At 32.8% G+C, this 72,089-nt stretch overlaps 1 protein-coding gene and 2 pseudogenes across 2 annotated transcripts; all 3 read left to right on the forward strand.

The window, feature by feature from the left end:
* The first annotated feature begins 15,205 nt into the window (after positions 1-15,205).
* Positions 15,206-17,728, forward strand: LOC149566895 (G-type lectin S-receptor-like serine/threonine-protein kinase At2g19130 pseudogene; annotated as a pseudogene). The gene has a single exon (XR_016362311.1). The product of XR_016362311.1 is annotated as a G-type lectin S-receptor-like serine/threonine-protein kinase At2g19130 pseudogene (transcript).
* A 32,314-nt stretch (positions 17,729-50,042) lies between these two features.
* Positions 50,043-51,191, forward strand: LOC149566896 (putative inactive G-type lectin S-receptor-like serine/threonine-protein kinase SRK). The gene is made up of 3 exons (XM_089816561.1): positions 50,043-50,051; positions 50,322-50,572; positions 50,819-51,191. Exons 1-3 carry the CDS (start codon positions 50,043-50,045, stop codon positions 51,189-51,191), a joined length of 633 nt encoding a protein of 210 aa, XP_089672687.1.
* A 378-nt stretch (positions 51,192-51,569) lies between these two features.
* On the forward strand, positions 51,570-52,492 carry LOC149566897 (G-type lectin S-receptor-like serine/threonine-protein kinase At2g19130 pseudogene; annotated as a pseudogene).
* The last annotated feature ends 19,597 nt before the right edge of the window (positions 52,493-72,089 follow it).

The raw sequence follows: 72,089 nt of genomic DNA on the forward strand, positions 1-72,089 counted from the left end.
AGATCTCTCATACACATTCCCATCCCCCCCTCTCTTCCCCTCTCCCACTCCCTCTCCCACTACCTACTCTCTCTCTCTCTCACTCTCTCCCTCTCTACTCTCTTTCTCCCATCCTCTACTCTCTCTCTCTCTCTCTCTCTCTCTCTCTCATCCCCTACTCTTTCTCTCTCTGCCACCCCTGCTCTCTCTCACCCTCTCATGCTCTCTCCCATCCCCTACTCTTTCTCTTACACACACTCCTATCCCCATCCCCCCCCCCCCCTCTCTCTCTCTCTCTCTCTCTCTCTCTCCCCACTCCCATCCCTTTCTCTCATTCACACACACATACCCATCCCCCCCGCTCTCTCTCTCTCTCTCTTCTCTCCCATTCCCTACTCTGTCTCTCACTCACTCTCCCTCTCCCATTCCCTCTCCCACCGCCTACTATCACTCCCACTCTCACTCTCTCCCTCTCTACTCTCTCTGCCACCCCAAACTCTCTCTCACATTTTCACACTCTCCCATCCCTTAATCTCTCTCTTACACACATTTCCATTCCCCTCTCTCTCTCCCTCTTGCACTCCCTCTCCCACTGCCTACTCTCTCTCTCCCATCCCCTTCTCTCCCTTGGGCTAATTTTTCACCCCCTCTCTCATCCCCTACTCTCTCTCTTTCACACACACACACACACATTTCCATCCTCCTCCTCTCTGTCTCTCTCGATCTCCCTCTCCCACTCCATCTCCCACAGCCTACTCTCTCTCTCTCTCTCTCCCCCATCCCCTACTCTCAATCTCTCTCTCCCATTCTTAACTCTCTCTGCCACCCCTACTCTCTCTCACACTTCCTCTCTCTCACATCCCCTACTCTCTCTCTCTCTTTGACACATTACCATTCCTACCTCTCCCTCCCTCTCCCACTCCCTCTCCCACTACCTTCTCTCTTTCTCCCATCACCTACTCTCTCTCTCTCCCTCTCTCTCTCTCTCTCTCTCTCTCTCTCTCTCTCTCTCTCTCTCTCCCATCCCCTACTCTCTCTCTTTCACACACCCACACACTCCCATCCCCCCTCTCTCTATATCTCTCAAAGACACTCACATTCCCCCCTCTCTCCCTCTCTGACTGCCTACTATCTCTCTCTCTCGCTCTCCCTCTCTACTCTCTCTCCTCCATCCCCTACTCTCTCTCCCCTCTCCCATCCCCTTCTTTCTCTCTCTTCTACCCTTTCTCTCACACTCTCACACACTCTCTCTCTACCATCCCCTACTCTCAATCTCTCTCTCCCATCACATACTCGCTCTGCCACCCCTACTCTCTCTCTCTCACACACACTTCCTCTCTCTCCCATCCCATACTCTCAATCTCTCTCCCATCTAGTACCCTCCCTTTCCCACCCCTACTTTCTCTCTCACTTCCTCTCTCTCCCATCCCATACTCTCTCTGTCACCCTTAATCTCTCTCACTTCCTCTCTCTCCCATACCCTACTCTCTCTCTCCTCTCTCCCATCCCCTACTCTCTCTCTCTCTCTCTCTCTCTCTCTCTCTCTCTCTCTCTCTCTCTCTCTCTCTCACACACACACACACACACCCATTCCCCCCTCTCTCTCTCACTCTTTCTCTACCTCTCTTCTTCCCTCTTTATGTACTATTTAGGTCTCAATAGTGCGTGCGCACTAAAGCATGCATGCTCTATTAAGACCCAAATTTAAAAAGCTTTAAATAGCACGTGTGTGCTATAGTGTGCATGAGCTATAGGGCATACGTGTTATTCAAACATTTTCATTCTACCAAGCCTAAGGCTTGGTTTTTCCTTGGGGATCCAACCCAAAAGTTTGGAGTCTATAAACTGGTCTAAAATGTGTTTTTCTACAAACATGCAATAAAGATTGATTTTTCTTATATGCTCTACTTCAAGATTCCTTGTGGTTGAGTATCAATAAGATCAGGTTACATGACATTGTAGGTCTTTGTGTTAGCTATATAACCATATAATTTATTTTTTATTAGAACTATTTCAAGCCTTTCATCTATAATTTCTTTTGAATGTTTGTCCATTATATGTCAAAATCCAACATGTACTAATTGGGCTATAGATTTTAGCTCGTTCATCAAATTTTGCAACAACTTAGTCTTTTAGAAACTAGACTCCATTCTACACACTTTGAAAAAAAGAAGCTTTAATTTTAGATTAGTTTTCAATCATTTCTAGGGGGAGCACACAAATATTTCACATTTTTGGGATATGTCTAGTTAAAAAATTCATAAAAAAATATACACATTATAAATTACCCAAAAAATCTGGGATAAACTACATAGTGTTAAGTAACTTTTGACTAGACAAATTAAAGAATTTCAAAAAAAAAGTTAAAATTTTAGGGGGACCACACTTTGTACCGTGTTATGTTTTTTTGGAATAAACAATACCACTTTATGTGGCCCCCTTTTTTGAGGACCTAAAACTAAACCATTTAAAAAAAAAAAAAATTGTAGTTTAGAAACTAGATTCAAAGAAATACTACTTTTTTTTTGGTCATATCTTAAAATTTTGAGCATAACTATCATCAAATTCTTGTTGAAGTTCAAAAATTGTTGATTTAAAAAAAAAAAAAACTGTTCACTTATAACCCCCTTTTGGCACCACAACTTGGTGCACTTACCCATAAATACCATATGAATAATCAAAAAAGGTTGTAGGCCTTCTTTTCTCCATGTGGACATGTGAACAAGATGTTTCATAAAGGGATTTTTTGGCATGATTTTTTACTGATTTGCATTGTGGTTTTGGTTGCCATGAGCATTGATTATTGCCATAAAAGGACATAGAAGGTGGATTTGGCAAGATGTAGTGAACGATCTAGTAATGATCAAAATGACATGTTAATGAATTCCCACACAAGATATAGTTGGCAACGACCATTTATGGATGGAAAGAAAATGCCCACATGTGTCGTGAAGAGTGGTTTTTCTTTTGCGGGAAATATTGCGGACTTATGATGGTCATGCAATGTCTTTCCATTTTATTTGTTGAGGTTCTTCAATTTGTATCTAGAATCCTCAAAACCTACAACACGATTATGTCATCTGAAGAATTAGTGGTTGATCTGGGTGATGACATGAGAAATAGTAATCAAATTAAACCAATAAGTGTGGAAGATAGTATTTGTAGCAGTGAGATGGTGATGGTTTACTTGTAGGAAGGCAACCTGTTACAATAAATGGAGGATATGGTGAAGCGTAATGAGATTATATTGATGTAGTTCTTCCAAACTTGGAAGGATGAGAAGATGATTGTCAAAGGTTTGAAACCTTGGTGGAGTTTTCCACCAAGGTCATGTACTTTATGGCCACCACCATCTATTTTCTGCAGGAAAACAAAGAGGATAAGGACCTAGGCAAAGTTACTGAGACCACTCGATCCATCTATGGGTTTTTGGCTGAGGATTGGTAAAAGACCATCCTGGGAGGATGTGGAGAAGGATGTGCCTAAGAAGGATGATAGCCATGGACTAGAAAAGGGTAGCTAGCCATGTTTCTTTTGTCTATTTTTTTTGTTTTTATGATTATGCCTATGAACTTGGTAGCCCATGGGATCTTTAAGTTTATGTCGATTAAGGGGACTTTTACCAACAACTTTTTTAATTACCGCTATTTTATTTTACAATCTGTTATGCATATTAGTTTAAAGACTAGTAGTATTGTTAAGCTTACTATGGACATATATTGTCTTTTGAAGTTTAAAGTAGGTATTGGTTAGTTGACTGGGAGGTTACCTTCAGCTGATTTATCAATCTTTTTGTACTTCAGGTTCAACCCCCTATCTTGTTGGCTGCTATTACTTACTTCAAAAACTCTTTATAGAAAAAATGAAATAAGAAAATAAAATGTGTTGAATATGAACCTTTGTTTTATTTATTCTATATCTCCATTATAATCTATAATTTCAAATTTTTTGATGTCTATGCCTTCTATTTGCATTGACCATTTAATTTAAGAGTATTTATTCAATCAAATATTAAAAAGAGACATGAATAATCTAGGTGTTGTATAAATACTTGTGAGTGTATAGTATTAAAATATTTAACACTATTGGGTGCATAATTTGAATTTTTATTTTCACGTTAAATAATTATTTTTTTAATTTAAAATTATAATTCTTAGAGATGTTTTGATGTTAAAATAGCTTAAGAACTAAATACATCATGTTGATACTAAATTGTTCATCATAAACTATCAGAATAACAAATATTTAAAGAGTAGAAAATCACTACTAAGCACGACTTATAGGGTAGTCAGTCCATATGAAAAACTTTACAACTAATCAAAAAAATATCAGAGTTAGGTAGAATAACCAAAAATTGTGTAACACTATACGAATAATTAAGAGTTGTACATGTTACTGATTATCAAACTAAAAATATGCTATTAATTAACATTCAGGCCCCAACCATCATTAAGATCAAGAAATTGTAGAAAAGCAACATCAAACAATTCATCATTCCATCCTACTAGACCAAAATCACTTGCTAGCTGAACCTTTTCATTAGTAGAAACTTGTGTAGTAGATTGTTGGGTGGTAGTAGAAATGTGCAAATCCTCCATCATTTGAACAATTTGTTTTATGTCATCTGGGTCCATCATATCCTTAAATTGATCAAGGTATTTGAAAGCCTTGATTTCATCTTTGTGAATAAGTAACATACCATCCCTGACCAGTGTCATAAATTGAACCATAGAGATGACATTTTTTTAGAGATATTTTGATATTTAATATTTATAAAATTAATTTTAATTATTTAAAATTATAATTGAAGATAATTTTATTTATTCTTAATTACTTCAGTGTATTTTTTTTTTAAATTTTATTGTATCATTGTATTCAACTATATTTTGCACTAACAAAAAATTAAGTGTTCTATGAAAATTTCAAGTTATCTAAAGTTGGCATATTTACTAGTTCAATTAATATATTATAAAAAATAATAAATATGATTGTTTGAACCTACTTTATCCCCACCACAAAGATAGTTGCTTAATTTTTTAGCCTCATATTTTGCCACTGTGTTTCTTAAATTATTTACAAATTTGATAATTATTAAAATAATTATAATATAACCATTTTATTAATTTTTTAATTATTATTGAAATTATTTTTTAAAAGCCAATAGTGGCATGTTGTGATGGTTAAGTTGTTGTGTTGTTATCCTTGCCATCAAGGTTCAAATCTCATGGGGATGAGGTCCCCCATTTGTGGCCTCACTGGTTCATAGCTCCAGGTCAAAGCATTTACCCCTCTCAAAACAAAATATTTTTTAAAAAAACATATCAATAAAATCTTACATTACATTATTTTAATTATTAAAAATGTTGCTTAGACTACAATTATTTAAATTCATAGAAATTAAAATATTAATATGTTTAAAACTTGTAAAAATTATTATATTTATATTTCTTGTAAAATTAAAATTGCAATCAACTACTTTACTATAGATAGGCAAGTACTAAGCTACTACATAGTACTTGTTAATTATCCAATAGACTTAGAAATTGCATTTTTTAGGGAAAAGTTGTCTCTTTTCTGGTAATAAAACTTTCCTTATGTTTTTTAATAATGATTTTAGCATTCTCAATTGTCCAATAGTGAAACTTCCATTCTTTTTTATTTTTGGATAATGACAAGTTTCTAATTTTTACAAATCAGTTTTATCCTAATTAAGTATTTAATTTCTTTTTCAAATTTAATGGGAGTTCGTAGATTTCTTTTGTTTTAATATATCCATCAAATTTGTATGAAGAAAGATTCTTTAGATTGTCATTAAATACAAAAACATACAACTACTAATTAAAATTATTTTTTATATGTACAAATGAAATTTACACAAAAGATATTTGTGGGACCGTTTGGTATAGTCAATCAAATAAGTCTTTTGTGGACTTTTACAAAAGCAGCTTCTACCTAGTTCTGACGTACATGGACACTTAAAGGATAGTGAATATGACCCTTTTCACACTTGCAAGTAATTTTTTCAAACTCTCTCTGTACACATGAAGACTATTCTTTTTCAAATTCTCCCTAACACGTTAAGTTTTAGATTGCTATTTAGCTTACCATTGAACGACAGACATTCGGCTCTTTGGGCAATGGGAAAACAATTTCAATGCGGTTATTGTGTCATAGGTATATCTTCAAGTTTCTTCTTCTTCTTCTGTCTGAACAAAATACAAACTCAAAAACTTCGCTTCGATCTCACAAGCACACTGAAAGCAATGCTATGAAATGATGAGTTGAGTGACACATTACCGAAGTGAGGAATATATATAGCCTGTTCGTGTTATGTGGGCTTGCCACGTTTTGTAGACCTTGACACCAACGGGAACACTTGTCGTTGTTTCAATGGGAGTACGTGCGCAGAGCTTTGAGGTGCTAAAGATAAGTCTCATTGTCATGAACTGACCTAAATAAATCTATATCAACGAATATTAGGATTCTATCTCCCAATATTTCCCCCATTTTGTGTACCTTCTTTATCGTCAAATCTGATCCTATACATATCTCCTTATTGTCGTAGGCAGTCATCTTTATGCCTATATTTTTGCATCCATCTCAATACTTTCTTTCCCTACCTTAATATTACTTCTTTCATACTTAGATCAATTTTGTCACGTATAATTTTAGGATGAAGAGTTTAAAATTACCTAAATAAACATTAATTATTAACTCTCATATATTTCATTAGTCTTGGTATATCTAAAAACATTCAACATGCATTCATTTATCACTGAGTGTCATTCTCATACCTGTAGTGTAATAATTAGTTTATCAAACAATTTTATATTCTATTTGGAACTTGATTTAGTGTGTTCTCCTACTTCATTTTAAATTCATCTATGCTCCACACTATCTTGAAAGTTCATTGTAATCCAAACCTTAATTTCATAAATACAAAACAAATCTTATCCAAACTTTTTCGAAGTTGTAACTTGATTTGCAATAAATAGAAGTAGTTTGACAAAGTTTTTTGATTTTATGTTCCACATTTTCTGAAGTCCACTTCAAACACATGGTTCTCTCTTATTATTCTGAGTTAGATCAAATCGTTTTACCAAGTTATGATCCTCCTTTTAAAAATTTTGGGTCATTTTGAAATTTTGAATTTCATTAACAAACATTGAAGATATGATCATTTTAATGGTAGTGGTTTTTCTACTACCTTCAAATGTCCCACCTTTTACTCAATCAAATTCCGATCTGTACTGCTCATTAACTATTCTGAACTAACTCAAACTTTGAAAAGTTTTTGTGCACCTTGTTTTCATCTTTCCAAACCTATTAGTCATTCTTAATTTCATTTAGCATTGAGTGAGATGTGCCCATTTTACTTAAATAGCTTTTTTTACTTTTTCTACATTTCATGCAACTGTTGAATGGTTACAAGTGTCAACTTGCTTCTCCTTCATCCTAGCTGCATGAATGAATCAAATATCTCACCAAAAAAAATTGTTAATCATCTCAAGTAATTATTATTCAATAATAGCCATTTATCATAATAAATCATCACAATTTAGTATTAAGTATTTACACATACAAATGCTAATCAATGAATCATTTATTATAGTTAATGCTTTATAAATCAAGTTAATTTATGGAAATGGCTTGGAAATATATTACAACCATAGTATACATTACTGTAATAAATGGATATAAATATGAAAATTTATGGGCTCATCAATTCTTTCCTTTATAACTGGATCTTTCACCAAATCTTCATGTCGTCAAACTATCTTATCAGCCAATACCCTTATATTAGAAACATAATCAACACTTTAATTTCCTTCCCTATACACATAGGTGATGATGACCCTCTCAAAAGATTTTAATTTTCTACAAACTTCTCTTATGGTGTTTTCAATTGTCCATGTCATCTATTTTTTATAATTTAATATATCTATTTTGTATTTTTGAGTCTCCTTCAAGCTAGAGGGAAGTACACTTAGCCCTTTTTGTAAGAATAACTATTTCAAGGGCCCCATAGCCTTTCTCCAAGTTACTAGCTTGGATTCCAATTGGGAATTCCATCGTGTCTATATAATTACCACTTGGATCCCTTAAGATTGTTGCACAAACCACTTCACCTAGGTTGCCTTTTGCTACCCCATCAAAATCAGCTTTAAACCAACTTTTAAGGGGACTTAGCAAAAGCACATTATCTCTCTCAATGAAATTTTTACTTTTAGTATTGAAATATGAAAGAATATAAGTTTTAGGATCAAATCCTTCTAGGCTTATCATTGTGGTTTTTGTTTTTTGTATAACATTCTCCCTTATTCATGTCATAGCTTTATTTGCAGTTACCCAAGCAGGAGCTTCCTTCTCTGTGAACACCCAACCATTTATCTTCTTCTAAGTTTTCTAGAATATGTATGAGGGGGATGATTTTCCACACAATCCTCATATTTTCATTCTTTGTTAGGCACATCCATTGTATTAGAAAGTCTTCCACACTTCATAAGAGAAGCCAATTTATGTTCCATCCCGCAAGACAATAATTCCAGACTTTCCAAGCACAATTACATCAAAAAATAAATGAAAGACAATTTAGTGATGATTTCTATGAAGAAATATATATTTTATAGAGGTTATCCATAGTAAGAATTTTCTTGTGGACCATTATCTAGTAGATTATGCCAACTTTAGTAGCTATACCTTTTATCACATAAGAAGCCCAAACAGGAGTTTCCTCGTTGAGGGTGATTGAGAAGAAACCCAAAGAAACAAAATAGACACCATTTGAGTTATTTCCCCATATTACCTTGTGCTCTTTCTCATCAATTCTCCAAGAGTTCAGAGAATTCTGAATAAAATGAAGGCCTACATGGATATTTTTTATATTGACCCAATTTCCATTACCCCAACAATCAACAACCTTCTTCCCATAGGTTCTTTTGCATTGAATAATTATTCTCATATCCTCCATCTTTCTAGCAATCAAAATATTCATTAACTAGAAGTCTTCCCAACATCTAATTTTCCTTTCATTTCTTAGTTTCCATCCAACACCTCTAATAGAAATAGTCTTACAATCTTGAATAGAACTATAGATATAAGAATGACCATCAATGTTAGGAGAATTTAAGAAATCTTCCATCAAAGGGAAGGCAAAGAGATACTTCCCTTTAAGGATAAGGTTCCACTACTTCTCCTTAGAAAAGGTTCTCCATATCTATTTAGCAAGAAGGAATCTATTTAGACTTTTTATCAAGCTTAAGCTCATACCCCCTTCCTTTTAGGTTTGCAGATATTCTCCCAAGCAATAAGAGGCATCCTTTCTTGCTCTTCCACCCCCAACCAAATGAAATTATTCTAAGTTATTTCAATTTGGTCTACATAGTTACTAGGGATCTTTAAGAGACTAAGAGCATAAGTAGGAAGGTTCTAAAGACTACTCTTTAGAAGAGTTACCTTCCTAGCCTAACTGAGTAAATTTCCTTTCCAACCAGCAAGCTTATGGGAAAATTTATCCAACTGAATTTCCCAATAAGTATCCAAAGGCTTGGAAAAAAGAGGGAGGCCTAAATTGATACTTGGAAAGGGGTAGATTGAACAACCAAGGGTCCTAGATCTTTTGTCTATCCTTTCTTGAAGAGTATTTAGAAAGAATGAAGAGCTATTATTTCAATTGATGAATTGACTAGTAAATAAGGAGTATACATTAAGAACCATTTAAAAAAATTATGCCTCCTTAATAGAAGCCTTACCCATAATAATGGTGTCATCCACAAACTATTCATGGGTGTAGGTCTAGGGATTAGAAGATGGGTAAGAACATGTATAGCACCATCAAGCCCCAATTTTGTGAGAAGCCTTTCCAAACCATAAGCTAAAATAGAAAACAAAATCGGGCAGATAGGGTCACCCGTTCTAAGACCCTTGGTTATGTGGAAAATTTATTTGAAGCCCCATTAAGCAAAATAGCCATGTAAAGAATGGAGATAAGCTGGTGAATAAGTTGAGTGCTTCTTCCATCAAAACCAAAATCCTTGAGAAATTTAATGAGAAAATCCCAGTCAACCTTGCCATAAGCCATATACAAATTGAGATTCATAAGGAAACCCCATTTCTTAGAGTTTAGTAGAGAGTGGATGTTTTCATAGACAACCATTATAGAATCTAGAAAATTCTAACCAAGGAAAAATAAATTCTGTTGGATGGATATAATATCTAGGAGAATTTTTAGAATCCCAAAATAATAAGCACTTTAGAAATAATCTTATAAAAATAATGACATAGGTAATAGGTCTAAATCAATTTACTTTATTAGCATTGATACTCTTGAGGATTAGAAAAATGCATGCTAAGCTGATTTCTTTCAATAGTGTGTGGGTTTTAAAAAATTCCTTCATTGTGCATTAGAGATAGATTCACTCATAATATGCTACATCTTCTTGAAAAAAAACATTGGGAAATTATTTGGTCTTGGAGATTTATCTCCTTCAAAATCCATTACCACCTCCTCAATTTCTTTTGATGAGGGAGTAGCAGTCAAATCTTGATTACTAGCACTATGAATTTTATCCATTATGACAAGAGTGGTAAAATTTCTTTGCATCTCCAAAGATATTCGTTCTTCATCAGATATCCTACCTCAAGTTTTATTAAGGTGAGAAATGCAATTAAAATCCCTACACTTGAGACTTGTAGTGTGGAAATATTTAGTATTCCTATTTCCTTTCATGAACCAAATTAATCTAGATCTATGCCTCCAAAAAAATTCCTCCTTTTTCTATGATATCATGATATTTCACTAAGAGTTCATTTTCCTAATCAGAAAGTTGCTCAGAGAGAGGGTCATTATGTATGCTCTCTTGGTAGTCTTTGAGTTTCTTTTCAATTTATTTCTTAGTTTCAAAATACCACCAAAACAAAAATTTTGAGTTAGAGACAACCCCTTCTGAGTTAGATACGCCCCCAAATTTTTCTCCATCATTTAGAACTATATTAAATCTCCAAGAACCATCTAGTTTTCCTTCATGAAAGAAGATCATTGACACAAGAAGTCCTCCCAAAAATAATTTCTAGAAAATTTGTTATTAAGAGCATAAATATTCGATATCACCTATCAAAAGTTACCCAAATATTATGATACAAAAGGTTAATAACATTTCTTTTAGAGAATAAAGGCTTACATGAAATGATACTATTATTCTAAAAAATGAAATTTCTTCCTGAGGCACCATCAACATTGTTGTGAATCACCCCACCATTCTTGTACAATTGAATCTTTCAAACTCTCTCCTTTGACATTTTGGTTTCTCGCAAAACTACCATATCTAGTTTGTGATCTCTAACTATGTTCTAAAGGACATATTACTTGTGAGGGTTATTTGAACCCCTTATATTCTAGGACAAAATCTTTATTTCATTGGAGTGAATTCCTTGATGGTGGTTCTTTTCCCATCTTCTATGCTCTAGAGACTCTCCATTTCTCTAGCTTGCATTGTAGGTCTCCATCCAACTACATTTTTTGGTGATCCTACATCAGCTTTATAAGATCCCCAAGTAGAGTTTCCAAAAGAGGTTGCATGTTTGAGATCCTTGTCTACATTTTTTTATGCTTCTCTGACCCATAACCTCATGACTCTTCTGGTGTATTTTTTATTGAATCTTTCTTATTACTCAAAGACATAATATCTTTAGGGTAAGATGATTTAACCATTTCTACATCTTCAACATCAACCTAAAGGTCAATGTTCATTTTCCCTAGAATAGGGAATGACTAACCTTCATTAAATGATGGAACTTTTTTCATACTTTCATAAGATTTTTCAAATCTTGATGTAAGGGGAGAGAAAATAATCTCTCCCTCCTCTTGAAGCTCAACCTAGTCTTTCCCTACTTCCTTACTATTAGATGAAACCTTGTCCATCTCTAGGCACTGCTCTTTCTCCTCATTAAGATGGATTTAGGGGAGAGCATGTTGACCCAAGACCCCATTTAAAATCTCATTTTTATCTATTTCATTCTCTTTTGTTTGATTAACAACAAGCACATATTCCTCGTTATGCTCCTTTTCAGTATTATCCTGGTCATTTGGGGATGATACAACCTTTTCACATTCTTTCTTCCCTTCTTGATAGGAATTAACCTCTTGATCCTCATTGGAATTTCCTTACATTCCTTTGTTTCCCTCTCGTGGATCTTTTCTTTTCTATAATTTTTTAACTTCTAGGTTCTTGGATGCAGGAACCTTTTCAGCTTCTTTCTTGGGTTTCTTCGAGCATTTCTTTGCCTAGTTACCTGCCTTCTTGTAGATGAAATTGGAAATAGTGAGATCCTTATAGACCACTTCCTACTCCCATCAAGTAATCTTAGAGACCATCCAAATTTTCTCTCATAAGTTGGAGAATTGGTGGACATTGACACAAACCCTATAAAAAATAAGCCTAGATTTACATGTCGTGATAGGATCTATGGATAAAAATTCCCCAAATGAGAAATCCCATCCTTTAAGGAAATATTCATGCCAAAAATGAAAAAGTAGGCTAGGAAAAGAGAGCCAAAATGAAAAAAATATCATAAATATCTATATTGGGCTCCAATTTTTAAGGCTAACGAGTTTTCCCTTAACATCCAAGGGCCTCCACATAGAGAATACTCTAGAAATCTTCTTTGTTGGTGAATCTAAATTAGAGGAAGCCATGGGGAAGGGCCACAATTACTACTTGTCTTTTTACTTTCCATTTTCCTTTCACCATGGTGCTCACTACTTTAATATTTGGCCTTGACCCTAAAAACTTTCCAACTAGCATAAGCTCCATTGTAGAGATAGAGTGATCAACTAAATCATCTGTAATAGTGCTTTGGAACTCCCCCTTTTGAAAATCTACTTTGCAAGTTATGAGCAGAAAGGAGGACATAGCACTGGGTTTGACCCCAAAAAGAAAAGATTGTTTCTTAGATTCCTGACATGTCTCCTAAATAAGATTATTCTCTTGAGAATCACATGGAGGACCGTGTGATACATCCTTGGTACCCTCAATACCACTAGTGTCTTGAGCCCCATTTTCATCCTCATCTCCACCAAGCACTTCGTTTAATTTACCTTTCACAGTTCACAATCCAATGTTATGAAATCCAACCTTTTGTTGACCATCCACAATCCTCAGGGGGACCTATGAAATTGTAGAACCATTCCCTTGTCTATTGTCACACCATTTTTTGCTCGTCACTTGATTCAAATTCGCCATGTAGTTTTTAATATAATGATGATTAAATAAAAAGTAAAATTCATCCTCTTCTTAGTATAACTTAAAATTTAATAAAAATAGCACTTAAAAATATAAATAGTATAATACAAATATATATATATATATATATATATATATATAATGAAAAATCATTATAAACATTTGGAAAATAAAATTATAATTTAAATAAAATATGGTATTAAAGAAACAATTAAATGGAATGTCTTAACCTTGAGTTGCATTGTTGGAGCAAAATATTTTCTAGAATATAATAGAACTTGCTTGAGCCCAAAATCTTATGTTATATCTAGAAACTCTTGTTTCATAGACTCCCTTTTTCTAAACCCAATGGGAATCCTAATATTTTCTCCAGTTGTCATATCCTTGAATTGGTGCACCATATATTTTTTGAATGCTCCTTTGCTAAAGAAATTTGGAATTTATTGGGTATCACTTTGGAAGGTGATGCATATGTTCTACACACTATTTCTATATATTTAGAGGAAAACAATAAATCGGGATATTATTTTTTTTCTACTCTCTCTCATCTCATTGTCTGGCTTATTTGGAAACGTAGGAATGAGGATATATTTATAGGTAGAACTAGGATTCTTATTGAGTCTTTACAAAGACTCATTCACCATAATATCTTTGTGCAAGTTTCCATGTGATTTTATTGGCCATGGAGGACAAGCTTCTCAAAGTCTCAATGAATGAGCCTCCACTTTCAAGAAAGGAGTATCATATGTTTTTAGTCAAAGACAAGACCGATTTGGATTTTGACTATACCTTGAATAGGTTTATTGAACAAATCAAGAAAATTAAGAAAACTATTGATGTTACTTCAATATTGTTATATAAGCATTTCTCCATCCCCCATCAACTCTACCATAAGAGATTTGGATGTCCAGGCCATAAAACTAGACCATTCATGATGGGTTGAGACTCATATGAGTATTTGACCCCATGCCATGGGCTTCCTGGTTCAAGATGTCATAGTGCTTAGGGGATTTCCTTTTTTTCCTAATGATTTTCTATATTATGCATTTTTTGTCTGAGATGTAATTGTACATCAAAATCTATGATATGTATTATATCTTGGGATAGATGCAAGAGTAAAAGATGTGAGACCTTGTAACCAAATTGATGCTCAATATTTTCATTATAATTAATAAAAAAAAGTATTAGCAACAAAAATAAATTATATAAAGACTATTAAGACTTTTTTATATTAAAAATTAAAACAAATTCAATTTATTTAAATCACCCAAAAGTCCAACCTAATGTATTCATACTTGATAAACATATAATTTTTAATGTATTATCAAAACACAATATGTAAAAGAATTAAATTAAAGCATTCTAGAACTACCAACTTTAAGAAATAATGAACCCTTATGATAATCTTATTAAAATTTGCACCTTTCACTAATATATGTCACTTAGACAAAAATGACTTTAAAAAAGTGAAAAAACTTAAAATTTCTCATTGCTTAGTGAAGCAAATTAATATTATGAGAAACATGTTTCTTATGAAGAGGAACATAATTTTATTTTTATTTTTTTAACTTCCCTTATATATCATGTTTTAGTTTAGGATTTAGCCACTACCCATTGTACATCTCCTATAAAGAAATCATTTGACATTAAGATGCTAACAAAAAAATATAATATTATCTAATTCACAATATCTGATCAATTCACCAAATAAGGTATACCTGGTTATCAAGTCGATATTAACTGTTGTAATAATGTCTTAAAATAGAATAGGAGTATGGATACAATGAAGTCGACATTAACCTTTTTTCCTACACAAGGGTCCACTGCACACCAAGTCTCCGAACCCCTTGACACGCAACACAAGAAGAAAATATCACCAGCAACATAATTTACCGTCTCTGTGAACCCTTTGACACGCAACACGACGAAAATTTCAACCGCTATGTAATATTTTCGGGGCTTAAATACTGTTAGGGAAACATAAGATATACTAATCGGCCTCTTCCCATTCCGGTGAATGTCCATCCTGGAAACTCTCTTTGAAAAATCCTAATGGTGGAGGGGCTTCATCGATGGGAAATATATGCTTATGCTTGCGTTTTGCAGTTGCCCTGCTTATTCAGCTCAAGAGTACTAGTGGTGCGGGAGATACTATTTCGTTGGGTGCCTCTCTCACTGGAAACCAGACAATTATTTCAAAGAATGGTACATTTGAATTGGGATTCTTCAGCCCCAATGGAAGCAACTGGTATATTGGCATCTGGTACGCCCAAATTCCAGAGAAGACTTATGTTTGGGTGGCCAACAGGGAGAGACCTGCCAGGAAACAGCCAGGAGTTTTGAAGCTGTCAAAAGATGGCAGATTGGTACTGTTCGATGCACAAGGTGGCACATCTATTTGGTCAGTCAACGCAACAAACAAGGCATCCCGGGCTGTGTTGTTGGATTCTGGTAATTTCCTACTGCTGACGGGTGCAGGCAATGAATTTAATATTGTTTGGCAGAGTTTCGACAATCCTGCAGATACCATGTTGCCCGGGATGAGGTTCGGTGGACATCAAAAGATAGTCTCATGGAAGAGCTCAACGGATCCTGCTCCCGGACATTTTTCCCTAGAGAGGGATCCGTCAGGGGCCAAACAATTTGTGCTCAGGTGGAACAATTCTGAACAGTATTGGACGAGCGGAATTTGGGACGGGACAATTTTCAGCGGAATTCCAGAAACTGCAGACAAGCGTATGGTCAATATCAGCGTTGAAAGCGACGGCTCTACTTTGTATTTCACTTACATGTTGGTTCCTAATTTCAAAGTCCTGGCACGTTTCGTCCTGACCAAGTTTGGACAAGGGCGAGAGTATTTATTCGTAAGGGACGGTTGGAGCATGATCTGGTCTGTCCCCGGAGATGGATGCGACGTTTATGGTGCCTGCGGTGCCTACTCAACCTGCGACTCCAGAAATCTCCAGTCCTGCAGCTGCGCGGAAGGCTTCAAACCCACAGACAACCACGCCTGGGTTTCGCAAGATTGGGCGTCCAGTGGGTGTGTTCGGAAGAGCCCGTTAAACTGCAGCAGTGACCGATTCATCCATCTTGGCGTAACATTGCCCGATGATCACGCTTTCTCATACCCTGCAATATCAACAAAGAAAGATTGCGAGAAAGCTTGCCTCCGCAACTGCTCGTGCACCGCGTTTTCTTTCAATCCCCCTTCGTGGCCCTGCACAATCTGGTCCGGAGATTTGCTAAGCATGCGCAACTCTACTCCATCAAATAGTAATTCGAATGTCTTCGTTCGGGTAGGTGCCTTTCCACTTCCAAAGAAACGCAAGACCAGAAGTCTTGTGGGCCCAGTGCTTGGGATCGTCGGTGCACTCACCGTTGTCATAGGTATATCTTCAAGTTTCATTTACCGGAGGCACCAGCTACAGTCAATGGACAGGCGTGCAGATTCCTCGGACCCTTTTCTGAGAATGTTTGCTTACAGGGAGTTGAAAACTGTAACAAGGAATTTCAGGTCTGAGTTGGGGAGTGGAGGATTTGGGTCAGTGTTCAAAGGATCTCTACCAGACGGTACAGTCGTGGCCGTTAAAAAAATGAAGGATTCAAGACAACATGAGAAGCAATTCCGAGCAGAAATTAGTTCTCTTGGAAACATTCAACATGTTAATTTGGTCAGGCTGCGAGGGTTTTGTGCACAAGGATCGAAAAGGTTGCTGATTTATGATTACATGCCCAACGGCTCGCTCAATTCTTTCTTGTTCACCGGTAAATTAAAAAATAAACGAGAAATACTCAAATGGAAAACCCGATTTCAGATCGCACTAGGCACTGCAAGAGGGTTACTTTACCTCCACGAGGAATGCAGAGATTGCATCATTCACTGTGATGTGAAACCGGAAAATGTACTGTTGGATGGTGATATGTCACCAAAATTGGCTGACTTTGGGTTGGCGAAGCTGATGGGTAGAGATCTGAGCCGCGTGCTGACGACTACAAGGGGAACGAGAGGATACCTTGCTCCAGAGTGGATCTCCGGTCTTCCCATCACTTCAAAGGTTGACGTCTACAGTTTCGGTATGACTCTTTTGGAAATCATATCTGGGCGACGAAATCTAGACTTCAATGTAGAAGATTCAAGTAAGTTTTACTTTCCGCCATGGGCTAGAACTCAAATTTACCAAGGGAACCTGACTAATATTGTGGAGGAGAGTGTTGCGGAAGAGGCAAACATGGAAGAAGTAAGAAGAGCATGCGTTGTAGCATTGCTATGTATTCAGGAGGACGAGGAAGCGAGGCCAAGCATGAGGCAAGTGGTGCAGATGTTGGAAGGACAGATGGAACCTCAAACTCCACGAATTCCAAGCTCTGAGCTTAGGCCAGCACAGCATAGTGACACAACCAGCTATAGCAATGACAATCTCACTGCTTAGAATAATGTAGCTCTATATCTTGTATATCCATTTCAATGAATTAATGTAATGCTCTAGTATCGTTCCAATCTACATAAAGTTTTCAAGCTTTGATGACAATTTTTAATTTTCAAATTTTCAAATTTTAGTATAAGAACTATTTTATGATTACATTATAATTGATATTTGATATATATATATATATATATATATATATATATGAATAAATATATATATATTATTGTATCTATCTAAAAATATTACATCTAACATTTTTTATATTTTATAATTTATTCTTATTGAAGACTTTTTCTTTACTTAAACTTCATTTTGATTGGGAACTCGTTATTTAATTATACCATCAGGCTCTTGGATAGATCATAATTAAGTAGCTTCTATAATTTATACGTATTTTCTTGTATATTTTTATTTGCATTTTATGTTTCAAATGCCATTATGAATCCCTTGTTTTGAATAAAACTCTATATAATTATACAATGAAAATAATATATATAAGAAAATAAAAAAATACACACTAGTACAATAAATATTCAATATGTGAGACTGTGTGTAGTAAATCTATTTAGTTTTATGATACATTTGAGATTGAGTAATAATATTGAGATAATGTTAAGCATCTTAGTGCTTTAGTGACCTTGAAGGAGGAAAAAGAGATGTTACATGTCATTATTGTATCAAAAGTGTACATAATGAACTAAAAAGAAAAATGAACAAAGTGATTGACCATAGGAAGGATGATGAGAGATTTTAAATCCTATATAGATTTTCTAAGAGGAGTTAGAACATGAAATGAGAAAAACAAAAAGAAGAGAGGCTATGTTTTGATTAACACTAAAGATTTAAAGTTATTTATTATATTTCCACAATAAATAAATAAAAAATTTAATATCTAATACAGTAGATAAGTAGTAGTTAATATTTAATTAGAATTAAAGTTAGGGTTATAACAATCAATCAATTTTCCCTTTTCTTGTAAAGCTTAGATGTAAAATCTAAATAGATATAGTTTTTCTAATATCTTTCTAAATCAATATATACTCTAATTTCTATATTTTTTCTACACACATTTAAAAATAAATTTTAATATCCAATATATTAGAAAAGTAATAATTCATATTTAATTAGAATTAGAGTTAGGGTTATAATAATATATTTAATAGATAAATAAAGAATTTCTATATTTTTTCTACACACACATATATAAACATTTCTATAATCTATAATTTTGTATGTGTATACTAAACAAATCTTTAAATTAAGTTCTTCTAGATAATTACTTCGTATATCTTCATGTAATTAATTTTACTATTGACACATAAATTTATAATAATCAATTATTAAAATTTTAATAGTAAATTATTACTTCAAAATAAAATTAAACATTCAACTAAGTTATTCTCACTATTATTTAAATAAATTATATAATGAACTCTTATCAATTGTTTTAAAAAATTAAAATAATAATGAATGCAAAATTTGAGCACAAGCATAAAGGCATGAATTGGTTTTACATCAACATTGAATTATATGCCAGTGATGAGATGGGAAAAACCAGCAACTATTAAATCAGCTATAAAGAGTCTCTCGATATGAGTCCAAAATGAGGTGGAAATGAAAATGGGGAGCCCATATCCTATGGTGGTCTATCAAATGATGGTTGTACATTAAATGTGCAAGAGAAAAGTAGCTAGAAAATCTAACGGCCAGCCAACCTTCAATGGCCTTTCATCCTTGATCTGCAATGTTAGGAACAATAGATCTGTAAAATTAGCCCATCCATCTTATATAGGAATTGCCTTCATAATAATGGATTACCCCATCACTCTCACATCTTTTGCTGGACAAGGGAGCAAACAAGATTAAGGTGAGTAGGATTACTGCAATACAAGGGAAGAGTATTTACATGCCTAGCTAATATCAAAGCTTCTAATGCAAGATATTTGAGAGTGAATCGGGGCAGTGACGTATTTTCCCTTGTTGGTGATTAACTCAAACTAACGGCTCATACTCCTCTAAATCTTAATTTCTAGTTTGGATGGTGAAATTGGACTATTTCCATGCTGCATTACATTAGTTGGAGATAAAACTTACACGTGTCAGTTATTGCTAGGTATTTGACCGTGATCTATTCTATGGGGTGATTGGTTTTGCATAAATGCTCAGATTTTGTAATTGATACATAATGAATGAATAATAGAATTTCATAATTAACCAGCTCTTTTTTTCTTCTATTTCTGTATAAAAAAATTATTTTATCTTTTAGCAAGATCATTCTTTAAATTTAAGATTTAGCATGAGTAGAAAATTCTACATGGTATCAGAGCATAGGGAGCTGGAAGAAGTATTATTTTTGTTGCAGGTATTGCAAATTAGAGCTTGGTTAGAATGAAAAATTTTCATTACATTGGGGGTTGTTAATGTGTTTCTATTTGTAAACATGAACTGAGAAAAAGTTCCATTTTGGGGGAGATCAATGATGTCTAGTATGTATTTTCATCCATCTGTTGTCAAGCTAACCTCAAAAAATTATCTGTCTTGGAAAAAAGAGATAAAGGATCATTGCATTGAGATGGATTTAATGCCCTATCTCCTTGGACACATTTTTGAGCCAAGCAAGTATGAACAAAAAATTGCATGCTTTAATAGTAATGATATTGTCTATGGACTAATATGTCTTACTATTTCTGAGGATATTTTATATCATATATAGCACATAGAGTGCCCTTACATTGCTTGGACCATCACCCAATAGTTGTATGGAGACATTGATTCTTCATCTAAAAGTGATGATTCCTTGGATAACTAGACTTCTATGGGTGATAATACGATTTCAGTTGCCTGATCTTGTGTGAACACATCCTTTGTGGATGATCAGTTTATTGATGACCTTGATGCCTCTGTTGTTTCCTTCAGGATTAGTGTTGCTTCATCGAAAGCTTCCAATGTTTCTTTGTGATAGGATCATTTGTGTCTTCCAGATCTAGTTCATTGGGATTGATTTCTACCAAACATATTATTGTTGCTTGTAGAATCCCTCATTTTGGATCTAGATGATAGCATTGATTTTTTTCATCTTCTATTTGGTGAAGGTGACTCTTCTTTTGCTGTTGTGAGGGAGCCACCTAGCCCTCTTCTTCCTTCTCTAAATAGTCATTCTTCACAAATTGGTACAAGTTTGGATACATTTGCACAACATCCTAAGGAGATCTATTTTCCTTTTGAGGTAAAAATTGTGTCTTTTGATTATGTTCTAAAATAATTTCTAAAAGATTATAGTCATTTCAAGATCTATATAGAGACCACGGAGTAGTTGTCAGAGGCATCATACATCTTGAGATTTCTTCCTACATATTCCTTTCAGGATTGGGGAAACTTCATTCATACATCTTCAGTTATGTTTCTTCCTAAAGGGACAAATGTTGTTCGAAGATCATGGATCACCTTCTATACAAGTGTCGAGCATCTACCATTCACTAAACACCATGGAGGCATCTATCTTCTCTTCCATTTCACTTTCTTAGAGATTTTCTTGGGTTCAAAGAAATTGTAGTATGGTAGTTTTATTGCTTTATTAGCATCTATTTTGAGGGGGGATTTTATTCCTACTAGGTTTTCCCTCTTTCCTCTTCTTATATTTTTCTTTTCTCTTTAGTTAGAATTAAGGGGGGATGTTGGTGATTAATTCAAACTAACAACTCATTACTGTTGGCGATTCATTCAAACTAATAGCTCATACTCCTCTAAATCTTAACTTCTAGTTTACTTCTAGTTTGGATGGTAAAATTGGACTATTTCTATGCTACATTATGTTAGTTGGAGATAAAACTTACATGTGTTAGTTATTGCTGGGTATTTGACCATGATTTCCTATTCTATGGGGTGATTGGTTTTGCATAAATGCTCACATTTTGTAATTGATACACAATGAATGAATAAATAATTTCATTATTAACCAGCTCTATTTTTCTTCTATTTCTATAATTTTCAGCTTTTATCTTTTAGCAAGGTTGTTCTTTAGATTTCAGATTTAGCATGAGTAGAAAATTCTACATGGTATCAGAGCATAGGGACCTGGAAGAAGAAGTATTAATTTTGTTGCAGGTATTGCAAATTAGAGCTTGGTTAGAATGAAAAAATTTCATCACATTGGGGATTTTTAATGTGTTTTTATTTGTAATCATGAACTGAGAAAAAGTTCCATTTTGGGGGAGATCAATGATATCTAGTATGTATTTTCATCCATCTTTTGTCAAGCTAACCTTAGAAAATTGTTTGTCTTGGAAAAAAGGGATAAAGGATCATTGCATTGAGATGGATCTAATGCCCTATCTCCTTGGACACATTTATGAGCCAAGTGAGTATGAATGGAAAATTGCATGGTTTAATAGTATTGATATTTTCTATGGACTAATATGTCTTACTATTTCTGAGGATATTTTATATCATATAGAGCACATATAGTGCCCTTTCATTACTTGGACCATCATCTGATAGTTGTATGGAGACATTCATTCTTCATCTAAAAGTGATGATCCCTTGGATAACCAAACTTCTATGGGTGATACTAAGATTTTGGTTGCCTCATCTTGTGTGAACACATCCTTTGTGGATGATCAGTTTACTGACGACCTTGATGCCTCTGTTATTTCTTTAGAGATTAGAGTTGCTTCACCGAAAGCTTCTAATGTTTCTTTACAACAAGATCATTTGTGTCTTTCGGATCTAGTTCATTGGGATAGATTTCTACCAAACATATCATTTTTGTATGTAGAATCCCTCATTTTGGATCTAGATGATAGCATTGATTTTATTCATCTCCTATTGGACAAAGGTGACTCTTCTTTAGTTGTTGCGAGGGAGCCACCTAGCCCTCTTCTTCCTTCTCTACATAGTCATTCTTCATAGATTTGTACAAGTTTGGATACATTTGCACAACATTCTGAGTAGATATATTTCCCTTTTGAGGTGATAATTGTATCTTTTGATTATGTTCTACAATAGTTTCTAAAAGATTATAGCCATTTCAAGATTTATACATAGACCATGGAGCATTTGTCAGAGGCATCATACATCTTGAGATTTCTTCCTACATATTCCTTTTAGGATTGGGGAGACTTCATTCATACATCTTCAGTTATGTTTCTTCCTAAAGGGAAAAATATTGTTCGAAGATCATGGACCACCTTCTGCACAAGTGTCGAGCATCTACCATTCACTACACACCATGGAGGCATCTATCTTCTCTTCCATTTCACTTTCTTGGAGATCTTCTTGGGGTCAATGAAAAATGTAGTATGTTTATTTTGTTGCTTTATTAGCATCTATTTTGAGGGGGGATTTTGTTCCTATTGGGTTTTCCCTCTTTCCTCTTCTTAGATTTTTCTTTTCTCCTTAGTTAGAATTAAGGGGGGGTGTGGGTGATTAATTCAAACTAACAACTCATTACTGTTGGTGATTAATTCAAACTAACAACTCATACTCCTCTAAATATTAACTTCTAGTTTACTTCTAGCTTGGATGGAGAAATTTGACTATTTCCATGCTGCATTATGTTAGCTGGAGATAAAACTTACATGTGTCCATTGTTATTGGGTATTTGACTATGATTTCCTATTCTATGGGGTCATTGGTTTTGCATAAATGCTCAAATTTTTTAATTGATACATAATGAATGAATAATAGAATTTCATTATTAACCATCTCTATTTTTCTTCTATTTCTGTAATTTTTTGCTTTTATCTTTCAGCAAGATCGTTCTTTAGATTTTAGATGTAGCATGAGTAGAAAATTCTACATCCCTGATATAACATGGATGGATGAGAATGGAGAAGAGATCTATTGTGAACGTTTGTCTTATTAAGAAAATTCTCTATAGAGAATAGATTAGAGTCCTACTAACTCACATTAGTATTCCATAGCTGGGTGAAGGTGCAAACAATTCAATTTCAATGAAAGAATAGAATGATTTGTTTCTTTCTCAAGTCTAGGCATGAGAGGTTGACAAAATTGTTTGTGCAGGATAAATCAACACTTTGAATGGAGTTTTTCACACAAGATGACACAATTGTCTATGCACGCATCATATTGATTACAAATAAAGTAACATAGATTTTTTAATTTCAAAATTTTTAATGATTTAAAATCATCACTTGTACATGTCTAAGGGGTGTGTTGATAGGTGTTTGATTAAAGTTGAGTGCCTTTTATAATCTACAATATCAATTTTAGTTTTGGGGTTGATATATTATGCAATATGGACTACCTTGTACAACTTTCAAGAGGCATCTAATTGTGCACTACAAATCATACGTACATATCCTACCACTAGTGGCTTGTGACATTTCCAAGAGTCTGTGTTCACCACTAGACCAACTTAGTTGTACATAATAAAAATAGATTTGAAAACATAATTGCAACTTTACATAACAAGAATACATGTACAAGCATATCTAAAAATATATATCATTGTAGAAGGCACTTGTTTTATATAAATAAATGATACAAAGTTACAATAGCATTCTTTTGTGAATTTTGCCAATCTAGCTAAGAAAGTGCAACATTCGAATGTATAGGAAGAAAAAAAAATAGTATTTGTAATTGTGTATTTAATTGAACATCTAACACCATAGATTCCAAGCTCTGAACTTAGGCCAGCACACCAAAGTGACACAACTAGTTATAGCAATTATAATCATACTACTTAGAATAATGTAGTTCTATATGTTGTATATCCATTTCAATGAATTAATGTATTGCTCTAGTATCGTTCAAATCTACATAAAGTTTTCAAGTTTTGATGACAATTTTTAAGTGTCTAATTTTCAAATTTTAGTATAAGAACTATTTTATGATTACATTATAATTGATATTTTTATAAACAAATGATTATATATATATATATATATATATATATATATATATATATATATATATATATATATATATATATATATGTATGTATGTATCTATCTAAAATTATTACATCTGGTATTTTTAATATTTAATAATTTTATTCTCATTGACAAATTTTTCTTTACTTAAACTCTATTTTGATTGGGAACTGATTGTTTAATTATACCATTAGGCTCTTGGATAGATCATAATTAAGTAGCTTCTACAATTTATACATATTTGGTTCTATATTTTTATTTGCATTTTATGTTTCAAATGTCGTTGTGAATCCCTTGCTTTAAATAAAACTCTATATAATTATACAAAGGAAAAAATATAATAAAAATTTAAAATATACACTAGTACGATAAATACTCAATATGTTAGATTGTGTGTAGTAAATCTATTCAATTTTGCAAAACATTTGAGATTGAGTAATAATATTGAGATAATGTTTAGCATCTTAATGCTTTAGTGACCTTGAAGGAGGAAAAAGAGATGTTATATGTTATTACTATATGAAAAGTGTACATAATGAACTATAAAGAAAAATGAATGAAGTGATTAACCATAATAAGGATGACGAGAAATATTTCAAACCCTTTATAGATTTTCTAAGAGGAATAAGAAAATCAATGAGAAAAAGAAAAAGAATAGAGGCTATCTTTTGATTAACACAAAGCTTCCTTCCAACAATCATTCAAGATTTAAATCAATATTGAAAGTCTATTAGGACCCTCATCAAAATACTTGGTTGCTACTATGGTGATATTTTTTGTCCTCTCATTTTTATTTTTATTTTTGTACTTTTTCTCTACTATTATTACTATTATTTCTTTGGTTTTTCTCACACCTTGTGAGAGCCCTTCTTTTCCACCCTTTCCTTGCTTTATAAGGGTTAAGACTTACTCTCAAATTACCTGATACAAATACTAATAAAATGGATTCTACCATATACTTAATCTATCTACATAAAAGATTAATTATTTAAAATACCTAAATTTTTAATAGTTATACAGAGTCGTCTCTTAGATTTCTTTAGGACAAGTTTAGTGTAAAAGGGATTACATAAATATAATTGGTCATTTCCACTCTCATTTTATGTCACTTTGCATAAGGTTAAATGTATAGTCTTAGGATATGATTCTCTTTGATTTTAGCACATTTAATGAATCTAGAATCCATTTATCACTAGAACAAACTACTTCTTTTTTGTTTAAATTAGACTTGATTCTTACTCTAGAACATCCCATAGCCAACTCCAAATTACATGGGTGACCTTAACTTGGTTTAAGATAGTAGAATTGGGCCTTAACACTATCTTCAAGTTCCTTTGTTGTTGACATAGTGTGATGAATTAAGACCATTATAACCCATCAACGTGGATTATAGAAAACCTCATAACTTAAACTTTTTTTTACAAACCATCAATATGCATTCTAGAAAATTACATATATATATATTCACAAGAACTTTTATAGAACTTTGTATTTTCCTCTAGTTCATTTCAGTTATCAAGAAACCATAATCAAATCCATATAATTTTTTTAATTAAATGAAATTTTTATCTTTTAATAACTTATATATGAAAAGCTTAATATAATTAATGGGGGTTTTAATTAGGTGAAGTTGAATAGTTTTGTAATGATTCAACTTGAGATGAAGTCTTATTCAATGTAGGGTTATAATGCTATAGGGGATGATATTGGGATTGTGTTGATAAATTTGGAATAATGTTTTGTTATGTAGAAGTCCATCAGATTCATAGGTTAATATTTCCCCACTTTGTTTGGTGTAATTTACCTCCAAATTTAAAATGGGGGTTTTGGGGCAACACCCCCAAGATGGGATTAGGTGGAAGCGACCCTTGCGGGCTAATGGGGCAAGAAAATTTGTTATTTTAAAATGAGTTTGTTCTTATTTTTGTATTGAATGACTTATTCTAACCATAATTTTGTAGCAAAAAAACATCTTGTATAAAATGGTTCCATGTTAGGGATTTCATAATGTATGATGCGATTGTAGCTTCTTGTTGTAGTATTGAGTTGTAAGGGATTACAAATTATAATCAGCTTGTAATCATTGGATAATAAAAATATTGGACTTGTCATTTTGTGGACCTAGTCTAGGGATGGGGTGAACTACATTGGATCTTTGTGTGTTGTGTTCTCTTCTATGCGACTGATTATGTTCTGGTATTGGTTATATTTGCATGTAATTGTTATTTCTACCTCGTTAATCCCAACATAATGGATTTCCACTCAAGCTTTGCATCTTATTGAAATAAAATAAACATTTAACTCATTTTTCATACTAGATAGCTTTATTAATCTAGTGTATATAAAAACCATGCATAAATTAAATAAAAATATATTATTATTTAAGAAAACTCACTAGATCTAGATCTAGAATAATTTTCTTACACATGGACCTATTATATTTCAATTAATGTTGTACAATATTGGGTGAAAAAAAATTGGATATAAAAATACCCAAAAGAATTCTAGCAATAAAATACAAATAGATCTCGAATCTCAATGTCAAAGGTAATCAACTTTTTCTATATTTAGTTCATACCTATTTTTCTTGTTCTAATACACTAATACTTCTCATTATACCTATGTTTGGAAGAGGGCAGTAGTTTGTGCTAAGATATTCATGCAGCATGTAGGGTTCTTATATTGCATTCACAAATCTTTTATACTACTATTAAGAGGAAGACTTCCCAACCATAGATAATCAAAAAAAAGTATTGTAAGGATAAATATTTGGTGCTTTCATTTCATAGATCCCATTAGACTATGAGTCCATAAATGAATATACTTTCTAAGCCTTGCATCCAAAGAGAAATATTACCTCAAATTTAGCAAATTACATTCTTGACACTTATGGATATGGAAGCATACAACAAAAAAACATATTGGAATAATATATCTAGAGATAATAAAGTCTTAAATTTAGAAGTAGGCTATTTTTTTCTATTCAATATCATTAACTGACATTGCATCATCTATTTGGATAAATCAAAAGAGGAAGCAAGAAACTAGCCCAACCTACAATATATACCAACTCTTTGTATTTTGGTGCTTAGATTTCCTAGTTAGGACATTGTTATACCAAAGTGATCAAATCACTAGAGATCATGAGCCAAGCTACCTCTCCTATCAATATCACTGCTTCAGACTCTATCAAAAGCCTACTTGACTCTGTTGTCTAACATCCTTAGAAAATGCCCTAACATATCTCCAACTCTTCCAGATATATTCAAACACATTGGATCCCCTAAGAATGACATTGTGATTTACGGTTAGGAGGTCCAAAATATTAAAATTAGACCAAAAATTGTTCCCATTGAGATGTACTTTAGCAAGGTTATCCCTAGTTAATACCTTTTAGGGTTCATCATGACTGATATCCTTAGAAATCTATTTTATAGAAAGAGAAATATTTTGAGTTTTAAGGTCCTTCAATCCAAAATCACCAAGTTCCTTGCTCTTAGTACATGACTCGAAGCATACATTATGAGTTTTCCTAAGCACTTTTTTATTAGACTATAAAAAGTCCCTAATTATTTTTTGAAGGAAGACAAACTAATTTTGGTTGAAAACCCAAGTTGAAGAGTTGTATATTGAATAAGAAGAAATAATTTTCTAACAAATTTGTACCCTGCATGTCATGGATATGTATGAATTATTCAACTTTCTCAGTGTTTGGAATGTTTCTCTTTAATCAATGCCCAAATATCTCCAATATCAAGGATAGTAACAAATGGAATACCAAGGTACCTACCAGCGTTATTAGGTCCACCCTAGCTAATACAAGATATACCACACCAATCAAGTGGATCTTCACTCCATCCTATAGGGATAGATTTGGACAAATAAATCTTTCTACCTAATAAATTATAGGGTAGATCTAATTTATTCATTAGGTGAACCGTGTTTTATCCCTTTAATTCAAATATAATGGAAATATTGTCCTAAAATTGAATATTGAACATTTTTTTGCCTTATTTTGAAAAATTGTATCATGGGCTATAGGATACATAGTTTCATCTCTTCAAATATAGTGGAATGGATCAATGGTAGTAACAAAGAGATAAGGGGCAAGCCAAAAACCTTTCCTTATGGACCTTGTAAGCTCAAACATTTCAAATTTTATTTGAATTAATTCTTCTACACATACTAAGACAAAGAACTAACTATTTGTTGATGATTCTGTATTTATGCATTAAGTTTTCTTAACTAAAGTTTGATTTAGTTAGATCTACATGGACTACAAATCTATCCAAAAAATTTATTTGATAAAGAAAATTCTGGATACCTAATGTGAGAGAATAATTTCTAATTTAATATACCTTGTGCATTAAATTCTTCTCTATTCACGATTCAACATTGTATAATGCTAACTACTCAAGGAAAATAAATTAATTTTTCTTAACAAATTTATCCAACAAATGAATTTCTACATAATCTCTAATATTACTTTAGGCAAAAAAAAAAAGTTCCCAAGTTTCTTTAAATACAGGGGATTTCTCACCATTCTTTTGTAAGAGTAAGAAATTGTGCCTATTTCATAAAAAATGCGTTGAAGTGGGGAAACAAATCCTAGAGATAACTTAGTGATTGAAAACACAACAATGACAAATCTCATAATTTAAGATAGCATTTTTTCTAAAATTTCACAAATGAATTTTTTTATTTATTTTACATATTGTCTTACAAACCCTAGATTGTAAAGGGTAGATGCTCATATATATTTTAATTTCAAATGTAGACAATTGTGATGGTAGATAGCATCACACCTATTTTCCTGGTACCAAAAGAAACCCCAATTTACATCTCCCAAAAAGAATCCACAAAAATAAAAATAAAATTAAAAAACCAACTGAAATCTAAAGAATAGTAAAATAAAATGGAAGAATTGAAATAATACAAACAAGATCATACCAAGAAAAGTCAATTACAAAAACTCAAATAGTTGAGCAGTCCACCAACAATTACAAAGTACCCATGAGAAAAACATGCATTTAGCATTTTATACCTCCATGTGCAATCTCATTTTCCTTTGAATTTTTCATCTTTCTATTCTCTGTTACCCCTTTCTCCCTTGCTACTTTTTATTTTTTCCCCCTTTTTAAAGTCATCTATTATCTTATCCTTCCCTTCTTCTTTCTTCTCCTCCTCTTCTTTCATATTCTTCCCCCTTTTTTCAATAATGAAAAAGGGTAAATTAGGTCTTACAACCTATTGAACACATATTTATATAGAGTTTAATCATTGTCAAGTTGCTCTTTCCCAAGCTCTTTTAACTTGATTAGGGCCAATATCTCACTTTGAAGATTGGCCACAAACTCCTCAATTCCATCAAGTGTGCTAACCTTAGGATGTTTGATCGACTTCTTTGCTTCTTTCTAATGCTCTTGAATAATGTCCATGAGTGGTGGTAGGAAATATTGTAGTTCTAAGATCTTGAGAACTTATTTATCTTGTATAATTTGTATCTAGTTAACCATGACAATGGCTTGATGGATGTATATACTGTTGAGTTTTTCTTTGTAGTGGTAGGTATATAAATTTGGTATTTTAGTTGTATTTTCCAATTCCAGTTGGAGTTCTAGTGTCTTCTATTTTTGAGGTAAAAGGTCATCCCCATTTGGCTTCCATAGTTTATTGGGATCCTAACAACTCCTCACCCTATATGCTTGCTCTCAATTTGAGATTGTGTAATATTAGGTGCTATCATTATTAATCCAATGTCATCTTGCATAAGTGAATCCTAATTGTCCCTCTATTTATAATTGTTCTATCATTTAAATATTTCAGTTCTTGGGTATGTATGAGGTAGAATAATGAATTTAGGTAATTTGAAGGTAACTATGAGGTAATAGAAGAGTCAATTCCATATGCATATGTTGGGAGTGACCACATGAAATATTGTCATATGATGACAAATATTGAAGCAGTTAATAATAATATCACGTGGTCACCATTGTACTAATGTCATAATCCATCATTCTCATTTCACAAGTGAAGGCCATTTAAGATTTGTACAGTGATCATATCAAGACAACACAAGGAAACTAGTCAAAGGAGTGATATAGTAAGTTTAAGACTTTAAACCACTACATCTAAACTGTATATGGTCTATAAGCTGGTATACAATTCGTATGAGTAGGACTGACCATATAAGTAGAACATTACAAAAAAACATTTATATTGTAGTTCTATTTTCTAGAAAACTATAATGTGGATGTTACCCATACTATGCAAGTGGATGTTATTAGAGGGGTAAAAGTACAAAGCTATGTCACCCTTTTGTAATGGAAAAGGCTAACACAAGTATAAATATTCACCTTCAATGATATAAAACTACTATTATTAATTAGAATTTGAAAATGAAGTAAACTAGAGAAATGTGTATAATTTGATCAAGTTTAGGATTATAATTTTTAACAATTATTTGGAATAAGAAATTATATATTTTCATTAATTTTATAGATAATATTTTTAGTTGCTGAAAAATGCTAAAAATTAGGGGTCTAGTTCCCACCACAAAACTATATGGAAACAAACTTATTTCCCTCTGATCTCATACTATGTTATAGATAAAATATATATCTAGAACATTCAAAAATAAAATTTGGCTTTAGACCTATATTTTCACTTTTATAATGATTCAAATCTCAACTCACCTAAAATCAATAGATTTCATCTCCCACCAATTTTTTTCAAACAAATATATTCTAACTAGAACAAAAATGATAATTTCTAGAAGAGGACTCTCTCCTCTAGAACATCATATAATTTTTAATTTTTTAACATAATTTAATATTATTTTCCTTCTCAAAATTGATATCTTTTCGAGTGTTAAAATATGTGTTTGTACAATTTTTTAATTACAATATACTATATCTAATTAAAACACTATAAAATCTATATGAGAATATTCTTGACCTTGATCTCTATAAAATGGTGTTTATAAGTTATTAAAAAAATATTTCATAAAAAATAGTAAGAGTTATTAAAACATCAAATTTCTAAATAATTGTATTTCCTTAGTAATTGGATACAAACCAGTATAAAACATGCATTCGATAGACATTTCCAACTGAAAAAGTGTGAGACAATATATAACTTAGCTAGAATGAATTTATCTGGATCATATGTTTGAACAAAATTGATTTTTAGATAGAAATACTCAAATTTAGTTGTTCTAATAAGTCAGCCTGAAAGGTGACACAACTTTGTACTTTTACCCATGTCTAGATGATACCTAGATACTATTTATTAGAGATGATGACCTAGATACTATTATGTTCATTGTTTGTTAAAGTGGTAAAGGCAAAAAGAAACTTCAAGCTTAAGGGAGTATCTCAAAAGTGTTACTGGGGATCAATATTTGTGCACACACTAAGGATAGGTTTGCATTGGAGGAGACTATCAAGAAATGTATGAAGCAATAGGATAGCATGGGCTAAAGGTTTGATGAAGTGACCAATTTTATGATCAAGGTGATGCACTCACTACCCACCACCCTTCACCTCCTGCATTTTGAGAAAGATGGATTTCTTTCCTCTATTGGAGTTGACACCATGACATCCTTGTACTAGTTCTTGGCATATGAGTGGCTTAGTGTGTTGCTAGAGAAACTAGATAAGGAGAAGAAAGAGAGCTACCTCTCTTGGTTTTATTTTCTATTTATTTTGTTAAGTGTTTTATCATAGGCCTTTTTTTTAGTTTATTACTGGACTCTCCCTGTGAATCCATGTGATGATTACTATAATTATGTATATTTTTAATTTTAAGACTCTTAGTCCACCCAGTGGCAATAGTAGTTTTTGATTATGGGTTACGTTAATGTGGGGTATTTTGATATTAAGAAAGGGTGTAGGATGAAAATGTGTTGTAAGTGACTTGTTGGTATTTTTTTAGCTATTTTTTGGGCCAGACCCCATTTTGGCCGATTTTGGATATAAAAAACAAACATATTATATTATTAAATTTAAGCATGAATAATACACTTATAATAGTACATGGAAGTGAATCTTCTTATAACACTAACCTTGATTAGGATGACTTATTTTAATACAAGGTTGCACAAATACAAAAACACTTGTCTATAAATAGAAACACTATGAATTAAAACATTTATAAGTTTTCAAAAGTCTAAAAATGGAAAATAGCTTGCATATGTTAGGTATGATAATAAATTTGGTATGAACATTTTTAACATTTGAACTCTCAAATCACATAATCTACTCGAATCTGTCTCTGTTGTTCTCACAACATATATAAATGTTTAATTTTTCTTAGAATATAAAGACCAATTAATAGCTTCAACTATTTAATTATATATAATAAAAATAGTTATTTATTTTTTAAATTATATTTAAAATTATTTCTATTATTTTAAATTAAGTTTAAATTTTTTCTTATAATATAACTTTTTATTTCTATTATTTAAATATACATGAGCACATAATAATCAATAGAGTAAATTCATTTTATTATAAATATCAATATAATACTTTTTTTAATAATATAATATCAATAATAAAATATAAATTGATTTGGTTGGGTTGAATTAATTATTTTAATTAAAAATTATATTTTCATAATAAGTCATCCTTTAAAACCTAAAGTTAAGCGAATTGTGGAGAAAACTAAAGTCAGAAAGTATGTGACTCTAAAATGTGTTCCTCATCCACCCTCACTTCTCCATAGATCTGCATAAACTCTAATAAATATAATTGTTTTATGAAATGTAAAGAAAATATAGAAACAATGCTTATAAATGTTCCTACATTAGCCAACACAATATGCTAAACTTCAGTGTGTTGTTTAAGGTGATCCAACTAGGCCCAGTAAGTGAACAAGGAGCCTAAAAAGAAAGAAAAATAAGCTTCATCAAGACACACTCCATAACTAAACAAGGTTGTACTCAATGTGAACCAAATTAAGGTTAAAGTTTTGAAGAATCTTGCTTTGATTCCTTTGTTGTTTTCTGGGTTTTTCGAATGTTTTATTATTTTTTGTTATCTTTTTTATATTAATTTCGCATTGTATTATTCCTTAGGCATCTTTTTGGCTATCGATTATATGGATTCTATTGCTAATCAAATTGTTACTAAAATATTATGCTAAATTGTCTTAGGTCCCTTCAAAACATTTTTTTTCACTACTGAATATTATTGTTACTCTCTCTTTAAACTTGATTTGTTTTTGTTTTGATGCCTTGTCTCAGTCTTCAATGAAAAAAAAATTTAAATAAGAGATTAACATTAATGTAAAATTGAGAAAGTTGAAAAGTCCAAGTCTATTGTAATTAAAGATACAAAGAACACATATTGTCATCTCATATAAGTGTGTTATGCATGTGTAATAAATAATTGATCTTCAAAATATTATACTAATGTTATATTAAAATTAAAATTCTAAAATAGATATTTATGATGCAACCAAACTTGAAAAATTAATAGAATTTTAAAATAAAATGTATTATAATCAACTAAATTTAGTAATAAAATATCTTACAATTTCTACGATTATATTAAAATTAGAACATGCTGGCATTAAATGGACGAATCGAATCCTCTATCAAATTGTGTAAAAGCAAAGTGAACCTCATGATATAAGTAAAAACTTCTAAATTATAAAATATTTTTCAACGCTGTAAAACTGGTCATTGTGCCATCACTTGCAAGTGCGTCAAAATTAACGTGTCCACTCGAAGCTTTGACTGCTTTGGTGGATTGAGTTCTGTTCATTTACAATCACCTATGTTTAAATTTTGAACTATTTATCCTACCCATTGTATAAGACAAAACTTAATGGTTTGCATTGAAAGTGTGTTTTTTATCTGTACAACCAAAGTGTGAGGTTCGAAAAGGGATATGGACATCTATCAAACAATCGTAATGGAAAAGGGAAATTTTATGTAGACATATCTGCAAATTGTGGAAGCGTCACTATAACCTGTAGATATTATGAGCTCATAAATTGTTTAACATGATGCCTCAAATATTTTATTTCTCACTGAATGTAATCATTGTAGGCGATAGATGGTTTTTGTTTTTTTGTAGTGATTCATTAAATTTCAATCACATATAATTTGTCTATTTGAAGACATCCTTTGACATCTGCATCAACATCCTCCCTCCCTGAGCCAAATTGGGGGTTTTGGAATGAGATATGGTGATGGAAAAGATGTCTCAAAAGTACTATGATCCTATTAGAAAGCACGTGAACATGTTTATTTATCGCCTAGGACAGATCTAGATCATAAACTATTTGACAGAAGACTTGAGAGAAATGCAAAATCACGATGAGGCACTTGAATTGTTTGACATTGCCTCAAAGGAAAGTGGTTTTGATCCAGCAAGAAAATTATTAACTAAAGGCCAATTATCCCCTTGCCAAATGGGTTTGTACATTAATCAAATTTCTTTGCATACAACCCTATGACAATGCTTTTAGTTCTCCCGAGGATATTGTTTATGTGCATTTCAAATGTTCTGTATTTGCTTGCATTCTAATAATTTTGACGATTTAATTTGTTTAGAATACAAAGAATGACTATTGTAAGTATGTCAGAATTAATTGTTGTGTTTGTACATAAGCATACAAATTATTAATATATAATTTATCTTATGGAGTCTTGATTTTATTTTTGCATAATCCATAGATATAAACATTTGGAATATCAATTATAATTGTACTACTATTTACTTATTTATTTTTAAACATGAAGTAACAATTTAACAAAATTGACGAGAAATTAAAAACTTGATTAATTTGAGAGGGAAACTATTTTGACAAACTTAAAATTTTGGTTTAAGAATTAAAATATAATAAAAAAAAAGTGTAAAGTATTGATCCCAAAGTCAATATTCTTTAGAAACTAAGGATTCAATAATTTGAATAAATTTATTTAGTGATTGGAGCCTTTCATACAATAGATGAAGTCAATTATGTTTATTATGTGCTTTTTATATTAATAAGCTATGAAGAAAGCATTCATAATATTTTTACATTAATTGTAATGTATATAATTTTTTATCTATCGGCCCTATTATTCCATTATCTACATCAAGATATATATAGAGATAAGAGAAGATAAATTTATTAATGTCCAACGAGAGACCAACAAGGGTCTATGCGACTGAAAAATTACAAAACAAGAAGCAAAGAATCAATAGATGACCAAACAATGGTCAAGAAAGATAATATAAGAGAAAATAAAATCATATACAAGACATAGACTAAAGGTTCTTTCTAGGTTGGAGGAAGTCTAGCACTGAAGGATAAGAAAAGTAGAAATAATGAATGTAAAAGTATTCAAACAATCAACATTTTAAGGATCTAGGAAAATGATTCAAGTCAATACCAATGAACAAAAGCCTTTGATTCCAAACAAGGAAATGTTAACAAATGAGATTTTATTGTAAATTCAAATAATCTTCTTAAGCATATGACATGGTTGGCATATCAGTCAAATGAATAATCGTATATGGGATTGAAAACTTATAGAACAAGAACCAAATAACCAATAGACCACCAAACAATGGTCGGGAAAGAAAAAAAAAGAGAAAATAAAATCAAATACAAGACATAGACTAAGGGTTCTTTCTAGGTTGGAAGAAGTCCAGTACTGAAGGAAAAGAAAAGTAGAAATAATGAATGACAAAGTATTGAAACAATCAACATTTTAAGGATCTAGGAAAATGATTCAAGTCAAGACCAATGAACAAAAGCCTTTGATTCCAAACAAGGAAATGTTAACAAATGAGATTTTAGTGTAAATTCAAAGAATCTTGTTAAGCATATGACATGGTTGGCATATCTATCAAATAATTAATTATAGTTATAACAAATTTTATGTATATCAACTTAGATTCATACTACTTCTCCATTGAGTAATCTCTGGTTTGGATGTTTACTTTAGAGCTTAGTTCCAAAATAGAAATTTTTCCATTCCTCAATCAACTATTATGTTGCAATCAATTATATCTTATCATTATATATCATCTATATGGTTAGAAAACCACAAATGACCAATATTGTTTTTTTGTATAATTCAAAATTATTGGATTTTATAACAACATGATAATTTTCATATTTTTTATTACAATAAATAATGTAAATATTAAATTTCATATCTCTACATTTATGCATAAGAGAATTTGGAGAGATGAATTTGACATTTTAAGCAAGATTTCAAAAATGAGATTGTTTTTCCCTATAATCTCATGTATATTTCTTTACCATTTGGAAATATGTATTTTTAGATGGACAAATCTAGGCTTCACCCACATCATAAAAAGGTCAAGCATATAAAACATATTTCAAAATTATGCTTGTGCAATGCACTAACAAGGAATTCAATAGGACAACATTTAATTGCTAAAGAACAATGCAAATTTTTTTGAACAACAATAATAATTTCAACTTAAATTTTTTGACTACAACTACACATAATGATAAATAAGAAAATGATACATTACATTAATTACATGTGTAAGTGGGTATGTGCAGGATCATGGTCAACCAAACTATGCTCTTAAGTGGCAATAAAAAATTAGAAAATTAGGGTTATGTCAACTTGACATGCAATTTTCTACTTGTTATTAACTTTATATCGAAAAGGTGAGAGAAAAGAATATCTAGGAAATTGAATCTCGTTTCTCAACTACTAGGACTTATCTCAAAAAAATATAAATTGATTGGTTAAAATTTTGAATTTTAATGCAATATTACAAAAATTTTAGTACAAAAATAAGAAAAAGATGTATGTTTGACCACCTTAATTGAAATAAAATGATAATATTTTTTAATAATATTCTAGATATAAGTAGTAGACTCATGCTTGGATGTGACACATATTTTTGAATATTTTTATTCTAAATAAATAATAATTAATTAATTTTTGACTTTAGTATTTTTGGAATTAAAAAACTCTCATGTCTGACCACTTTAACTAATTCAAAACTCTACAAAATTAATTTTCCATTTTTATTCCTTATAGTGGAAGAAACATAGAATGTGATGCATCTTTTGGATTTAAAAAATGTTGTACCATTTGAAAGTTATAGTTGTTTTTCAAGTAGTGTGTCAATCAACACTTTATACATAACTCCGTTAGAAAATAAGTAATAATTAGTTGCTAAACTCATAATTTGACAAACCTTACATTTATGGAAAGATAAGAACATTCTTAAGAAACACTTTTCATTTCATCAAATTTTGGTGAAAAAAAAGTTGTCAGGTACATGTTTGAAGTAAAAATCACATAAAAATAGGCCAAAAACACATTTTAAGGATGTTTTTAAAGTTAAGAATATATGATTGGTATCAAAAGATATAGTAGAACTTATAAAGATATTAATTATTTGAATTTAGTATCAGGGTGGGTGGGAAAAAAGTTGGAATAGATTTTGAAATGGTTTGAGAAATTTTGAAACTACATATTTTTCAAATTGCCACTTTTTGGCACTCCATGATCCTACACATACACAAGTACCAAATGTTAAAAATTAAACTACGTCCTCTTAGGTTCCCCAACATTGCTATAAAGAAACAACTAGTCACATGATAGAACCAATTAAATAACAATACAATAATCCACAATATTAACATATAATTAAATGTTTTTTTCTTTTTTCTTTTAGGGCCTCATTTTTTCAATAGCTTTGCTAGGATATCCGTGAGGGATTTTTGCTTGGAAGAATATAGATGATAAGATTGAAGATGGTTGGATCTTAGCTAAAGGTAAACATTCTAAGAGGTCTTCACCTTATTTCAATATGATCCTTCATTCTCATAAGAAGGAAGCCAAATGAAAACGTTAACGTTTCTCTTTAGGTCTCATTTTATTCCAATTTGTAGGTGCCTTGTAGAAAAACCCTAGGGGTAGTTTGAACTTTATTTCTATCATCTTTTAACGATCATTATTTGACTTCTTGTGTTCAGTTGTTTTTTTTTCTTTATCCTTTATAGGATATTATTTGTAACTAAGTTTGTGGTTGATAGATGATAAGTGTTCTCTTTGTGGCATGATTTTGTTATTCTGTTGTTTGGTCTTCCCCTCACTTTGAATGCATAGGGTTTCAGGACACCTTCAAACTTGTTTTTACCTAATTTAAAAACATATAATAAAATTAATTTATTTTAATCCTAAAAAAAAATACTCTTAATTCATAAAATATAACATATAAGCACATAATGATAGTTGATACCATCATCATTCTATCTAAATCTAATATTTACATTTTATTAAATTATTCTTTTTTTTTTTTTTGGTGATCACTAATGACTAGATCTATGAACCAATGGGGTCACATAAGAGGATATCATCCCTATAAAAAGTTACAAGGAATCCTTTATATATATCCTAATATTTGGTTGAGAGCACCAACCATGTTCTTTGCCCCCCCAAAAAAAGAGGGACAAACCATTGAAAAATATTAATATCATCTCCACCACCAACATTAATCTCATTAAATCCTTTTCATAATGTCAACTTCTTGCATTGAATGAACTATAGAACTATAATTTTTGTCAACAACATGCAACATCTGATACATTTTTTCTTATTGTAGGGAATGACAATGTTAGTATGATTATGAGAATTGGCTCTTGAAGGAGATCCTTCATTCTGACATGTCAATGGTAAAACATTCCACATTGGCTTTTATATGTGAAATAGAGGAAAAACCCCCCTTATATCCTCTAGTGGTCAAACAACCTCATGTTTTCCCATACACAAGTCTACTTAATGTCATTCAATCACAATTCTTGTCACATGTGCATGAACACCTAGAACATGAAAACTAAACATCACCTTTCAAGAACCATGGATTTGAACATGTGTAACATTAGAAATATTTAGAAACCAAACCATGATGTTAATAGGGATTGTCACGGTCTTGGTAATGTGAGGTGAATCCCTACATTTCAATAAATCATTGATACATGTTTACGGTTAAATTTTCCTTCTTCTCATCAATGAGCAGATATAATAAATCATCTCTACATAGACTCTAATAGACATAAGATGGTAAAAATGTACAATAAGAACCATTGATCCACATAAGTCATGAAATTTCAATGAAGATGTAAAGTCCATACAATTAATTAATAAAAAAAAATTGAATCTTAATCAAGAAGAAACAAAACTATCACTTGTCTTGAAGTTTATCCCATAGATGGTCATGAAACTAGCTACCATACATAATTTGAAATAAAATGACACAAGGGTATGTGCAGAATCATGGTCAACCAAACTATGGTCTTTAGTGGCAATACAAAATCAAAAAATTAGGGTTATGTCAACTTGATGTGCAATTTTCTACTTGTTATTAACTTTATATCAAAAATTTGAGAGACAAGAATCTCTAGCAAATTGAATCTAGTTTCTAAACTACTAGTACTTATCTCAAAAAAATAAAAATTCATTTGTCAAAATTTTGAACTTTAATGAAATATTACTAAAATTTTAGAACAAAAATAAGTAGTAGACGTATGTCTAACCACCTTAATCAAAATCAAATGATAATATTTTTTAAATTCTAGATATAAGTAGTAGACTCATGCATGGATGTGACACATATTTTTGGGTATTTTTATTCTAAATAAATAATTAATAATTAATTTTTGACTGTAGTATTTTTGGAATTAAAAAACTCTCATGTTTGACCACCTTAACTAATTCAAAACTCTACAAAATTCAAATTTTCATTTTTTTTCCTATAGTAGAAGAAACATAGAATGTGATGCATCTTTTGGATTTAAAAAATGTTGTACCATTTGAAAGTTATAGTTATTTTTCAAGTAGTGTGTCAGTTAGCACTTTATATGTAACTCCATTAGAAAATAAGTAATAATTACTTACTAAACTCATAATTTGACAAATCTTACATTTATGGAAAGATAAGAACATTATTAATAAAACCCTTTCATTTGATCAAATTTTGGTGAAAAAAAAGTTGTCAGCTTCATGTTTGAAGTAAAAATCACATAAAAACAAGCCAAAAGCACATTTTTATGATGTTTTAAAAGTTGACCATATAGGTTTGGTATCAAAAGATATAGTAGACCTTATAAAGATATTAATTATTTTCATTTAGTATTAGGGTGGGTGGGAAAAAAGTTGGAATAGATTTTGAAATGGTTTGAGATATTTCAGAACTATAGATTTTTCAAATCGCCACTTTTTGTAATACCATGATCTTGCACATACTCAATAAATATTTTCATAATTTAGGAAGGAATGAGAAGTGGATGACACTCCATTACACATTTAGGGCCAAAAATTTCACCATACATTTTTCATTTCGTCTCTCAATACCTAAGAAAATATAATGAAGTCTAAATACTTAGAGGTCATTTGAAACTAGAATAGAAACACCACTGAAATTTATAACAAAGGGTTTGAAAACAAAAATTATGTGCAACTTGTATGAATAAAGACAAGGATAGTAATAACATATATGTAGAAGTGCACCATTAGATGTGTTGATTGAAGAATAATAATGAAGGATCATTGAGGATGATTTTCGAAGATATGGTTATCATTGTTTGAAAACCATTATGTAGGTGATTTGGTTTAACCAAGAGGTGAATAGATATACATTAGGTAAGGTCATATTCCAAATAGTGAATAGGAAGTTGTTAAGGTTATTGGTGAAAAACACAATTGATGAATAGAGAGATAGGTAGTGTACCAATAGGTGAATGGTCAAGCCATTAAGGAAAAATTTTATATTATCGATGAATTGGAAGATATAAGTAAATAGGAATATGAGTTGTAAACATGATATCAATAGGTACAAGTTAAACAAGAAGGACAATAGGTGAACTACCCATCATTCATAATAGAAAACATGTATAGTTAACTAGTTTTGATCAAATGACAGAGCAATCATAATGGACATAGATTCTTTGAATCTAGACCAGAAGGAAAATATGTTAAATGGAACAAAGGGTAGAATGAAACAATTCATAGGGATTTGTGAGCTAAAATTTTGAAGAATTCAAGTAAGTTTTTGGGGAATAAAAATAAAGACATGTTCCACCTAAGGAACAATAGAATGACTTAGATATAGATATAGTCAACACGGTCAAAGATAAGTGAATGTTCAAGTTAGTCATTAAACACAAGATCATGAGGGGCCAAAAAGTGGTGATATGGAAAATAACCACTTTTGTTTAGTTCCCAAAAGTGCTTAAGAAATTATGTTTAGTTTATCAATACCAATCCTAATACCCAACCAAAAAATAAATATCGATACATATAGGATACATAATAGGATTAATCATGAACACATTTGATAAACGACCATAGAATAATTTGAGGTCCTTTTTTTATTTTTGGAGGAAATTGTATGTTGTTTTTGTGAAAGGGCACAGAGTAAACTATTGGATCGTGAGGCCTAACATGGGCATAGGAGGAGGAGCTCCCAAGGATAGACCATTTGCACAATGGAAGAATCCATCACCTCCTCCCCCCAACTGATATCTCCCCCCTTCTCTAATGTAGCATCTTGATTTCATTGTAGAGGATAGATCAAAGGCTACTAGATCTATTCACACATTGAGTGGTATATTAGTCACCTATACTATGTCAGTGTTACCTCCTTGTTTTGATGATGTTGGTGTAGGTATATTGATTAACACTTCACATATTTGTCTACCTTATACTTGTATTATGTGAAATAATTTATGCTTTGATCCCCTGAGTGATTCTAATGCATATCAATATGTATTTAGGGATGAGGATACAACATATGTAGTTGTAGAAACTATAGCTTCTCATGGTGAGACGTCTCATGTAGGAGGCGATGAGGGGTAAACAAAGTCATGGATTACATCTATAATGGTAAGTCTATAGATTTTATTCATCACAACGTAGTTAATTTTTTTTTTAAAATTATATTACAATAATTTTAACAAATGCACACTTATGTACATGTATGTGATTCTTTAATGTTTAGCTTATGACTGAGCAGGATATGACATAGGTGGACAATTCCACATTCTTGACCATTTTGTTTGGTCTTGATACCTCCATGATATAATGTTTTATGCACTCATTAATTTTCTTTTTTTATACTGAATTATACATGGTTTGTCATCTTATTCTTCTCTTATGAGTTTCACCCCTTAGTAGCAGGAAATATGAGGGGGTTGAGCCACCATGCATTGACAAGGGGAAGGTAATAATGTATTTTAAATTAAACAAATGTAGATGTATTCTTGTCACTTATTTGTACTAATAAAATGTTATTACTTTATCTTTTATGCAGAGGGCGGCCTTTGATGATGATGCAACATAGATTTTCCTGTCCAAACAGTCAAGCATTTAATTTTGTAGTAAGAGCCTTATGTTATGTATATTTATCACTTATCTGTTATTATCCTTTTGTTACTAAAATTATTTGAAATTGATTTTCATGATTTTAACAACTATGTTTTCAAAATTCTATAAAATTTATTGTCATGATTGTACACCAACTATATATGTGCAAACACATTTGGCAATAGCTATAGAATTCTTGTGACAATTTTGCTTAGGTGTTTGAATTAAATTTAAAATTAATATATCTCTAAAAATGCTTAACTTGTTGGTTTTCAAATTCATGTTCTCTAAACGACAAAGGTAGGCCTCTTAAAAATTAATAGGTGTGTTAAAATCAAGACAATGCATCATCCTCATGATCATGTAGGGTAAATTTTTGCTAATTAATAAGGCATGTACAATATATTGTCTTTTATTTTCTTCTCAACTAGAATTACGAGAGAATTCATAGAACTATCCCAAACGAGATTTTATTTCAAGCAAAATATAACATTTAAATAATAATTGGCATTTATACCCAATGTATATATAATTTTGATATCTATAATTGGTTTTAAAGACATAAATAGTTGTGTATTACATATATCATACAACTATAAAACCTTCCATCCCTATGAATAAATGATAACATTATTACAACATCTTTAGATAGTATTATTTCAGAATAAATATAGAATAACCGATTCTAGACATACTAGACATGATCTTGTGACAATTTACCTACTTAGATTCATGATAGTTCTTTTGTTTACCACATTAAATTCGAGCTTAAAAACTCATTTTAGTTAGTTTCATATGGAGATGCATAATGCATATCGAAGCCTTAAGATGATGAAATTATACATGACCTAAGAAAATCCATCATTTTCAAATCAGAACATCTAATATTTAGAAGTTCATGACCAATATTGTATGAAAAATTGCATATAGCTATTGCCAAAGTACTACAAGAGATATGGAGGAACATTCTATAGATTTTAAATCATTCTTTTATACATGAATCTTTTACAATTGGAGTTCAATCCAAAAATGTGCCTACAAGATTCAGTAAAAGAGAAAAGTTTTATAGGATAATATAAAACTTAATTGGACTCAAAATCATAACCATGTTGAATATAATATGAGTTGCCTTCATATATTAGTCTATTTAGATTCACTTTTTTGGAATAAGTAATATTTGGGCACTAAAAGCCTTGATATAGTAGTTGCATAGCCTTATCAAGTAATCCATAGCATTTTATACTATTTAAGAAAGTAGGTGGGAGTGACCAAGGCAAGACATATAAGTTTTAGAGTTCATAGTGAGGAATGAAAAAGAACTCATACAATTAAGTTATGCAAATGGAGGGAAATTTGAATATAATGTCTGTGATAAAAGAGACACTAAAGTACCAAGATTCATGGATTATTTATTTTTGAAAAAGATAGCATGAGTAATAGAGTTCGTGGATGATTTATAAATGTTATGACTTATCAAGAGATGGGAATTTAGAATATAGAATACTACCTAAATATCCAAATAGGAGCAAATCCAAACACATAATCTCAAAAAGGGATAATATAGCAAATAGTTGAGTTGAGGTTTGAAGGTGTCTATGCTTCAACAATTTAGATACACATCTATCAACATAGTTGTATTTGTAAAATTGATGAAATTCCTTTATCTAGATCCTCTGACAAATTGAGAGCTCCCATTTTGGTATAGATAAGGAGGATGCTTGCAATGAGTTTTGAGCTTTTGCCATGATAATTTTTTTTAAATTTCCCAACTTTTCCCATGTCAAAATTTGTTGAACTATTATAAGTAGCGAAGGGTTGAGACACTATTTTACTTGCAAATGAGTAGGGGATCAATTATTTTTTCTTTGAGACATCTTTTTTGTCACCATATCTCTTTCCAAAAATCCCAATTTGACACAGGGAGGGAGGATGTTGGTGAAGATGTCGAAGAATTTCTTCACATCGACAAATTATATGTGATTGAAATTTAACGAATTGTTGCAAAAAAAACAAAAACTATTTATTGCCTACAATGATTATGTTCAATGATAAATAAAATATTTGAGGCATAATGAGAAACAATTTATGAGCTCATAATTGTTATGTGTGAAACAAATGACCTTAGCCATAATGTAAGAGTTGCCCAAATAGTAGGTGAAAACATTAATGCAATGTTTGACTTAATGTTGGTGCCCAGTTTGGTCATTCAAAGGGATTTTTTTTTGGGTGCTTTGTTTTAAAACTAAGTAATGTGTTATATACATGGTATGTATCACTTTTGTGGTGTAGGTTAATAAAACAATTGAAGGCTAAAGTGTAATTAGGTTGCTTGTGATTTTGTCAAATAGAAGTTCACTTGTTTTCTGTGTATTCTCCAATGCCATTGTATGGTACATGTATACTCTATTTTTAGTTGATTTTCTCTTCTATTTCTCAACAACTAGTATTAGAGTAGGTTAGAATTAAAGTATTGCTAAAGAGTAGTTATCTAGAAACTCTTTAAGAGTTTGATGAAGGGTTTCGTTTGAATGTAATGGAGTCAACAATAGTAAGTGACATGGAGAAGTTAAATGGGGCTAATTTTGCTCTATTGGAATTCCAAATGGAGGACATATTGATCTTGCAGGATCAATACTTGCCAATTAAAGGAGTGTCAAATAAGCCCACAACAATGACAAATGAAGATTGGAAGAAGCTAGATAGAAAAGCTATTGCATCCATCCATCAATACCTGGCCAAGAATGTATATTTTAATGTTGTTGGAGAGACATCAGCAGAAGGGTTGTGGAAGAAGTTGCATGATTTGTATGAAAAAACATCGCTTCAAACGAGGTCTTCTTGATGAAGAAATTATACAACCTCAAGATGAAGGAAGGTGCTTCAATAGCAGAACAGTTGAATGAGTTCAACATAATCACTAGCCAACTAGCCTCTATTAAAATTGCTTTGGATGATGACATTAGAGCCATCCTATTAATGTGTTCTATGCGAGATAGTTGGGAAAATCTAATTGTGGCAATCAACACATTTGCAATAGTAGGAACCTTGAAGTTTGATGATGTTTTCAGAAGTCTAATGAATGAAGAGCTGAGAAGAAAATCTACCATAGAAAGTAAGGGAAGAGAAGCCTTGTGGTAGGAAGATGGGAAGAAGAAATCAAGGGCATTCAAGATTAGGAGGTAGATCAAAATCAAGAAGAGACAAGATGACATGTTTTCATTGTGGAAATCTAGGCCACATGAAAAAAGATTGTAGAATCTTGAAGCAAGAATAAAAGAAGCAAAAATCGGGCAATGCAAATAAGAAGTTAGCTAACACAAACGAAGGTGAGACCACAGCTATAGTTTTAGATAATGATGTTTTAATTACTATTTCAATGGAAGAGGTATGTTTGTATAACTCTAGCAATAGTGTTGATTGAATTCTTGATTTTGGAGCATTTCATCATGTAACCCCAAATAAGGATCACTTTATTGTGTATAACCATGGTAATTATGGTAGTGTGCATTTGGCAGATAATCATTATTGTAATATTGTTGGAGAGGGAGATGTCCAAATCAAGACCAAGGATGGACAAAACATTTTGCTAAGACAAGTTAGGCATGTCCTTGAGATGTGTATGTGTTTGACCTCTATGGGAGGGTTGGATGATGAAGGTTACTCCACAAGCTTTGGAAAGAGTGGCTAGAAAATTAGTAAAGGGGCATTGCTCATGGCTAGAGGTTCCAAGACAAAACGTTGTATACTCTAAATGCTATAGAAGAGAATTCAAATGTTGTTATTGCTGCTGCAAAAGAAGAAATTACAGCAGATTTGTGGCATAAGCGCTTGGGGCATATGAGTGAGAAGGGCCTAAAAATCCTCATGGACAAGAATTTTATGCTAGGTTTGAAATTTTATAACCTTGATATTTGTGAGCATTGTATTTATGGTAGGAAGTGAAGAGTTTCATTTCTTAGAGGTGTTCATGACAGAAAAACACACTTGTTGGAATTGATACATTTAGATGTATTTGGGCCAGTAAACATTAAATCATTAGGAGGGGCTTCATACTTTGTCACTTTCATAGATGATGCATCTAGGAAGGTTTGGGCTTATCCTATGAAAAACAAAGATGGTGTATTTAATATATTTCAAAAGTTGCATGTTGTTGTTGAAAGAGAGACTAATAAATTGTTGAATTGTCTAAGGACTGATAATGGTGGAGAGTATTGTTCTAATGTATTAAAGGAGTATTGCAATAGGTTTGGCATAAAGCATGAGAAAATAATGCCTTTTACTCCTCAACAAAATGGGACTGCTAAAAGAATGAACCATGCTATTTTGGAGAAGGTGAGAAGTATGTTGTCAAACTCAAAATTGGAAAAACACTTTTGGACAGAAGCATTGAGGACAGCTTGTTACCTCATAAATTGATGTCCTACTATAGCTTTGGATGGTGGCATTCTTGAAGAAGCTTGGACTAGTAAGAAGCTAAATTATTCCCATTTGAAAATATTTGGATGTGAAGCATTTGTGCATATTCTAAAAGAAAATAGAATTAAGTTAGATGATAAATTCATGAAATGCATTTTATTGGGATATGTAGATGGTGAATTTTGCTATAGTTATGGGATCTAGTCAAACAAAAGATTGTTAGGAGTAGGGATGTTATATTTAATGAGTCTAAAATGTTCGAGAGGGCTATAAGAAACTTAGAGATAAAGAAAGTTGTTGATAGGATTGAAGCACAACAAGAAAATATCCCACCAATGCAAGATGTTGAGCAACAAAATCAAGATTATAATAGACAACAAGAGGGAAATGTTGAACAACAAGAAGAAGTCTTGCAAGAGCCGCTACAAGAAAATCAACCATAACAACAATTGGTTCATAGATTAGCTTGACCTCATAAGCCTTCACAAAAGTATACACCTTCAAATTATATATTGTTAAGTGAGGAAGGTGAGCCTACTAATTTTCAGCAAGCTTGTGAAGATGAGCATAACAAAGAATGGAAGAAAGCAATGGAGGAAGAAATGGATTCATTGTGGAAAAATAGAACTTGGGAGTTGGTTGAACATCCAAAGGAAAGAAGAGCTCTACAAAACAAATGGGTGTACAAGATCAAGCATGAAAGTGAAGGGAAGAAGAAAAGATACAAAGAAAAGGCTTGTGGTGAGAGGATATGCTAAAAAGGAAGGTATAGACTACACAAAAATCTTCTCACCCATTGTTAAAATGCAATCCATTAGGATTATTCTTGGTCTTTATGCTGCTCTAGATTTAGAATGAGAATAATTAGATGTAAAGACAACCTTTCTTCATGGTGAGTTGGAGGAAGAGATTTATATGGAGCAGCCATAAGGATTCAAAGAACAAGGTAAAGAGAATTTGGTTTGCAAGTTGAAGAAGAGCCTCTATGGGCTGAAATAAGCACCTCGTCAATGGTATAGGAAGTTTGATTCATTCATGTTGGAGCATGATTTCAAGAGGTTAGAATCTGATCATTGTGTTTATATCAAGAAGGATGATCAAGGTAAATACAACATTTTATTTTTGTATGTGGATGACATGTTAATTGTTGGACATGACGAAAAGATAATTAACCAACTCAAGAAAGAGTCAAGTAAACAATTTGAAATGAATGATTTGGGATCAGTACAACACATATTGGGCATGAAGATTATGCATGACAGGAAGAAGAAAAAATTATGGCTATCACAAGAAAACTACATTGAGAAGATTCTCGAAAGTTTTAACATGAAGGATGCCAAGCCAGTTAGTACACCTATTGCATCCCACTTCAAATTGAGTGAAGAATCATATCCCAAAGATGACAAGGAAAACAAAGAAATGAATAAATTTCCTTATTCTTCAACTGTTGGTAGCCTGACATATGCTATGACATGTACTTGACCAGACATTGCACATTCAGTGGGAGTTGTGAGAAGATTTCTTGCAAATCCAAGCAAACAACATTGGGAAGCAATAAAGTGGATTTTGAGGTATCTTAAGGGTACTAGTCATTACTATATATGTTTTTGTAATAATGAATTCATTTTTATAGGTTATACAGACTCGGATATGGTTGGAGATGTGACCCAAAAAAGTCCATTAGTTGTTATTTATGTACTTTTGCAAGTGCTATAGTATCATGGACATCTAATCTGTAGAAAATTGTAACTCTCTCAACAACGGAGGCTGAATATGAAACTACAACTGAAGCTTGCAAAGTTATGTTGTGGACACAATGATTCCTTGGAGAGTTGGGAGTAAAAAAAAAAAAAAATGTCCTATACTGCAATAGCTAGAGTGATATTCATTTGGCAAAGAATCTAGCATTTCATTCACAAACCAAGCACATAGCCTTGAGGTACCATTAGATCAGGGAAGTGCTGGAGGAAGGACAACTACACTTGGAAAAGATTCATATTGACGAGAATCCTGCTGACATGCTCACAAAGATCTTGCCAAAAACAAAGCATGAGCTATTAGAGATTTAATAGGCCTAGGGTGATTAGTTCATTTCTGGTTTGTTTAATCCTACTTTATTTGTTTCAAGTGGGAGAATGCTATGTGTGAAACAAATGACCTTTTCCATAGCATAAGAGTTGCCCAAATAGTAGGTGAAAACATTAATGCAGTGTTTGACTTTACCTTGGCACCCAATTTGGTCATTCAGAGGGATTTGTTGTTTGGTGCCCTATTTTAAAAACTAAGTAATGTATTATATACATGGTATGTATCACTTTTGTGGTATGGGTTAATGAAACAATTGAAGGCTGAAGTGTAATCAGGTTGCTGGTGATTTTGTCAAATAGAAGTTCACTTGTTTTCTATGTATTCTCCAATGCCATTGTATGCTACACCTATGCTCTATATTTAGTTACTTTTCTCTTCTATTTCTCAACAATAACATCTACAGGTTACAGTGATGCTTCCATAATTTGTAGATATGTCTACAAAAAAATCTCACTCTTCCATTATGTTTGTTTGATAGATGTCCATATCCCTTTTCGAACCTCACACTTTGGTTATACAAATAAAGAACACACTTGTCAATGCAAACCATTTAAGTTTTTTCTTATATAGTAGGTGGGATAAACAGTTCAAAATTTAAACATAGGCAGGAGTATATGAATGGAACTCATGGAAATGGAGAATGGTGACCGTAAGCGATGAGGAGGGCCCACCCAATCCACCAAAGTAGTCAAAGCTTTGAGTGTGCTGGTTAAGCCCGGCTGTCTACCATGGACTGTGTCTCTAAATCCTTTGAAATGCGAGGCAGGACTCACGAGATGTAACATTTTGATCCTCAGCATTTTGTTCTGGTTCAAATAGGCCAATGTCTGTCGGCATCAAATCAGCATTTTACTGTTTTTAAAATTAAATTAAAAGTCATTTTATAATTGTATCTTAAATTTAAATTTATTTTAAAAAGACAATTATTTCAAAGAATGGTACATTTGAGTTGGGATTCTTCAGCCCCAATGGAACCAACTGGTATATTGGCATCTGCTACGCCCAAATTCCAGAGAAGACTTATGTTTGGGTGGCCAACAAGGAGACTCCCACTAGAAACCGGCCTGGCATTTTCATATTGTCAAAAGATGGTAGATTGGCAGTGTTCGATGCAGATTGCACATCTATTTGGTCAGTCAAGACTACATACAAGGCATCTCGGCCTGTGCTGTTAGATTCTGGTAATTTTGTTATACTGGGTGATCAGGATGATAAATATCAAATTGTATGGCAGAGTTTGGATAATCCTATAGATACCTCCTTGCCAGGGACAATTTGTGAGGGATAGCAAAAGATATTTTCTTGGAAAAGTTCATTCGATCTCGCTCCTGGTCTTTTCTCTGTACGCATAGATCCATCTGGGGCCAAACAAATCATGCTAGTATGGTATAGTTCTGTACAGTACTGAGGGACCAGGATTTGGGATGGCAAAATTTACAGTGGAGTTCCAGAGATTGCAGACAAACGTTATCTCAACACTAGCGTTATAAGTAATAGCTCAGGTATGTTTGAAAGTTATACGTTGAATCCTCACTTCAATGCACTCAGACGTCACGTAGTGACCAGGTCTAGACAAGTGCAAGTGTATGTATTCATTGCCGGTAAATGGATTCTTTCTTGGTCTGTGCCCAGAGATGCATGCACCGTGTATGGTGCCTGTGGTGCCTACGGTATCTATGACTCTAGAAATCTTGAGCTCTGCAACTGTGTGGAGGGCTTCAAACCCAGAGACAATCTCGCCCGGCTCTCACCAGATTGGGCTTCCAATGGCCATGCTCGGACAAGCTAGTTGAACTGCAACACTGATCAATTCATCGACCTTGGTGTCACTTTGCTTAATGATTTTGCATCCTCACACCCTGCAATATCTACAGACAAAGATTGCCAAAAAGCTTGCCAAAGCAACTGTTCATGCACCGCATTTGCTTTCAACCCTCCTCCAGGTCCCTCATGCCAAATCTGGTCCGAAGATTTGCTCAACCTGCGCAACTCTACTCCATCCAAAAATAGTTTAAATGTCTTCATTAGAGTAGGTGCCTCTCAACTTTTGAAGAAGCACAGACGCGCATGTAGTGTGGGCGTAGTGATTTCAGGTATTGTTGGTGTTCTCATCGTTACGCTGGTTATCTCTTCATTTTTAATTTGGCGGAGACATAATTTACAATCAATGGATAGGCTTGCAAATTCCTCAGACCCTTTTCTGAGAATGTTTTCTTACAAGGAGTTGAAAACTGCAATAAGGAATTTCAAGTCCGAGGTGGGGAGTGGAGGATTTGGGTCAGTATTCAAAGGCTGTCTACCTAACGGTTCAATTGTGGCTGTAAAAAAGATGAAGGGTTCCAGACAAGATGACAAGCAATTCTTAGCAGAAATTAGTTCTCTCGAAACATACAGCACGTCAATTTGGTCCGGTTACGAGGGTTTTGTGTACAAGGGTCGAAACGGTTGCTGATTTATGACTACATGTCCAACAGCTCTCTCAAGTCTTTCTTGTTCATAGACAAATCTAAAAATAAATGAGAAGTACTGAATTGGAAGACCCGATTTGAGATCACACTAGGCACTACAAGAGGGTTACTTTATCTCCATGAGGAATGCAGAGATTACATCATTCATTGTGATGTTAAGCCTAAAAACATTCTGCTAGATGGTAATATGTCACCAAAATTGGCTGACTTCAGGTTGGCGAAGCTCATAGGTAGATACTTCAGCCATGTGCTAACAACCACAAGAGGAACAAGAGGGTACTTGGCTCCAGAGTGGATCTCTGGTCTTCCCATCACTTCTAAGGTAGATGTCTATAGTTTTGGTATGACTCTTCTTGACATCATTTCTGGACGAAGAAATCTGGACTTAAATGTGCAAGATTCAAGTAAATTTTATTTTCCTCCATGGGCTAGAACTCAAATTTTCCAAGGGAACATCATTCATATTGTGGAGGAGGGTGCTACAGATGAGGCAGACTTGGAAGAGGTAAGAAGAAGATGTCTTGTAGTGATTCTGTGCATTCAAGAGGATGAGGAAGTGAGGCCAAGAATGAGGCAAGTGGTACAGATGCTGGAAGGAAAAATGGAACGTCAAACTTCGTAGATTCCAAGCTCTATGCTCAGGCCAACACACGGAAGTGACACAAGCAGCTACAGCAATGGCAGTGGTACCAATTAGAATAATGTAGTTATGGCAATGGTAATACAATTAGCAATGATAGTAGTAAGAACAATTTAGCCATGGCGAATATACTAGTTAGATTAATGTATTTAGAATAGGGAAAAATACAGTCTAAATGTAGAGAAAGATAATTAAACCTTAAATGTTACTTAACTATATCTTGTATATCTATTTCAATAAACTTGTGCATGTCAATATTTTATATCTTACAAACTCGTATAAACGTTTGAAAGCTTGATAAATATTTAGATTTCATTATCATTGACTTTTTTTATAAATTTTCTTAATTTAAATATTATTTTGAATGGATACTTCTTTTTTAAACTATTCTATAATGTATTTTGATATATTGACCTTGAATAACTTTGACCTAGTTGACCCTCTCAAGAAAATTCCTTCACTAGTATTATAGGGGTCAAAGATGTGTTGGTTCTAGATTTTTTGGACATGTTCCATAGTTGTGATTCCACCATTTTCTTCAGTATTGTCTCTTGTATGAACAACAATAATGAAGTTATAATGCTTAGTTTTGATCTATCAGGTGTTTTATGAGTTAGTTGCATGCATCTTAGTGTACTTGTTTCAAACAAATGAATAGAAGCAACAAATAAAATCAATTTCATTCTAATTCTTGTCTCCTATCTTTGTTGTTTGTAATCTTTTGTTGTTTATGATCAAAGATTGTAGATCTTAGTTGTAACTAGTTTAGAGTTGTATGTTTTGATGTGTTTTTCCATTGATTCAAAGATTCAAGTAAATGCTTGATGTATCTTGATAGAGTTGCATATATCATGGAAGGATCTAATGAGTATGAGATTCAGTTTGAACATAGATGTCTAATTCACAAAATGAATGGATAGATCACTAATATCTGGATGTATCTTGTGATTTGTGTAATACCCAATGGATAAGGCATTGATGAGTCATCGGATTTACATGTATCTTGTTGTTTCATATGTGGGTTATGTTGATAACCAACTTACAATCAAAATCTTTTTCCCTTTCATGTTGTAGAGCTAAAAATGATACTAGCACTTAGCTTGTGAATATCATAGGTCATGTTATTAGCCATTTCAGGCCTTTTTCATTGCATAAGCATAAAAGGATTTGGAATTTTTATCTGCTTAATATAGATTCAGATTTATGGTTTTTGCACTGGTAACATAATGGAATCTAAGGTCTACCCTCCTAGGTTTTGTAGAGCTTGAAGTGAAGGAGTTTAGTGTTATAGTTGGTCTCTATGTCTAAATAGTGTGTTGAATATCGGAAGCAGTTGCACCCTAGGTATATTTTTTCTTATTATTGGGTAGTTCCAATCTTGTTAAATCAAGATCCAAAACAATCAATAGCAGGTAATTTTTTTATGTTGGATGAAAAGGGAATATTTATTTTGTTTGTCAACTAGGAACAACCAAGGTATTGCAAGTTGTGCTATTATATTCTAGTAATTTCTTATTCCAAGACAATGATAATAACTCAATAGTTTGGCCAAGTTTTGAGCTCATCCTATTGATACATTGTTTCTAGGTGTTGGTGTTTAATTTCAATGTCAATTCAATCCACCATTTTAACTATCAATTGATTGTCATGTATCAATCAAACTCATACTTTAAATCTATGTATGTATGAGATGGGATTTTAATTCATAGTCCACAGATTTTCCAAATCACCAGCACCACCCAAACTCATGCTGTGGACTACACTTTAAGGTCAAATTAGAGCTTATATCATTGGTTCGATTCTGATGTTCTCTACATGACTTCTTTAAGCAATGGATTTATCTTTGCAAACATCTTGTAAAGTATAATGATTACTGAAAATTTATTCTTGATTCTACATCTTTGTTTGTCTCTATTTTTATCTGCGATTTGTGCCTTACATTTTTCAATAAGATCCTTAATCTATTATGCAAATCTAGCTATAGAATCTTACATGATACCAAAGCCCATGAGAGTAGGCAAAAGAAGCATTGATCTAATCTTGTTTAGAATGGATTTTTTTCAATAGATTAGGGTTTTTAATGTATTTATTTTTGTAATCACAAATTGAGATGAAGTTCCATTTTGGGGGAGATCAATGATGCCTAGTATTTATTTTTGTCCTCTTGTTGTCAAACTAACCTCAAAGAATTATCTGTCTTGGAAAAAATAGGATAGAGAATCACTGCCTTGAGCAAGATCTATTTCCTTGACTCATATTTATGAGCCAAGCGATTGTGAATAGAAAATTATAGCTTACTGTATGATACTGTATGTGGACTAAAATAGCTTACTATTTTTGAGGATATTTTATACCATTTAAAGTACATAGAGTGCCCTTTGATTACTTTGACCATCATCCCAAAATTTTATGGAGACATTGATTCTTCATTTGAGAGTGATGATTCCTTAGATATACATTCTTGTATGGGTGATACTATGATTTTGGTTGCCCCATTTTGTGTGGACAAATCCTTCTTGAATGATCAATTTATGGATAACCTTGGTGCTCATGTTGTTTCTTTACAGATTATAGTTGCTCCATTGATAGCTTCCAATGATTCTTTGCAATAGGATAATTTGTGTCTTCTAGATTTAGTTCATTGGGATCGATTTCTATCAGGGATATCTTGTTTCTTTTTATAATCCCTCATTTCAGATCTAGATAATAGTATTGATTCTATACATCTTCTCTTTGATGATGCTAATTCTTCTTCAGTTGTTGTGATGGAGCTTTGTGACCCTCTTCTTCCATGTCTAGATGACCATTCTTCATAGATTGATACAAGTTTGGATACATTTGCACAACATTTTTGTCTTCTAAGGAGATAAATGTGTCTTTTTATAATGATATCCATTAGTTTCTAAAATTTTACAGCTATTTCAAGATCTGCATGGCCACTATGGAACTTAGTTTTTCGAGGCATCATACATTTTGAGATTTATTCCTATATATTTCTTTAATGATTAGGGATATTTCATTAATATATATTCAATTTTGTTTCTTCCTAAAGGGAAGAACATTGTTCAAAGATCACATACCACCATTTATACACAATTTCGAACATCTTTCATTGACTATGCATGAGTTAGGGATCTATCTTCTCTTCCATTTTTCTTGGAGATCTTCTTTGGGTAAAAGAAATTATAGTATGGTAGTCTTATTTCTTAGTTAACATCTATTGTGAGGGCATGTTTCATTCCCATTGAATTTTAAATCTTTCATCTCTATTTTCTTTATATTTTTATTTTTCCCAAAGTTAGAATCAAGGGGGGATGTTGGTGATTAATTTCAACTTAAATCTGATCCATTGTTTTAACTGTCAATTGATTGTCATGTATTAGTCAAAATCATCATTTAAAACAAAATCCATAGGAGAGGGGATTTCGATTAATAGTCCATAGATTTTGGATCACAATCACTATCCAAACTCAAGTTTTGCACTACAATTTAAGGCCAAGTAAGAACTTATATCATTAGTTCCATTTTTACATTTTCTACATAATTTCCTTAAGCATTTCCTATATCTTTGCAAACATCTTGTAAAATTTAATAATTAATAGAAATGTATTCTTGACTCTACATCTATATTTTGTTTTATTTTATCTGCAATTTGTGTCTTCTATTTTTTAGTAAGATCCTTAATCTATTATGCAAAATCTAGCTTTGAAATGTTACATAGGGATGGTATTCGGTGGTCATCATGAAAAACAATTTTCATGGAAAAACAATTTTCATGGAAAAACTCAATGGATCTTGCTCTAGGATTTTATTTTATTTTGTTTTGCATAGGATTCGTGTGGGACCGAACAATTTGTGCTCACACAGAACAACTCTCTATAGTATTGGGAGGCTAGAATTTGGGGTGGAGGAATTTTCAATAGACTTCTAGAAACTAATTTTGTTCAAACCATAAATATTAGCGTAAAAAATAACACATTTGGTTTGTTTCAAATTTATAGGTTGTTTTCTCCCTTCAGTGTACTTGTACATTTATTTTGAATTCATTAGATTCCATTCTCTATGCTTAGGCTAGAGTACAAAATTGACAACAAACTATAATGATAGTAATGGTACTAATTAAAATATTTTAGTTAGAACAATAAAAGGGGATAATGCATTCTAAAATGTAGAGACACACTACTGAAGATTAGAACTTAACTTTGGTATTATTATTAGATTTCAAATCTATAGATTTTGATTTAAATTCATTGATCCTAAATACTCAAAATTTTCTTTGACAGCTAATCATAATTTGACTTGTTTTAAAAAAAATTACTAATTGAACTTGACAATCCTATGCATGATTTTTTTTCTATAAAATTGATCTTGTAGACTGATGTCGATATGGTCATTCATGTTGTGAATTAAAAGATTGGGATGATTTTAGTGAATCAATATTTATGAGTTATTTTAATGTTGAATCATATAGATAAATAGTATTAAAATTAATGTGAGGTTTGTGGCAACAATGGAAAGAGGTTTTCTATCATCTTAAGATAAATTCTCATTTAGGGGTTGCATGAGAAGCAATTTATTTGTATCTTGAAAATGGTAGGCCCTTGCAAATTTTTCTTTGAATAAAAGAAGTGGTTTGGAAGCACTAGAGGATTAATTGTAAACATTTAGAGGAGATATTGAACTTCAAGCAGATGTGTCTCATTGTGCAGCAAAAGTTGAACCACTCTTGTTGTGCAAATAATTTTACATTTTGTGGTCAAGAAATCCACTGATGCAAGCAAGAAGGATTGGTGAAGGTGCTTCATCAAAGTATTCAAAGTGTTGAGTTTGAAACCATTGCAACCACTAATCTTGTTTGGATTAATTTAATAAAGGGAGGAATATTGGCATATTACAATAATTAGGTTACTTCCTAAGCTAGATTAAATATAATATAATAATTAATTAGTTGTTAGTTTCTCAAAAGTTGTTGTCATAGTTAGTTTTGCATATGGAAAATAATAACTAATATATAGCCTCAATATTTCAATGTAAGAATCACTGAATGCAAATCCAAGTAAATTCAATGGAATACAATCTTGATATTTTTATCTTTTGACTCTCAAATTATCTTTCATTTTGTCACACATCTTCATCCATTTTAATGAATAATAATTTAATGGAACTATTTTTCAAAGAATACATTTGACAAAATGATATAGAGTGTTTTCTCATTTCTAATGTCAAGTTGTTAGAAAAAATAGAGAGAATACTACATATATTGAACTCCATCAAACATAGGAGAAAAAAGAAAGAATTAAGAAACAAGGAAAATATTCATATTTCTAAATTCAAAATAGAGTTTTAGCTGTCCAAAATGAAAAACACTAACCCAATAAGTGGGAAAAGCAGCACCAAGACCAATTCATATCCATAAACTCCCCTGTCAAAATCTGCCTCATCATCTAAATCTTATGGTTATTCCTTGTTTTGCCTTTTCTGAATTTTAGTCATTTTACTATATGGTTATTCAATGAATGCATTTATCTTCGAATATTGAGGGTGACTAATATATTGGTGAGTGGGGTTTAAATTGATTTGTTTAACATTCAACAAGGTCTAGCTAACATCAAGACAAGTGGTAATAGGAATTAATTACTTGCTTCTTTGATTTATTTTATTGTACTATATGGGCCACAACTATATTAGACTACAATGTTGACTGAAATCAAGAAGTTAGGTTAAAGAATTGTATTCTTTATCATTGGTTACATTTGATGTTATAGAGTTGAAAACAATTATCTACCTACTCTCTTGACTTTATGATTCGATTAAATTGTCTACAATCATATAGACTACAACTTTGAGTGAAACCAAAAATTAAAAAATAAAATTTGTGTTCTTTATCTTCAAAACTGACATTCTTGTCATAAAAAGAAGATAATTACCCATTTTCCTTCATATTGTGATTTGACTACGGGCTGCAACCAAATTTGACTATAACTTGTAGGATTAAGAATTAAAGAATAATGATAAAAGAAACTATACCTTTATTAGTTATAGATGTGATAGTTAGCTACTCAAATTTATGATTTGACTATATGATCTACACTCATCTGCCCATTATTTTGAATATAATCAACGAATTAAAGATCCATTATTTCAAAAAAAAAAAAAACCAGAAAAAAAAACCTACTCCCTAGATCTTATTTGACTATATGGTTTGCAATCGTATCTGACAACAATTTTTTGCGTTAGACCAGATAGTTATTTAAATATATGGTCAGCAATCATATCTGGCCATAGTTTTGTGTATTATTTGCTCCTTGACTATAAGATCCGCAACCATATTGAGCTACCTTAATTGTAAAAGGATAGCGAGCATTTACCTCGAATTTGCTCTCACTGTCACGGGCAAAAGGTGAGACTTGACTTCCCACAGACATTGATTTATTCAGCGATTAATTACAGCCATCAAATCTGAGAAACAAAAATTTCTTCACATGCATAGAACTCAAAGAGACGTGTCTTTTTCACCTCAGCGGTACTCTTTATTGCAAATAAATTAGCGATGTAAAATGGGGGAAAAGTATGTTGAGCTATTTTATAATGAAATTTAATAATGAATCTATCTTTCTTTTGATTTCAAATGTATATCATAAAATATAAATGGTCTTTAAATTATTATTATTATATCTAATTAAATAATATGGTTCTCTAGGATGTTGCATTCTATAGTGAAGTCTTTAAGACAAAATATTTAAGCTTAAATTAACGTATAATTTTTTTTTTTTTTGATAGCTAACATTATTTTTAATTTTTATTTTAAAAATTTATTGAACATTGGGATCACATTTGGGGGACCGCATCCCCGTTGTAGAACATTACATTTCTATAATCCAATGCGCAAACATTAATGCCTCATCACACTATAAATAAATATTGCACAATACATCACATCATATCAAGAAATTTACTGTAATCAATCAACAATCCCTTATCACTCCATAGCATCTTCCTCCTTGTCTCTCCATAGCTTCTCCTTATCCCTCCAAGGCAATAAACTAACACTACCTTATATCTCCCAACACAAATGACGAGTACTCCATCTCAACAAGGTGCAACAATGTGCAAAATGGAGAAAGCTCAATGAAGTGGCTTGAAGAGTAGAATAGGCTAGCAAGGTAGGAATAGCAGGACACCTCATGAAATGTGCAAAGAAGGCAACAACTCACACATGCGACAAATTTTAAACGACAGGCAAGGAGTTTCAAACACAAGACCTCAATCAACTGAGGCTCGTGACATAACCATCACGTTGCAGGGTGAACCCCAACATGCAAATTTTATTGTCTTTAATATGTTTATTTTATTAAAAGAATTATATTATAAGCACTTACATTTAAAAGTAGAAAAACTTAGTCAATAGTATGTATATATTTGTGATACCAACATATACTATGTTTAGCTTAAATTGACATCTAACTTTAATTATTTTTAATATGTTTATTTTGTTACTGAATACTATTAATATAGATAGTTACATTTAAGTAATTTAAAGGCTATTGAACAAGAATTTTTAACTAGATAATAGAACTCACAAAGCAATCAATCATGTATTATGTTCAAATTAAATTAATATTGAAGTTAATAACTTTTAATATTTATATTTTTGCTAGTAAATGCTATTATTATTAGTACTTAATTTTAAAAATACAAACTATTGTAATAGAGATTTTAACTAATTAATAGTATTTGTACACACGAAGCAATCATGTATTATGTTTTTTTAATATTTAATGTACTTTTCTTTCATTTTAAAAATTAACATGTGCTCTTTTCAATGAAAAATAAATTAAAAGATCAAGTATTGAAATTTTTGCACTTCAAATTATTAACTTTATGTTCCTAAATATAATTGATGTGATGATTTTTCATTTGATTGTCAAAAATATTATATGTGGCATACACTTTAAGTATTTACTCAAGCATGCCATGTCAATATCATAATCTATGTGGATCTATTTGAGATCAATGTTTTATACCAATATCAAGTTTGATATTCCATGCTAACAAGTTTAAATATTGGGACTCCAAAAATTTCTTAAAGAATTGTGAGATTGTCTCTAAGAAGGAGAGTTGAAAAATGCTAGTAGGTAAGGCCATTGATCTTAGTTTTAAAATTGATAAAATGATAGCTTTTATGAAGTTTTAGTTTTTAATTATTAATTATTTTAGTGGGTAAAATATCTCATATGAATAGGTATTTTGAGTATGTTAATAACTCTATAAAGTATAGTAACAACAATAGGAATTTGAATATATTGTATCTTGTGTTTTGCTCTAGGTTTTTGGTTGGTTTTTCTACTACAAGGTCACAGTTCTTAGGATTTAAACATTTAAAGTTGTGTGTTCATGTTTTAAGTTGTAATATCTAGAATCAAAGAATTTCCCATAGTAATTCAATAAAAGATAAATTATCAATAAAATATAGTGTTAACCATCACAATTACATCTAACAACTAAAAAATAAATTGTATGACAATCTAAGACATACATAAATGTCATGAAATGTACAAAATAAATTTTATAAAATAGAACACTAATGAATGAGCATTCTAAATTTAGAATTCTCAATCTTTTGAATCACAAGAAAGTTCTTACACAATTATTTACATAAATTTTCTTCAACTTTACTTTTTTTTTAATCTTTAAGGAAATTACTTAGTATATGTAATTAATAATTTTTTAAAAAATTGGTAGAATTAAACATACTTGTAGCTTTTCTAAGATTTATAACATCAATTTATGTAAATATTTTTTCTACAATCTAAATCGTAATCATAATTATTAAAAATTAGAAAACAAAGAAAATGGTAACAATAGATAACAAAAGTATTTTTATTAATCTCACTATACACCTAAAACCCAATTAAATAGATTTTATAAATAGAGGGCTAAAGCTAAAGAAGAAGAATCCAAAGTCTTTAATGGATGACAAGATGATGGTATGATGGACAAAACTATTAGTAAGCTTAACAACCATTCCATTTCACTATTGTAGATGTGGAGAAATCTCCTCAATTCAATGCACGTCTAGGGGAAACTCAATGTGAACTAGTGTACATATAGTACTAACTTAGTCTAGCCATAGACATGGAAAAAAGGTCTTCTAACACTCCCTTGTAATTTCTAACACTAATGACTTATGTGGGAGAAACTATAGTAAGAAAATTAAATAGAATGGGTCCTAACATTGAGCCTTGTTAGGTGCCCATTTACAAAAAATAAATTGTGTTCCCCTTACCACTATTACTTACCCATAACTATTTGGGATTTTCACCAACAAGTATAACTACTCTACTTTAGGATTTTTCACCCGAATAAGTCATTTTGGCTTACCACCAACCTTTAAAGAGTTTAGATTTCTCACCCAAAAAAGTGGTTTTATCATACCAAAAATCCTTCAAAATATGCTTTAGGGTTTTTCACCCAAAAAAGTGGTTTTGGCATACCAGAAACCCTTAAACAAATTTTTAGGTATTTTTACCTAAATAATTAGTTTTGGCTTACCACAAACCCTTTCAAGAGACTCTTAGGTTTTTCACCTAAACAAGTGGTTTTGGCTAACCATAAAGCATTCAAAAAAATTTGCACAAATATTGCTACATCTTTGGGAGAACCAAATCTATAATTTTCCCTTGTATCAAAGTAATTATTGAGTCCATATGAGAAATCAATCCATCTATTGAGATACATGGGTACCCAGTCATTGTGCTTGATAGTTCTCTAGGAATATTTTTCGGATATATGGTTCATCAATAAAGTAAACAAAAATATTTTAGGGTGTTGGGTACTACTAACAATGCATCCTTAAAAATGATCAAACACAATACGTGCTAAATCAATCTTCATCACTCTTTTTGAGAGATATCAATCCAATAATCTTCTATTGCATGACTACTTTTGCACTTAAACATAATCTTCATAATTAAGTAAAAATTTTCTCATGGACCTTTACATCATGACAACATTCTTACCACACCACCTCACCTTTTATTAATCAGACTACACACCTAAAACCCAATTGCATGGCCTCTATAAATAGAGGGCTAAAGCTAAAGAAGAAGAATCCAAAGTCTTTAATGGATGGAAAGATCATGGTATGATGGACATAACTAGTAACAAGCTTAACAACCATTACATTTCACTACTGTAGATGTGGAGAAATCTCCTCGATTCAATGCACATCTAGGGGAGACTCAACATGAACTAGTGTACATATAGTACTAACTTAGTCTAGCCATAAACATGGAAAAAAGGTCTTCTAACACTCCCTTGTAATTTCTAACACTAATGACTTATGTGGGAGAAACTATAGTAAGAAAATTAAATAGAATGGGTCCTGACATTGAGCCTTGTTAGGTACCCATTTACAAAAAACAAATTATGTACTCCTTATCACTATTACTTACCCATAACTATTTGGGATTTTAACCAACAAGTATAACTTCTCTGCTTTAGGATATTTCACACAAAGAAGTCATTTTGGCTTACCATCAACCTTCAAAGACTTTAGATTTCTCACCCAAAAAAGTGGTTTTATCGTACCAAAAACCCTTCAAAAAATGCTTTACACTTTTTCACTCAAACAAGTGGTTTTGTCATACTAGAAACCCTTAAAAAAAAATTTAGGTATTTTTACCTAAATAATTAGTTTTGGCTTACCACAAACCCTTTCAAGAGATTGTTTTTCACCTAAACAAGTGGTTCTGGCTAACCACAAACCCTTCAAAAAAATTTGCACAAATATTGCTACATTTTTGGGAATACCAAATCTATACTTTTCCCTTGTATCAAAGTAATTATTGAGTCCATATGAAAAATCAATCCATCTATTGAGACACATGGGTACCCAGTCATTGTGCTTGATAGTTCTCTAGGAATGTTTTTCAGATATATGGTTCATCAATAAAGTAAACAAAAATATTTTAGGGTATTGGGTACTACTAACAATGCATCCTTAAAAATGATCAAACACAATACATGCTAAATCAATCTTCATCACTCTTTTTGAGAGATATCAATCCAATAATATTCTATTGCATGACTACTTTTGCACTTGAACATAGCCTTCATAATTAAGTAAACATTTTCTCATGGACCTTTACATTGTATATGAGCAATGTTAGTGTGCTAATAGAAACCAAATTTAAATAAAGCTTCTACAAACTAAACAAAATTCATAAACTTCAAGATAGACTAAGATGAGCTCTCAATCGAGAATATGAGCCATTAATGGGCTCTCTCAATGAGAAGCTCTCTTGTTGAGTAGCTTTGTCTAAATAGATAGGATGTATGCTTCAAATAGAGTTGGAATTTGGGTGTGAGTGTATGGTTTTGATGTAAAAAGGCTTCTTAAAATGGCATTATGACTTTACTTCATGGATTGTGATGTTTTGCAAAGGGGAAGGACCCAATTTATAGGCAAGAGGCTTGAGGGATTGAGGGCTAAGATGCAAGGATGGGAAAAAGCTCATGGAGGGCTCAGATTGCATGAGAGGAGAGCACATGGATTGTGCTTCCTTACAACCAATCAGGGAGTGACACATGTCATAGGGTGAGAGGATGGCATAAAGGGGAAGGATGAGTCAACAAAGGAGGATCAAGGGATAAAATCTTCATAAAGACCCTCATAATGGCTTGTAAGAGCAATAAAAGGGCTTGGAAGAGTCATTTATGGCCTAGTGGGCTTCATAAAGTTTTATGGTTGGGACATTTTGAAGGAGATGAGAGGAATTTCGACTTGGGCTTGATTAGGAAGGTTTTAAGCTTGCTTAGGCTTGTGCAAATGATTAGAGGATGGATTAGGATGGTTTAGGATTAGCTTAGGGATAGGCAAGTGGATGGCATTTAATGAGGGTGGGTGAAGGAGGAGATATTTGTTAACTTTGGCTTGGGTTAGTAAGTCTTAACCCATGTTTTAGGGAATGTGACAAGGTTATGAGGGGATTAGGATTAGGTTTAAAGACATCTTATAGAAGAGTCTAGACTTTGGATGAGGATAAAGACTTTCTAGAATAGTCTAGAACTTCCTAAGATGAGGATGAAGACTTTCTAGAAGAGTCTAGAATTTCTTAGGATGAGGATGAATTAGATTTTTAGGAAATAAATAAAGTTTTATTTATTTCAAGGGTTTGGGTTGAGGAGATATTTATTAAAACTTTTTTAATAAACATGACGATTAATATTTAATCTTAATTAAATATTTTGAGTTGGGATTAGGGGTAGGAAATGATGGGATTAGCCTTTAATCAAAACTAAAGAAGGATTAGAAGATTTTGGAAGAGGTTAGTGGTCTTAAGGAAATTGGCCAAGTTTTGTGCAAAAAATAAATTTTTTTATTTATTTTTGGGTTTTTTGTTTAATTTATTAATTAAATAATTAATAAATAAGGAAATAATATTTAAATAAGATTTAAACATTTTTGGGAGGGATTCCTTAATTAAATATTTTTAATTAAGATAAAGGGATTTAATGGCATAAAAATAAATAAATTAATTAAATAATTAATTAATTAATAAATGATGATGTCATCAGGGACTTTTTTCAGAAAATAAAAATATTTTATTTTCTAAAGGATTTTTAGGTGTCTACATTTTGTCCCTCTTTGCTGTGATGCCGCAAGTGGCATGGCATCAAAGATAAGAAAATAAGATGCCCAAGGCTAGAGCAGAAGAGGAGAGAATGGACTGTCAGATGCCCCCTCAAGAAGGGGACGAGGAGAGAAAGTGAGGCTCGATGGTTTCTTGAAAAGTACAAGAATCTCAGATGAGCAACGAGACTTAGATTGGCAAAGAGAAGGGGCTGAATTAGCTCAAACTCTCACTATGGGAGAATGATAAAGGAGAATAAGATGCACAAGAGGAAGCAAGCTTAAGACTTTAGGGAAGGTGGAGTCTGAAGGAGCGGAGCGCTATAAAAAGGAATCCAAGATAGGGAGATGGATGAGGGAATTATAAAGCTGATGCAATAGGATTTCAAAGAGTCAGATTGGTGGAAGATGGGTTTCGGAGATCCCTAGGACTAGGATTGTGGATCTCGAAAGATGAGGCTTGGTGGATTGATTGGATTGGTGGATCCCTAAGACTAGGATTGTGGATCCCTAAAGCTAAGAGTGATGATTGGTTCTGAGAGATACATTTTCACAACTTGGGGTAGGAGAGACGGATGCTCGATATGGATGGGGGATAATGGAGATGAAGGGAATCCATTGAAGCTTTTTGAGCAGGGGGATACTTCAAAGAGAAGTACCACCATGTAGTTGAGCACTAGATTTGCTATAGTACTATTGGTTAATTTCCAAGGTTACCAAGAATATCAAGGCCGTGTCACCAACCATCTAGAGGACTGACAGATTGACTCGAAATAAACAAACAAGGATTGCCCTAGCATCACACATGAAACCCGAAGGAAATAGTGTAGAACTGACATTGGGCAACCCACAAGCAAAAAAGAAACAAACGAAAGACTTGATCAAAACTGGATGCTCAGAGTGCCCCATTCGTAGCATACCATGATATGGAAGATCGTGGCAACCTTGAGGAGGGAACAAAAATATTGCTTGGAAAAGATACTTCAAGACCTAAAAGGGAAGATTCCAAATCAAAAGAAATTGAAAATCCAAAAGAGAACCTTTTGCCAATGAGATGGGTAGGACGAGGTACTAACAGACCAAGATCAGACATGAGGAAAGCTATATCCTACAAGAATCTATCGGAGAGTACCTAAGCTGATGGATCTGGGTGAGTGATGCATCTGGCAAGCTGAACTAAGAAGGATAACACTTTGGTGATAGGAGATCTAGCTAAAGGATGCATTGGAATAGCTAAACAAGATGTGCGATGTGTGCAAGATGTTGATCAAGGAGGAACTGACACAAAAGCTAGATAGATACAATGGTACTAAGCTAAAGAGGATGTACAAGTTGACGGACCAAGATATTTACAAGCTAAAGCTGACCAAGATAGTTACAAGCAGGAAAAAGCTTAGGATGATAGGATAGCGGGATGGTTCAATGTTGTGCAAGATGCGAAAGCTAAGGGTAGCGTGATAGAAAAACATATGGATTTGGCAGGATGCATCCAATGATGATGAGAGATTTTGTGACCAAGGATAGCTAGAGGAGCAGGATGAGATGGCTAGATAGGATGGTAGATAGCTAGGATTATGATGGATATAAAGAGATGACATTGGGTTTGCATGAGGATAGCCTAGAGCTAGATACCAATGACAAGGGAGGATGGACAAGACAAGATCTCCCGGGAATATAGTGCCCCCAATTAGAAGAAAACATGCGGAAGGAGGTCTTATGATGGATGTGATAGGATTGAAGCTAGGATGGAAAAAGCTGAAGGGGCTAGGGAGATGGATGATAGCTAGGATGGTTGGCTGAAGCTGCAGGAGATAAGTGGATGGTGTGAGATGGAAGATGGAGGGTGGAGGATATGTGGATAGATTGGAAGATGGAGTTGGATGTCAAGAGATGACCAAAAGCATGAGGGTGATAGGCTAAGCTGGGGATGGCAGGATTACGCATGATGCTTGTTTGCCAAGTTTTCATCATGGTACTTGTCCAAGGCGCTTGAATTGCCAAGTTGTCACTAGTGGATGCTTTATTTTTCTTTATTTTTTTTTACTTTTTGACTTTGGACTTAGCTGGAATGATTTTGGGTTTCTTCAGCTATTTTGGCTTTTTTGGGATTTTTCACTGGCTGTTGGAATGTTCAATTTTGTTGCTAGCTATTGGTACACCGGATGTGTGATTTATGCAATAGATTGGATTAGATGGGATTGATGGTAGGAGATGGAGGGATGAAAAGGTTGCAAAGGAGCATGAGATGAGGATTCTTGCAAGAGCAACATTGGCACATGTTGGGACGGGTGTGAAAAGAGCATATGGGGGATAGATGGTAGATGCGGGCGTGATGGAGGATTTGTGGAAGCGTGCTTGGGGATATAGGCACCCAAGATGGAGTTAGGAGATGGGGGACATGAGTCACTGGATGGAGGATTGGCAATGGTGGATGCCATTAAGCATTGGGTTTCGACTTTTTTCTTTGGGATCCACATGGTTTTGGATTTTCTTTTCATAGGCTTTTGCATTATTTTGCATTCTTTGATTGGATTTTTCCTTTTTGGAGTATGTCTTTTAGAATAGACATATGATTGCCTAGGATGTGGATTTTTAGCTTTATGCATTTTGAAGTTGGCATTTACATTGTTGTGGTAAGCTTTGGGAAGATGGTTAGGAGAAGCTTTGTGAGATGGAGAGGATATGGGAGAGTATGTAGGGGGATGATGATGGATGATGTGCCTCGATATGTGCCTTTTCTGATCTTGCATAGGAATGGAGGGAATAGGATTTGAATAATGGCTGATAGGAGGATGGAGGATGGTAGATTTTGGGACATAGGGACCCAAAATGGATTTAGCAGATGAAGGGGGGATATGGTAGGTTGTTTTAGGTTGCAAAGATGGTGGAGGGGGGATGACATAAGCTTTCTTGAAGGAGTGATGGGAGGTTGGCATGGGGGGTTTAGAGATAGGCTTGGTTTGGGGGTGTGGTGTACCAACACCTTTAGATGGTGAGCCTTTGGATACATATCCAAGACCATGAAATCCTAGATTTTTTTGTGCAATAATAGGCTTTCTGATTCCTTGCTCTTGTGCTCCTAAACCTTGACCTTGATAATGCCATCGACTGAGCATTTGAACTAGCTGAGGATACTTTTTGCTTGTAGAAAATGGTGGAAGTGCTTTATCAGATGTACTACAATAGGGAGATACTATTCTTAATTCTTCTACTGAGAGGAGGCCACTATGGATGAATGTAAGTGAACCAAGAGGGTATATTATAGATGGTGAAATAGCTTGGATAGGTGGTAAGATGGAAGCATGGAGTGGAGGAGATGGTAGGATAGGATTTTTATTTAGCTGATGGGATGAAAAGATATCCTGCAGTAGAGGAGGTATGGCTTGAGGTTTTGGAGATGGAGGGGATAGTGACTGCACTATGGATGGAAGACATGGTACGATGATATCTTCATTTATGCTTTGGGGGATGTCAACATGCATTTGGGAAGGATCTTGATAGGATTGGTTTGGAGTGGATGGTGCGATAGGAGGTGAAGGGATGGAATCTTCAATGGCAGCAGATGGATAGATGGGAGATTCAGTATCAGAGATGGGTGAGTAGAAGATGGATGCATAAGGGTCATTATGGGAGATTTAGGAAATGCTTGGAGGTGATGTGGATAGGATTTGGAGGGTTTTGGCAGATGGTGGGATTTTTATGCTTGCGGGAAGTGGAAGGATTTTAAGCAATTTTATTGATGGTATGGGGATGATAGCTATGGGAGATGGAGGTGATATTATAGATGGGGAAGCTTCATTACTGACTCCTTCACATGGTTGGATTAGATGACATGGCTTATCGACTGCTGGAGGTGACTTTTCTCGTATTTCCTCTAGGAGATTCCTTGGAGACTCGTGTGTCAGAGGTGGACGTGGATTGACAGGAATAGCTAGTGTGATGGGGGTGGAAGATTGGAAGCTTGGTTGATTGGGTGATGGAGGAGAAGCTGGGATATCAGATGGCATGATTAGATAGTTTGGAAGAATGCATCATGGATTTTGTGGGATGCTTGGGGGAATGTTTCTAAAACTTTCAATATACCCGTCATACTCAACAAGATTTTCATCATCATTGGAATAGGAGGTGGCGGGAGCAAGGACAATACGGCCGAACACATCATGATAGGTTTGGGATTTCATGTTTTGATGATGAGTCAGATGGGGATGGGGTCTTGCATATGGATGAACAAGAAAGCTCATGGTTGGATTTGGATTAAGCACAGATTTTGGATTGGCTGATAAAGGATTTCCTAGGGAGAGTCAAAGCTGTATGATAGACCTAAGGAGGATTGGCTAGAGATTTTTGGCTTTCCTGTGGATGGAAGACTTCAAGGGCATGCTGTCAAAAAGTGAGAGTTTTGCTTTCCTATGCGCTGGATTGGTGGAGATTGTGTCAACTTAAGGATAGACTAATGATCCTATGGGCATGACATGAGATTGACCACTTCTGGATCCCAATCTTTAGCTCAAGGTGATGAGGGATAACAAGTGACAAAGCTAGATTACCCTAGACAAAGCTCTATCAAAGGGATAACCTTGGTGAGGCTGGTGGATTGGTCAGATTGATTGGATAGAAAATTCTAGCAGAATGACAACAACTCTCTAAAGGCTTGGGTGTGATTTTGGATTGGGTTGCTAGCTGGATATGGGGGATGATTTGGAGAGACTTTGGATTTGGCATTGTTCTAAAGTAAGGAACTAGATAGATTCAGTTGAAGCGAGGGAGCTTCGATGATTTTCTGATGAGGCAGTGACTATGCTAAGTATGCCTTGAGCTGGGAGATTTTTTCTTTTTTGGGATTTTGACCAAAGTTGGGAAACATTCATTCAAAAGCTATGAACAAACAAGCAGACAAAAATTTGGAGCAAGCACGTCAAACACACCAACATCCTAGGAAGCTTTCTACAAGGATGAAAGTTGTTATAGCTAGGGAGTCCTCGATATACACAAGGTACGTGAGGCCCAAATCCATAGATGAAACCAAAAAGATGTCACACCGCCGAGAGGAGTGGTAATGGACTTCTCCTCTTTCACTTCTCAAGGGTATAAAGTTCCTTGAGGCTTAGCCAGAGTGACAAAATCTTGATTCCAAGAGAGGTGTCTTTGGATTCACCTCCTGATTTTTATACTTCATCGGAATGCTAGAGTTGAGGTCATCCCAAGGGGTAATGAAATCCCCAAGCAGGCCTCCTAAAAAGTGTAAAAGAAGACCACATACATGATCTTAGGCTTTAAAAGACATGTGTTTATTCCAATTGATGATTTAAGTTTTGTAAGCTATGATTGAAGACACTTGTGATTATGGCATACAATGTTCATTCCAATTTGATAGCATCATCAGCATAATGAAAGTTGAGAGATCGTCAACATAAAAAATGCGAGCGTCATTGAAAATGCATCCAAACCATGCAATGTTCATTGATTGTTAGGCATTCAAGATTGAGTGTGAGTTTTTTTTAAGCCCAAAACAAAGATGTGTGAAAATCGATTGCCAAGTGCACGCCCGGAGGCCCTCCACGTCAAGATTTGTCCAATTTTTATGCCCAAATGAAGTGCGAGTGAGATTAATGTGCATTCAAGAAATTTTCTAACTTAGAAAAACCACTAAAGACCCAAGTGAGTGGAGTTTGATCTTTGTGGAGCACTTAACACCCTCTTAGGTAGACCCATCCCCATAGATGGTGCTGAGATTGCAACCAATGGTTAAATTGATGGGTGATTAAAGAGGGTGAGCCCAACTACAAACTTACTCAAAGTGTCTTTATTAGTTTTTATAACTTAGAAGATTTCAAAAATGTGGATTCTTTTTATGCCCCAAAAGATGATTATTTGATCTATGGCATTCAAGATTGGATTTTTTGTTTTAATCATGCATTCATAAAAAAAAAAAAAACTTGATTTTAATCCATGGCACTCAAGAGTGATTTTTGCAACATGCATTCAAAGACAAGTGATTAAACATTCAAGTTTTTTCCTTTGAGCATTCAAGATTGAGATTTTGTGCATTGTTTTAAGAACTTTGAAGTGCTTTGTTTTAACCTTAGATCATTCAAGATTGTTTTGGACTCAAAAGTGAAAATGACTCTTTGGACTTTGGTCTTCATTCAAGATTTTGTGTTCTAGTTTGCATATTTTAAGGCCAAAAATGATATTCCTAGATTGTTTTGATGCATGAAAAACCTAAGAAACATTGAAGATTTTGCAACAAGACATTTGTTTGGAACAAATGAAAAAGCTTTTAGGAAAATTTTTGGCAACCATTTAGGACTCTTAGTTTTCATGAGATTTTTAAAAGAACTTTAAAATATTTTCAAATGAGGTTCATGTTATCCTTGATTGATGCTTTGAGTTTGATTTAGATTTTAGTGTGCACTTAGTGTTGATTTTGAACCTTTTGAAATGGAAACTTGAAGTTCTTTTTAAATTCTCAAAAATGAAGTGTTCCTAACTTTGCATGAATGCATGTAAAACCTTGATGTCACAAGGATGCAAATGATTGGATTGGTTTAGTTTCACTTGTTAAAAGATTTTTTTTTTTTTTGCAAATTTTTAATTTTTTAATGGATTTAAGTATGATTTGGGGGTTCATTTTAAGCACTAAAATGAAGTGTGTATGATTTTTCTTCCTTAAAAAAAAAATGGCCAAGATCTCCCACAAGAAGAAGAAGAAGAAGTAGATGGAATAAGAAGAATATAGACAAGAAGAGGAAGAAGAATTCCAAGTGCTTTGTCCACCTATAAGCTTGAAAAATCTGCAAATACTATGAGATAGACTATGAGTTCCTTTGTCTTCTTCATGCTCATGTGGACCTACAAAATCAATTTATACAATCCTACCAATCACAAAAACAAGAAAAATTAGCCAAAATTAGCAAATGACATACAAAACTTGACTAAAAAAGC

This window comes from Cupressus sempervirens, chromosome 3 (assembly GCF_028749045.1).
Source record: "Cupressus sempervirens isolate cs-2001-9-10 chromosome 3, ASM2874904v1, whole genome shotgun sequence".
NCBI classification, from domain to species: Eukaryota; Viridiplantae; Streptophyta; class Pinopsida; order Cupressales; family Cupressaceae; genus Cupressus; species Cupressus sempervirens.

Coding starts and splice junctions, on each gene's coding strand:
- LOC149566896 (XM_089816561.1), top strand. Junction 50,573..50,818: donor AAGGCATCTCGGCCTGTGCT/GTTAGATTCTGG, acceptor CTGAGGGACCAG/GATTTGGGATGGCAAAATTT.